Raw genomic sequence first — 64937 nt, 5'->3', positions numbered from 1 at the left:
AGGTTGCCCTGCACGTGGACCAGCGTCAGTTCTCCAGTGTGTGAGATGGCTGCCAAACCTGACACTCCCCCCGGCCGAATCTTTGTCCTCCTGCACGCACAGTTTGCCGCATAACGTTCACCCCGACGCCTATGACACGGCGATAATCTTCCATCATGACGTCGGAAGCAGAAATTCGGGACTCGTCCACGGAACCACACCTGTCTCCATCGCAGTTGAGGCCATTGTGGATGAATCTGGCACCACTGCAGTCGGAGTCGACGGTGTTGTGGTGTTAAGATGACACCTCGAACTGGACGTCTGGCACGAATTCCTACCTCACGTAGGCGGTTCCGTACGGTCTGGTCGGATATCCTGCGCCAAACCTGGTATTGCTGCGGCTGTGGAGGTGGCAGTAGTCAATCGTTCCCGAAGGTGGCGTACCCGGATGTAGCGGTCCTGCCCGGGGGTAGTGACCCGTGGTCGACCGGATCTAGGGAGGTCACGTGTTGATCCATGTTGCTGGTAACGGTCACCACAGTCTGGAGATGGTGCTTGGGGACACATGGAATGCCCTGGGCAACGGCCGTTCTGAATTCGCCTGCGTCTAGTCGGCCGATGGCATGTGTTTCTCTGCGGTTCACTGAGAGTGGCATGTCCTGGATTGTCAACTGTCGGCCAGATACAGAGGCCAGGCAAGCGAACACCCTGCACTTTATACTGTCGGTGTTCATGTTGCACGTGCAGACAACGCACGTGCAGTGGTGACATGGTTTGCACGTGGCTGCGTTTTGCGAATATTCACATTTTGGAACTTTATTGTACAGTAGCTGCGTTTTATCGAATGTAACCGTGGGAATGTGTTTGGGACATGCAATGACCTTATATTCACAAAGCATAAACCGGTAGGAAACATAAAATCGGAGTTATAACCCATTTGTACCCTTTTGCGTTTCTTTTTTTGAAGAGTAATATATATATATATATATATATATATATATATATATATATATATATATAATAATATATATATATATATATATAATATATTTGAAGTTATTTGATACGAAGACGAATGTCATTCGAACATTTGGTTTCCAACATTGATTTATTCGACATTATGGAAACGCCTTCATATTTTATTTTGCAACCCAGGTGTATTAAACCACCGACAATTGTATTCGAGCTTGTGCATCTAAAGAAAGATCGCACAGATGCAGTTATTTATAATATACATTTCATGGAAATCCAAGACGGATTACGAGATGGGCTTCTGCTAGTTTTTCCATCGGACACAATAATTTCCATGAGATTGCCCGAATCAGTATCAATGTTTACTGATGAAATTCGGCCAATCATTAAAGCCCAGGAACAGATTAAGGATCCATGTGCATCCAAATACATTATTGTTACCGACTGACTTTCTTATCTCCAAGCTCTACAGTACATGGAATTGGAGAATCCCTTGGCTGGGATGGAGATACGAAAGTGTGTCTTTTTATCAATTGCTAATACAGAGGTTATATATGCCATGTTGGCATTAAGGGAAATGAAGAGGAAGATTCTGCTGTCAAGTCTGCTTTGAATTTGCCCTATGTCGGTGTCCCCAGCAGTGATTTTAAATATAATGTTAACCAATATATCATTTCGACTTGGCAAGATGAACAAACTTCATTCTGTCAAGCCGGTCATGGGAGAGTGACAGTCAATCTAAAGGCGGTGCAGGAAGGATGAAGTAGTCTTGTGCCGTGCCCGCATCGGCCATACGTGTTTAACGCGTTCATTTATTTTAACGAAGGACTGTCCTCCTCAGTGTGAACATTGTCAGTGTACACTGACTGTGCGCCACATTTTGGTGGAGTGTGATCATCTGAAACCGACGAGAAATTATAGATTTGGCAATAGAAATGTTTTGGAATTTTTAAATGTCACCCAGAATTAATTCTTTAAAGTTTTTAAAGCACTTTGATTTCTATACAAAATTTTAAAATATACTTTACCTCGATTTATGTGTTGTATTATACTTTCCCCACAGCTCCTTACACTGTGGTTTTACATAATTATATAAATAATATTTTCATATACTTACCTTTTGTTACACCCAATAGCCGATGTGTATTTTTGTGCTGTGGTGCCGTTAAACATTAATTAATTAATTAATTCATTCATTCATTGTTTATAATGTGCATATAATTATTGTGGTATGTTGTATGAGTTTATTTTGTGGTTTTAAAGGTTCTTTTTTGCATTGTATTTAAAGTTTGTTTTGTTTAACGACACCACTAGAGCACATTGATTAATTAATAATCGGCTATTTGATGTCATACACTTGGTAATTCTTACTCGTAGTCATCAGAGGAAACCCGCTACATTTTTCCATTAGCAGCAAGGAATCTTTTATATCCATTTTGTAACAGACAGGAAAGCACACACCATGGCCTTTGACCAGTTGTGATGCACTGGTTGGAACGAGAACACCCCCAATCAGTTACACATCAGGCGAACGCTGCACCGTGTGTACATTAAGATTTCCACAAACGTAGCATTGCGTCATCAGTCAGATAGTAGTATCAACAACAACTTTGAAGAAAACTTGTAATAAATAAACGTACTGTTGATAAATATTCTATTTAACATCCATGTTGTATTCCATTAAAAAAAAAACCCCACTTAAATCCACTACTCTATGATCTTTTTATTTTAAAGGGATATTCCTGAGTTTGCTGCATTGTAAGATGCTTCCGACTAATAAAATATTTCTACGATTAAACTTACACATTAAATACATTTTCTTGTTTAGAATATCAGTGTCTGTATATTCAATGTGGTTCTGGTCGTCTTAATATTTGTAAGAAGACCAAACTGGATTTTAGGAAATAAAATGAAATTTAACCTAGTACAAATATTAGAATGATCAGAAACACTTTTAATATACAGCCACTAATATTTTATGCAGAAAAATACATTTTATTATGTAATTATGTCACGAGGATTCTATAATACCCGTAACTGAATGAAACACGATTGTCCAAATATCTCTCCTAACTGTATATCTATTAGATCTCTCTGTAACGGGCGGTTATACCCTAGTGTGGCTCGTCTAGGTATGATCAGAGATAAGATCTTATATAAAGTATATATTATTATAGCACGTTTAGTTCACTAGAAAACACAACAAAAACACAATACACTTTGGAATCTGTATTAACCTACGCTGACAAATGTACTGCCGCAGTAGTTAATTAATTAATAACAACAATAATAACAACCCAGGAACTGATCACTTAATTAGTTAATCTCTAGGTGTCTAGTTTACACAATATGCTAATCACTTCACCGTGACACAACACCCACATGTGTGATAATTGAGAAACGCTTCCAGGGGAACTTAATTAATAAAGGAATTACAGCTCTATTCCTAACTGGTTAATTTTTAATTAACCCTAACTACTCATTCAGTAACCTTGTAACACAGAATTAATACTGGTACCTATCGCAATAAAGACAATAACCTACAGTTTACCTAGGTCCTCTAGGATGACTGGCTAAGCTTTTTATAATTATTTAGGACAGCGAGCCTACAGATTACTGCGTCAGATGACCAGCAGCACCGTCTAAATAATATTGGTATAATACAGTATTAAAATGTTTAAAGTCACATCAATCACATCAAGGTTATACACAGAGCAGAAATATATATTTACCAAAGTCCCGTCTCAACTAATATAGATCGTTCAGTGGACGACGACCGTTCCCCTGGATACTTCCAAATGTTTCTCCCCGATATATCTAAAATCCTAGCTATTTATTCAAAACTCTCAGAGACAGCGACTATCGCCTGGGGGTACAAGGCGGTACCTCACCTATCATCTGATATTTCCACCTCTCCCAGAGTCGGTATATTTTTCTCTCATCGTCAGACTGGCTGTCGCCATTCGCCAAATCACGGTTGTAAAAACCGCACTCGCAGAGGTATTACGTAACTACTGGCCACATGGCCTCCACAGCTGGACTAAGTGCATATTGGAATGCACGATCGCGCGAAGGTATTACGTAACAAATTGCCCATCTGGGCTAAGTGCATTTGGAACTGCACACGGCCTTCTAAAACAATTAATATCGCCACAGGCGAAAAGAAATTAAGAGCATGTACCGTCACAAATTACAATCGTTAAAAAGTCTCTGTTAGTCGATAACATCTTAAAAATTGCAGCAAACTCAGGAATGTCCCTTCAACCGAAGACGTTCTTTCTTTTATCGCCATAGTGCATTCTTGTATGGCGCTCTTTGGCTTATGAACTGACTTCCAGAAAGGGTTCTCATATTTATAGAGTGGTGTATGAGTGGTCCCTACCCGCTACCGACCCCTGTCAGGTCCCTTTCTCCCACCCACCCCAAACCCGTTTTCTCTCCTAGGCGGAGGAACCGGCCTAGGCCGACACCTGCGCCCATGACAGGCATGCACTACAACAGTTTGTACGGAATGTACACGTTAAACCCTGACCTGACTCGGGACGATTGGTACACTACCAAAAATCATATAATTTTTTTCATGTATTTACCCAATGCTAGCATTTCGTCCAGAGACTAAATAAATGTACGTATGATTCGCCCACGCAGTAAATACATATGAGATATATACATCTGTTTATAATATGTACAACAAGTTGTATTTGGAGGGGTGGAGAGAGGTAGATGTCAGAAAAAAAGAAAAAAAAAAAATATATATATATATATATATATATATATATATATATATATATATATATATATATATATATATATATATATATATATATATATATATATATATATATATGTATATATAAAGAGAGGTTATTACCAGAGTGTTTTTCGATATCGTCAAAGAGAGAGAGAGATTTAAATAATGTTTTTAATATAGCAACCGTCATTTTTGCTGAAAATTGCAGTTCCAATTTTGGGGGTACCCCGTATTAGTTTCAACCTCTGGTATATACTGCATAACAACTGTATAACAAATAAAAGTGTATTTATTTATTATCAATGGATAATAGTATTTGCCTAAATAATCAATGTCACATATTACTACCAATCACACCCACAGCTGCTTTTACTCCGTAAATATTTGACGGTGCACATCGAACTTTGACACGGAACTCTCGTGTTTGATACTATGCAACCTTCTCGTAAACTTTTAATGTGTACATATTATATCACATGGGTCAGTCCATTACAATGGGTCGGCGATGTGCGTCTCGTAAAATTTGAATGGGTACATTTTATATTACATAGACCAGTCCATTACTTACAAGGGGTGGGATATATGCTTCCCGTAAAATTTAATGTTTACATATTATATCACATATACCAGTCCATTACATACATGGGGTTGGCTATATTCGTCCTGTAACAAAAATGCATGGGGTCGTCTATATGCTTATCGTAAAATGTCAATGTATACATATTATATCACATACATGTAGACCCGTCCATTATACACAAGAGGTCGGCTATATGCTTCCCATACAAATTAATGTTTACATGTTATATCACACAGACCAGGGCCCAATTTCAGTAAATATCGTAAGCCTAGTTTTGCACGTAAACGTAAATCTACGACTAAACCACAATTCTTATTACTTTTATAGTACAAGAAATATAGTTAGAAAAACATATATTTAATTTTCTATTATCCTTAAAATGCTCCGTTTTCCTTAATGATGTAATTTTCTTCGTGAAATAGATGCCACTCACTTGAAAATGTATGCCTGGTATCACTGCTGGTTTCAGACGTAAACTTAAGATCTTTAGTGAAATTACCCCCAGTCCTTAATATACAAGTAATGCTTCTCGTAAAATTTTAATACACAAGCAAACGTGGATTGGTCGAGCAGAATATACTGTTTCGATACCATCCACTAATTTATCTTCTTTTTTTGTGTTAAGTATGTCAAATATTAGACACATAATTCTGCATTTCACATCACATAGCCGTCAAATTCCGTACACGGCGCAGATCCCATCAACAGACTGAGCAACTAGGATGGTTTGTTTTGGGTTTTTTATTTTAACAGAAGTTTTAATATGGAAAGATCCAACTCCACCACCTTCTAAAAATCCAAATAATCACCCAAAAGATCTATTTCTCCAGATCTGCACATTCTAGAGATTCTATATTTTCTTAAACTGAATGTCGTCAGTTGTTTTTCCTTTCGTCTTGTGGAGTAGGTCCAGTTTCCGCCATTCTGATACTTCGCTGATCGTCTGCGGAAGTTCTCGTCCGGCAGTCTCCGGTAAACACGTCATGAGGAACGGAACTAACAAACACGCTGCAGACAAGATGGCGCCTGGTGCCCAAATAGCCACTTGAGCCTGTAAAAATAGTGCAGGCTTGTACAATAATATCATTCCCAAATAGCCACTTGAGCCTGTAAAAATAGGGCAGGCCAGTACAATAATATCGTTCCCAAATTGCCACTTGAGCCTGTGAAAATAGTGCAGGCCAGTACAATAATATCATTCCCAAATAGCCACTTGAGCCTGTGAAAATAGTGCAGGAGAGTACAATAATATCATTCCCAAGTTGCCACTCGAGCCTGTGAAAATAGTGCGGGTCAGTACAATAATATCATTCCCAAATAGCCACTCGAGCCTGGGCAAATAGTGCAGGCCAGTACAATAATATCATTCCCAACTAGCCACTCGAGGTTGGGCAAAGAGTGCAGGCCAGTACAATAATTTAATTCCCAAGTTGCCAATCGAGCCTGGGCAAATAGTGCGGGCCAGTACAATAATATCATTCCGAAATAGCCACTCGAGCCTGTGAAAATAGTGCGGACCAGTACAATAATATCATTCCCAAATAGCCACCCGAGCCTGTAAATATAGTGCAATCCAGTACAATAATATCATTCCCAAATAGCCACTCGAGCCTGTAAAAACAGTGCAGTCCAGTACAATAATATCATTCCCAAATAGCCACTCGAGCCTGTAAAAATAGTGCTAGCATGTACAATAATATCATTCCCAAGTAGCCACTTGAGCCTGTGAAAATAGTGCGGGCCAGTACAATAATATCATTCCCAAATAGCAACTCGAGCCTGTAAAAATAGTGCAGACCAGTAAAATAATATCATTCCCAAATAGCCACTTGAGCCTGTGAAAATAGTGCGGGCCAGTACAATAGTATCATTCCCAAATAGCCACTGGAGCCAGTAAAAATAGTGCAGGCTTGTACAATAATATCATTCCCAAATAGCCACTGGAGGCTGTAAAAATAGTGCGGGTCAGTACAATAATATCATTCCCAAATAGCCACTCGAGCCTGGGCAAATAGTGCAGGCCAGTACAATAATATCATTCCCAACTAGCCACTCGAGGTTGGGCAAAGAGTGCAGGCCAGTACAATAATTTAATTCCCAAGTTGCCACTCGAGTCTGGGCAAATAGTGCGGGCCAGTACAATAATATCATTCCCAAATAGCCACTCGAGCCTGTGAAAATAGTGCGGACCAGTACAATAATATCATTCCCAAATAGCCACTCGAGCCTGTAAATATAGTGCAAACCAGTACAATAATATCATTCCCAAATAGCCACTCGAGCCTGTAAAAACAGTGCAGTCCAGTACAATAATATCATTCCCAAATAGCCACTCGAGCCTGTAAAAATAGTGCTAGCATGTACAATAATATCATTCCCAAGTAGCCACTTGAGCCTGTAAAAATAGTGCTAGCATGTACAATAATATCATTCCCAAGTAGCCACTTGAGCCTGTGAAAATAGTGCGGGCCAGTACAACAATATCATTCCCAAATAGCAACTCGAGCCTGTAAAAATAGTGCAGACCAGTAAAATAATATCATTCCCAAATAGCCACTTGAGCCTGTGAAAATAGTGCGGGCCAGTACAATAATATCATTCCCAAATAGCCACTGGAGCCTGTAAAAATAGTGCAGTTTTGTACAATAATATCATTCCCAAATAGCCACTGGAGGCTGCAAAAATAGTGCAGGCCAGTACAATAATATCATTCCCAAATAGCCACTGGAGGCTGTAAAAATAGTGCGGGCCAGTACAATAATATCATTCCCAAATAGCCACTCGAGCCTGGGCAAATAGTGCAGGTCAGTACAATAATATCATTCCCAAATAGCCACTCGAGCCTGGGCAAATAGTGCAGGTCAGTACAATAATATCATTCCCAAATAGCCACTCGAGCCTGGCCAAATAGTGCAGGCCAGTACAATAATATCATTCCCAACTAGCCACTCGAGGTTGGGCAAAGAGTGCAGGCCAGTACAATAATTTAATTCCCAAGTTGCCACTCGAGCCTGGGCAGATAGTGCGGGTCAGTACAATAATATCATTCCCAAATAGCCACTCGAGCCTGTGAAAATAGTGCGGACCAGTACAATAATATCATTCCCAAATAGCCACTAGAGTCTGTGAAAATAGTGCGGGTCAGTACAATAATATCTTTCCTAAATAGCCACTCGAGCCTGGGCAAATAGTGCAGGCCAGTACAATAATATCATTCCCAACTAGCCACTCGAGGTTGGGCAAAGAGTGCAGGCCAGTACAATAATTTAATTCCCAAGTTGCCACTCGAGCCTGGGCAAATAGTGCGGGCCAGTACAATAATATCATTCCCAAATAGCCACTCGAGCCTGTGAAAATAGTGCGGACCAGTACAATAATATCATTCCCAAATAGCCACTCGAGCCTGTAAATATAGTGCAAACCAGTACAATAATATCATTCCCAAATAGCCACTCGAGCCTGTGAAAACAGTGCAGTCCAGTACAATAATATCATTCCCAAATAGCCACTCGAGCCTGTAAAAATAGTGCTAGCATGTACAATAATATCATTCCCAAGTAGCCACTTGAGCCTGTGAAAATAGTGCGGGCCAGTACAATAATATCATTCCCAAATAGCAACTCGAGCCTGTAAAAATAGTGCAGACCAGTAAAATAATATAATTCCCAAATAGCCACTTGAGCCTGTGAAAATAGTGCGGGCCAGTACAATAATATCATTCCCAAATAGCCACTGGAGCCTGTAAAAATAGTGCAGGCTTGTACAATAATATCATTCCCAAATAGCCACTGGAGGCTGCAAAAATAGTGCAGGCCAGTACAATAATATCATTCCCAAATAGCAACTGGAGGCTGTAAAAATAGTGCGGGCCAGTACAATAATATCATTCCCAATTAGCCACTAGAGTCTGTGAAAATAGTGCAGGCCAGTACAATAATATCATTCCCAAACAGCCACTTGAGCCTGTAAAAGTAGTGCGGGCCAGTTCAATAATATCATTCCCAAATAGCCACTAGAGCCTGTGAAAATAGTGCAGACCAGTACAATAATATAATTCGCAAATAGCCACTTGAGCCTGTAAAACTAGTGCGGGCCAGTACAATAATATCATTCCCAAATAGCCACTGGAGCCTGTGAAAATAGTGCAGGCCAGTACAATAATATCATTCCCAAATAGCCACTTGAGCCTGTAAAAATAGTGCGGGCCAGTACAATAATATCATTCCCAAATAGCCACTCGAGCCTGTGAAAATAGTGCAGGTGCAGTAATGTCATGCCCATATATAGCAATCCAACGTAAGCCTATAAAAATGTCAAATTATCATATGCCCATGGCCCAGTGGTACAGCGTTCGCTCGATGCGCGGTCGGTGTGGGATCGATCCCCATCTATGGGCCCATTGGGCTATTTCTCCTTCCAGCCAGTGCACCACGACTGGTATGTCAAAGGCCGTAATATACACCACCCTGTCTGTGGGATGGTGCATATAAAAGATCCCTTGCTGCTAATCGAAAAGAGTAGCCCATGAAGTGACGACAGCGGGTTTCCTCTCTCAATATATGTGTGGTCTTTAACCATATGTCTGACGCCATATAACCGTAAATACAATGTGTTGAGGGCTTCGTTAAATAAAACATTTCTTTCTTTTTTTTCTTATAATTGTTACGGTTTATAAATGAATAAAGCTCGTTTGTCCATATCTGGCACTGACTGTATGCAATTATATATTATGTTATATTTTTTTAATGTATTATCGGGTTGGGAGAATGTTTTTATGGGGGGGGGGGGGGGGGGGGGGGGGGTGTAGGAGTAAAGTAATGTTTTGTTTACTTACACTTGAGGACATTTTAAACTAAGGTCATTTGCTGAAATGTTATGTCTAACAAACAGTAATTTGCCGCTTGGTCTATATCGATTGTTATTTGACAGTATTTCGAATCGATGAAGCAGTTGGACTAAAACATAAACTAAACATGATACGCCGGGTAAAGCGGTTCTGTGGTTCATATCTCCACGAATCTCAAAACATTTCACGTTGAGTCTTTAAAGTTAAAGTTTGTTTTGTTTAACGACACCACTAGAGCACATTGATTTGTTAATCATCGGCTACTGGGTGTCAAAATTTTGTTAATTCTAACATAGCCTTAGAGAGGAAACTCGCTGCATTTTTTTCCATTAATAGCAAGGGATCTTTTACATGCACCATCTCACAGACAGGACAGCACATTCCACGGCCTTTGTTACTCCAGTCGTGGTGCACTGGATGGAACGAGAAATAGCCAAATGGGCCCACCGACGGGGATCGATCCTAGACTGACCGCGCAGCAGGCGAGTGCTTTACCACTGGGCTACGTCCCGCCCTCGTTGAGTTCTTAAAGATACGTTTACTTACCAATGAACTGAAAAAGGGAGAGGCCATACCTCCTATTCGTGCTGCACTGGATCCCATTCCAACGCCAATATTCCTGAAGAATAAAAATAATAAATAATAATAATAATAATAAGTAAGACTTTTACCTTCATTTGTATAGAGTAAAACGAAAAACATATATTATCGTCCTCAAGTGGGGTCACAGGCCAACCATCAATCCCCTACCCACCTTGGTTCCTACAGGCCTGTTGCAGATTAATGCAGTAGTAAGGTACGTCGTATCCTTAAACGGGATGGTGGTCGTATGTAGTCGCGATGGCAGGTAATTTTAGGGAAATCTGGTCTAGGTTGTAAATCCACAATGCGCCAAGATTTGATTTCAACTTATTTTCATGCTTATATTCAATTAAGGTTCAAGCACGCTGTCCTGAGCACACACACCTCAGCTATCTGGGCTGTCTGTCCAGGACAGTGGGTTAGTTGTTAGTTGGTTAGTGGTTAGTGAGAGGAAAAGGTGTAGTGGCCTTACACCTACCCACTGAGCCCTTAAGAACTCGCTCTGGGTTGGAGCCGGTACCGGGCTGCGAACCCTGTACCAACCAGCCTGTAGTCATATGGCTTAACCACTACGCCACCGAGGCCGGTTTGCGCCAAGAGGCTTGTTATTGGCTAATAAGAAAGGGTCTCTGGTTATATATCCTTATTTTATAGAAGGAGTCTTTTTTCATTACCTGATGTTTGTTGGAAACAGTTCCGGAGTGTATATCCATATAGCATTAAAGGAAGCGGAAATAAAGAACCTTCCAGCCAGTGAGAAGACTGTCTGCACTATCCCAGTGGTGTGGCTTTTCTCTTAAAGAAAAGGAATGTTATTTAATACTACCTTAGCACAGTATTAAGCAGCAAATACGGGGAGTTAAATATTGTATATAGAGACCAATCATCATGCACGTTTTTAATGCGGAAAAGATCAACCGAGTCTATATATATAATATATATATATATATATATATATATATATATATATATATATAGAGAGAGAGAGAGAGAGAGAGAGAGAGAGAGAGAGAGAGAGAGAGAGAGAGAGAGAGAGAGAGAGAGAGAGAGAGAGAGAGAGAGAGAGAGAGACAAAGAGAGAGGGGGCGTTATTACCAGAGTGTTTTTCGGTATCGTCAATATCTGTTGTCATATATTAGGAATAATTGTATTTAAAGGGACATTCCTGAGTTTGCTGCAATTTTGAAGATGTTATCGACAAACAGAGATTTTTTAACGATTGTAATTACATATCAAATATATTTTCTGCATAAACTATCAGTGGCTGTATATAAAACGTGTTTCTGATCGTTCTAATATTTGTACTAGGTTAAATTTTATTGTATTTCCTAAAAATTACTTTTTCGTCCATACGAAGACAAAATCAAGTTTGGGCTTCTTACAAATATTGAGATAACCAGAAACACATTGAACATACAGACACTGACATTCTAAACAAGAAAATATATTTAATATGTAAGTTAAATCGTAGAAATATTTTATTAGTCAGAAATATCTTACAATGCACCAAACTCAGGAATGTCCCTTTAATACATTATTTTTATTCCTAATATATGATATTGACGATACGGAAACACACGAGGATAATAATCTCTTTATCATAGAGCTTAATACAACGTATTTTTGTAAACTGTACACGCAAGCTTGAGATTATATGATAAAGAGATTATTACCCTCGTGTGTTTCGGTATCATTTTTATTCCTAATATACTAGTATGATATTGACGATACCTAAACACACGAGGGTAATATATATATATATATATATATATATATATATATATATATATATATATATATATATATATATAAGGTTATTATGCATTGTTGTTTATACTATGGATGTTTACTGTACGAGTTCACATTCACAGTTCTTTTAAAATGTTAAGGTTTTTAGACTCACCTGCCAAGGCCGCAACCAATACAGTTATTAGCAGAGACAAACCCACACCTGTATGGAAGAATATACACGTTTTCTTCCGACCAATTCTGAAACAAGAAATTAGTGCTCTACTTTAAGACAGATAGATTGTGGAAGTGGACGATCATTTAGTCGGGTCTAAAATGAAGCCTCAAATTTTGACATTTGATATCTCTTTTTTTGTGTGTTTATTGATACAAGTAATATTAAATTTACATTTATTTATTAGCTAATAGTTATTTTATTCTAAACACTTGATAATGTTGGTTGGAACTGGAAGATAATTTATTCATGTCCTTAAAATCAAAGGGTGCCCTTAAAGTTAGAAACACGATGTTTGTTTGGTGATGTATTTTTTTGTTTGTTTGTTTTTTTCTTTTGTTTTTGTGGGGGTTTTTCGGAGGGGAGTTTTATTTTGTTTCTATTTGCCGTCATTTGAAAAAAAAATAAGAATCTGAATAATAAAACCGCAATCCGTGATAAAATATCTCTGCACAAGACAAAGTCGAAAGAAGGTTTTTAACAAAGTCGTGATTGTTTCCTTGATCCATTGTTGGTCCCGTTTCTCAAAACATCTTTGATATTTGGAATCCGAGATACCTACTTCTTTAAAAGAATCCACATCAAGATATCGGCAGGTATTTCCAGTACCCCTCCAAGAAGGAAATTAACGTACGGATCCCCGGTCAGTCTACTGGACAGCAGGGTCAGTCCGTAGTAAGTCGTAGCGTTGATATACCTGCATATACAACAGGTGAAAGCGGTAGCTGCAGTATATGTTATTGTCAACGATTTGTCCTAAAGTTAAAGTTTGTTTGTTAAACTACGCCACAAGAGCACATTGATTAATCAAATATTTTGGTAATTTAGTCTAAGAGGCGAAAACCGCTACATTTTGTCAACAGTAGCATGGGATATTCTATATTCACCATTACTCAGGCAGGATAGGACTTACCACGGGCATTTATGCTAAATGATGAATTGACAATTAAGATATCTTTATATTCTGGCTTTTAAAATTAAATAAAACTATAAATAAATATTATAACACCACTCAATAAAACCCCCAAATGGTATCTGTTCTCTTAAGTGTCTGCTTTTAAAAGAAAGTTACCCACTTATTTACATAACCAAAACAACAAAACATTTACCACATTTAAAGGACCTTTCGTCGTGGAGGAGAAAGAATTAACATGGTTTCTTGAATAAAACAATCCATTACAAAGAATACAAAAGAAACCTACTTATTTACATAACCAAAACGACAAAACTGTTATTATAGCCAAAACGACAAAACTGTTATCATAGCCAAAACGACAAAACTGTTATCATAACCAAAACAACAAAACTGTTATCATAACCAAAACGATAAAATGGTTATCATAGCCAAACGACAAAACTGTTATCATAACCAAAACGACAAAATGGTTATCATAACCAAAACGACAAAACTGTTATCACACACAAAGGACTTTGTCGTGGAGCAGAAGGAAGTAACATGGTAACATGAATTCTTAAACAAGACAAACCATTGCAAATAATACAAAACATCATTATACAGCTCAACGAATTAAACTAGAAAGAGACCCCCCTTACCATGTGTAGCAAATAATCAAGGCCATGGGACGTAATGTCCGGTTTTTCAGCAGATCTAAGAAAGAAACTTCCATTTTTTCTTCTGATGATTTTGTGTCTTCTTTTTGGCCATGTTTAGAAACCTGGAATAGTCTCGGCTTGTTCACTTCGTAAGTGACTTCCGGTTCGTTGAGCAATGTTGTCCTTTCCCTTAGTTCAGTTTCGTTAAATACATTCATGGCGTCAGATCTCTCTTTTATTGTCTGCCATGCCTTGTCGAAATCTTTGTGGTTCATCTTGCAAGCTTTCTTGACTATTTTTAAGGCTTCCTTCATCCTTTTGTTCGCAACTAGCCACCGGAGAGATTCGTCAAGTATACTACAAGAACAAATATGTCATGTAGTTAAGACTATCTGTCAGTCTTGTATCTCGCATCACTGTTTCTGTCTCTGGGACTTCAGGATCGACATATCAAAAACAACTATGATTCAGAAGTCAATAAAACTATGAATTATAACAAGATTCTGTGTAACAGAATATTAATTCAACCAATATGCCAATATTAATGACTCAGATGAATTCGACAATGCTAATGACTTAGACAACTGCTAATGACACATTCCTGTATATTGTAAAACTATTTCTATTTGGTGTCTAACATATTGCTATTTCGACAGATAGTCAAAAGAAAGATAGAGGGAGAGGCAGAAGCCGCTTCCGCCATATAAGCTACTCCTACCGATAAATCGGTAAGTATCTTTTATATTCATTTTCTCAGAGACGGTCTCCTACAAGAATGTAACAATACTAATGACTTACAAAAAGTCATAAATGCTAATGACTTACAATAATCCTCTATGTTGAGTTTGTTTTTAGTTTTTGTTTTTGTTGTTTAACGGCATCACTGGAGCACACTGATTACTTAATCATCGGCTATTGGATGTCAAACATTTGATAATTCGGACACGTTGTCATCAGAGAAAACCCGCTACATGTTTCCTAATGCAGCACTGGATCTTTTATATGCACCATCCGACAGACAGGATAGCACATACCATGGCCTTTGACATACCAGTCGTAGTGCACTGGCTGGAGCGAGAAATAGCCCAATGGGTCCACCAACGGGGATCGATCTCAGACCGTCCGCGCATCAAGCGAGCGCTTTACCACTGGGCTACCCCCCCCCCCCCCCACCACCATGCTGACGAATTAAACAATTCAAGAATACGAATGGCTTTCAAGAATCCGACAATACAAATAACTTGTACAGGTCGTCCTTGCTACTGACTTACAAGAATCCGACAATACATATAACTTGTACAGGTCGTCCTTGCTACTGACTTACAAGAATCCGACAATACAAATAACTTGTACAGGTCGTCCTTGCTACTGACTTACAAGAATCCGACAATACAAATAACTTGTACAGGTCGTCCTTGCTACTGACTTACAAGAATCCGACAATACAAATAACTTGTACAGGTCGTCCTTGCTACTGACTTACAAGAATCCGACAATACATATAACTTGTACAGGTCGTCCTTGCTACTGACTTACAAGAATCCGACAATACATATAACTTGTACAGGTCGTCCTTGCTACTGACTTACAAGAATTGAACGATACAAAAAATACAAAAATTCACCAGTCCTAATCACTTACAGAACTTCAACAAAACTAATCAATTCCACAATGTTAATGGCACACAAGAATTCCACCTACCTAATGTTTTACAAGAATTCGACCATGTCAACGATTTTCAAGAAATTCGACAATTGGTTATTTTAAACAAGGGCGACTTGGACGACTTCGTCAATATTAAATTGTGATTTAAAACAGTTCAACAATGCTAGAGACGGAACAGGTTTTGCATACAAAACCAAATCGCCTTTACTTATGGCAGGAAAGGACGTGACGTACAAATATTCGACAATGCTGATTGCGGAAAATAGTCCAAAGACGAGCTGCATGCTTCGCCAGCTGTAGTTTTGCATGTAGTAGGCAATGGGAGTGATGAGGGTGACTGATAATCCCCATAGCAACGAACCCGAGAAACCAATCAACTCTTTCTGTTGTGCAGGAAACAGTTCAATCATCATGATGTACTGCGATATTACATAACCCTGAAACAAAGAAGAGGAAATTTGGAGATCAATAGAAATTTAACGAAAATCACAGCATAATGAGTAACAAATGACAAAATAAAATTACATCATTGGTTGAAATGTTTTATTTAACGACGTACTCAACACATTTTATTTACGGTTATATGGCGTCAAACATATGGCTAAGAACCACACAGATATATACAGAGAAAACCCGCTGTCGCCACTTCATGGGCTACTCTTTTTTATTATCAGCAAGGGATCTTTTATATGCACCAACCCACAGACAGGATAGTACATACCACGGCCTTTGTTACACCAGTTGTGGAACATTGGTTGGAAAGAGAAATAGCCCAATGGGGCCACCGACGGGGATCGATCTTAAATCGACCGCGCATCTAGCGAGCGCTTTACCACTGGACTACGTCCCGCCCCTGCCTCGATTAGAGACCGGATAGAAGAAGCCTGCCTTGAATAGAAGTTTGCCTGACATAAAGTCCACCTTGTGCTATTCTAGCTTTGTCAGGTTAATGACCACGTTATACTCACCAGTTCCATTGCATAACGTCAAAAGCTTACACTCCGAGCTATCCCTTCGATGAGGAAAGACGTGTCGCTCTGGACCCATATTCACAAAAAGGTGTAAATTTACGTCTACGACTAGCACTTACGTCTACTGTAGATTTACGTTTACGTGCAAGAAGCACCTTATTCTCAAAGACGGTCGTAAATGTAAACGTAACTTAGTTGGACGTAAATCCACGATTTAACACTCTCACCGAAGAAATAAAATAAAAAACCATTAGAAACGATGGCTACTGGGTAAATAACAAATGCGCAAAACGCAATTTCGTTTGACTTCTGCTAACAATAACATCGTGAACGGCGAAACATGACATTTTGGTATTGGTGAGGATCCGCGTTTTGGTACAAACTTGAGGATATTTCTTAAAAAGGAAAAGATAACTCAGGAGAAATTGGCCGAGTCGAAAACATCCGTTCGATCACCAACAAAAATATGTTAAATCTGTGGGCGTTCGCCATCGCAAACTGCTTCAATTATTGGAAATGATGCCAGTTTTCGTAAATAATAGTAAATAACGGCGATCGTGCTTGGTTTAATATATGTACACGACTTACGTGCAGTGTTAGTTGTAACTGGAGGCACTCTTATATTTACGTCCAACTTTACACGTAACTTACGTTTTCGTTGTTTCGTGAATAGCTCTTCAGTCGTAGATTTACGTTTACGTGTAAAACTAGGCTTACGATGTTTTGTGAATATGGGCCCTGCTCTCTCGAGTTATTTATAAACAACATTTCATGGAAATCCAAGAGCGGTACTGTGATTACATTCCTGTTTACACAGACGGATCACGGGATGGGAATTCTGTGGCTTGTGCTACAGTGTTTCCATCAGACACAATAATTTCCATGAGATTGCCCGATTCAGAATCAATCTTTACTGCTGAAATTTGGGCAATCATTAAAGCCCTGGAACAGATTAAGGATTCATATGCATCCAAGTATATTATTTTTACAGACTCACTTTCGTGTCTTCAAGCTCTACAGTACATGAAATTGGAGCACCCCTTAGTTGGGATGGTGATACGAAAGTGTGTCTTTTTATCAATTGCCAATAAAGATGTTATACTGTGTTGGGTACCTAGCCATGTTGGCATTAGGGGTAACGAAAAGGCAGATGTTGCTGCCAAGTCTGCTTTGAACTTGCCCCGTGTCCATGTTGGTGTCCCCTACAGTGATTTTAAATTTCATATTAACCAATATATCTTTTCGACTTGGCAAGATGATTGGGACGGTGCGGTTGCGAATAAGCTTCATTCTGTCAAGGCAGTCCTGGGAGAGTGGCAGTCATCCTACAGGCGATGCAGGAAGGATGAAGTAATCTTATGCCGTGCCCGCATCGGCCATACATATTTGACGCATTCATTTATTTTAAAGAAGGACCCTCCTCCTCAGTGTGAACACTGTCAGTGTACACTGACTGTGCGGCACATTTTGGTGGAGTGTGATCATCTCAAGCCGACAAGAAATGATATATTTGGCAACAGAAATGTTTTGGAATCGTTTAAATTCCATCCAATGTTAATTGTAAAGTTTTTAAAACACTTTGACTTCTATACAAAATTTTAAGATATACTTAACTTGATTTCATATATTGTATTATACTCCCCCCCCCCCCCCCCCCCCCAGCTCCTTACACTGGTTTTACATGAGTCTATATAAATATGTTCATATACTTACCATTTGTGACACCCAATAGCCGATATGTATTTTTGTGCTGGGGTGTCGTTAAACAAACATTCAATCAATCAATCAAATCACCTTAAAACCCTTTCGGTCGAGCAGTCTAATTTTGTTCTTTGGACTTAAATTTTTGTCCAGACATGAGTTGTATGAATGAGCTCATTTTGGCTTTAGGTCTTTGACCTAACTACTAAATTCGTATTCCAAATTCCGCCCACCTTAAACTCACACGCCCCCCACCCCCCCACCCCCTCCCCCCGGCCCGGACCATTTAGATTGGACTTTAAACTTTTAGACCTCCGTTCAAAATTATATGTCGAAATTATTCTCTTTTTTAAAAATATTATTAAATAGTCCGATCCTCTCTTCTTTCTCTTATTTATTTTTTGACTGTCCATCTAAAATGCTCCAATTTATATAAATATTCGGCCGAGCAGTCAATCTTTTTTTTTATTTTTTAATTCTATTAACTTTTTTACTAATAGCTATCTTCAAAATTCTGCCCATTTTCAACTCTATCCTCCCCTCATCCCGAGTCAGGCCACTGATCATATCGGAGGTCGGACTCTGGATGGGCGTGTTCGAAACCCTAGTGGTATATGGACACGTTAAATTGTTATCTATCTATCTATCTATCAAAAGCTTACAGCCACATGGCGAGAACAGGAAAGAAGAAGAGTTTTTCACTGCTCAGTAAGATAAGAGGTTTCCACATGTACAAAAACGTTTGGAAGCCTACATTACAATAAGACCTTACAATAAAGCTAAGTTAGAACATTTTGCAAGCAAAAAAAAAAAAAGAAGAAAAAAAAGACGCCTGCCTTAAATAGAAGTCGGGTCTTAGAGTGTCACAAAAAACAGAAGCTTATAGTCCGTCCCATCATTCTATAGAAATGTTGTTTTTTGTGTAAATACCTTCAGTTTGGTTTGGCGTAAGAAGAACAGAATAACACAAAATTACTAGCTTTGTGTGCAGTTAACAAAACAATCGGCTCAGAAATAAATAACTTGCAGTAAATTTCAAAGTATGAAAAAAGGCGTTCCCAGTGGAGCAGACTATAGGCTTTTCTATTCAAGGATGCGCGGTCGGTGTTGAATCGATCCCCGTCGATAGGCCCATTGGGCTATTTCTCATTCCAGCCAGTGCACCAGGACTGGTATATGAAAGGCCGTGGTATGTACTACCCTGTCTGTGGGATGGTGCATATAAAAGAACCCTTGCTGCTAATCGGTAAGAGTAGCCCATGAAGTGGCGACAGCGGGTTTCCTCTCTCAATGTCTGTGTGGTCCATAACCATATGTCTGACACCATATAACCGTAAATAAAATGTGTTGAGTGCGTCGTTAAATAAAACATGTCTTTCTATTCAAGGATTCACGGTAGTACAAAAATAAATTACATACCTGATGAAAAAACCCTACAAAGACTCTTAAGACGGCAAATCCAATAAAATTGGGAACAAACGCCATTGAAACAGTAACAACAAAAAACATGAAGTTGGCGCCGACGTGAAGTCGTTTTCTGCCGAAGCGATCGCCGAGTGCCGGCAGGAAAGAGGCTCCAAGGAACATGCCCACCATGACGAGAGTTTGCGAGAGTTTGCCCAGTGTGTCTTTCTCACACACGAGATCCCACTGAGAAAAGAAGAAGAAAGGAATGTGTGTATAACAAACCAAAAGTAAAACAAGCAGGAACACGTATTCGAAGCCACATTTTCGAAAAATAAATAACAAGTATTTATACAATTCGATCCATTACTGTACAACAAACACATTTTAGGCACGGCGGACGCAAGTAGGCATTGAGGGGGCTGACTGAGATTGGAGGGATTGATTTAGATCGAGGGCTCAAAGCATAGCTTGTAGGGGTTTCGAGGGTATGCTCCCCCGTAAAATGTTGAAAATTAGATGTCCTGAAATGCAATGTTTTGCATTCTACAAATAAAATTCATCTCTGCCTTTAGATTTACTACCAATAATTAAATTTGATTCAGAAATATTGGAGGGGCTAGTACTCCACCCAGCCCCCAGCCCCACCCCCACCCCCACCCCACCCCCGTGCTCCGCCGTGCCTTCAAGTTACATTTACTATTCGGGGCTAAAAGACGGTAACCGGTAGTTAGTAAACGGTTTCTCTCTCTCTCTTCATGGGGTGCATTTTTGTTTTTGTTTTGTTGTTTATCTTGTCTTTTGTTGTTGTTATTCGTTTTTGTTTTGTTTTGTTTTATTTTTAATTTGATGGGGTGGGGGGGGGGGGGGGGGGGTGGGGGGTTGTGGGGGGATTAGTTGTAAAATTTTTGTTGTTCAGTTGATTTGTTTTGAAACTCAATCCCCCCCTCCCGACACACACACACACACACACACACACACACACACACACACACACACACACACACACAAGCTACCCCAATCACATAATCGTTTCTTTCAAATTAATCAATTTCTGTACCTCTGCAACGAATGATGTGTATCTGTCACCAGTGTAGTTATAACCATCTGGGCATGCGTACTCTGCCACGTCAGTTCCGGTTGAAGTATTGTTTACGATTTGGATCGTGCACGAGTCCAAGACAATAGATGTATTGTGGTCGTCATCAACTTCCGGTGAAAAGTTACAAATGTGATCCATGTGTTTTCCTGAAAATGTACAAAGTATAGGATGTATTTACATACTAGTATTTATTATATGCAGTGTTATGATTATGATGGTGGTGTCGTGGGTAAGCCATCAAACTTAAGGATGGTAGGTACTGGGTTCGCAGCCCGGTACCGGCTCCCACCCGGAGTTCAGTAGGTAGGTGTAAGACAAGTATGGGTAGGTGTACGACCACTACACCCTATTCTCTCTCACTAACCACTAACACCTAACCCTGAGATGTTTTCCCGGGACAGCGTGCTTTAACCTTAATTGACCTTTCCGTACGGCGTGATTGACAACCGCGCTGGACCAATCATATTTCGCTGTTCAAAGACCACGGGCCCAACTTTGCTTGGACGCCACTGAAGTTAGACAACATATTTTTTTCGATGTGTAACGTTTTTGTATAGTTAGCATTAAAGGAGGTCAATCACGGAGTTAGTGGGCCGTATTTGTTTAAATATGCATTATAAATGGAAATTACATTCATTTGGAATACCAAACCTAGTTATTGTATTATCCAAAACATCGAGGGAATTCCATGACACGATTCAGTTTTAAAAATTTTGAACTCTTCTTCAAATGAGACAGTGATGAGGCTATATATACGACAACCGTATAATGTATTTTTGGATTTTATATAAACGATCGCCATGTATAGAGACTTGGGAAATGTGGGCCGACTGTATACATGGCAAATAATAAAAAATATATTATTTCATGACAAAAATAACCGCGAATACGCTGAAATAAAATAATAAACAGTCGGAACATGAACTCACCATTTATTATTATTATTATTATTATCAGGCGCGTCAATATTTTGACTGGTTCGCAAAGTGGTATTTCGGTTTTAATGTATAGGGTAAAAAAAACCCAGTGTACTGTTTCATGTTTTGTCGTCCAAAGGTTGGCTAATTATTACTTAACCCAGTTGAATCCAGTTCTACGTGCAGGGACAAGTTCAGTCTGCCGTTTGTGTGTGTGTGTGTGCACACACGTTAATCTTGCATTTTTATATCCAAAACTCCTCCAGATAAAACACCGCCCCTCCACCCCAAAAAGGTAGTAGTAGGCCTAGGCTAATAATAATAGTAGTAGTAGTAGCAGTAGTAGTAGTAGTAGTAGTAGTAGTAGTAGTAGTAGTAGTAGTAGTAGTAGTAGTAGTAGTAGTAATAGTAATAATAATTGTGTATTATTATTATTATTACATGTATTATAATGTTGGTAAAATCACGTCGCGGTGGGGTGGGTGGGGACGTTTGTTACAAAAACATTACATAAATTTAGAGGGGGACCCGGGAGTGGTCTCAGCTTTACTAGTAACCTATAAAAAATGTATTTTGAGTTTTATTGCCCCTTGCAATTTTTATCATTTGAAATGTGACTAAATACCGCAAAATAACCTTTTAGTCATATTTATTTGCTGTAAAATTAACTTCTTTTTTTTTTAAATTTACGTAAGCAGCCTCAGAATTGTACTCCGTGAAAAATTATTAAATTCAAACCCTGTTGTTAGTTTGTGTACTGTCCTTAGTTTCACTTTCAGTTAATCTGCCTCAGCAGCTGATAATTTGTAATAGTTTTTATTTATTTATTTATTCATTATTATTATTATTAATATTTATTTACTTATTTATTTATTTATTATTAATTTTTTGTTAGTACTGTAGGGACAATATGACGCTATTCATATATCTATGGAAAACGTATACCAAAGAGTCTGCTAAATTCATATACTCCCCCACCCCGTCCCCTGTTCAGAAAATGCACTGTTCGTACAGTACTTAGTATGTATTCCTCCTGTTCCAAATGGTTTGGTAATATGGATCAATCAAATACACTTACTTATGTACTGCCTATATACAGTTTTGCTGTGAATATAGCCAGCCCTCGTTAGTGGAGGCTATATACACGGCCTTCGTATATATAGTCACATCGTATATAAACTCCGTCTAGTTCAGAGTATTCTTTAAAAATGTAACAATTCTTATCTCAAGCCAACTGTTATGGCATATTTTGCATGATAATGAATTTGACAAGGTGGAAAATTAAGGTGTTCATGATAGAGTTTTTCGCATACGACTAACGATAAATTTACCTATAGATGCAAAGGCCTAACTAGTCGGGATTGTCGACGTTTAACATGCTTCTGTTACTAAAATAAATTAATGTATAAGCTTATTATCATTCAGTACATGTTTTTATTATTTTTTAATAACTTATTTTCATTGTTGTTGTTTTTCTATTTACCCTACGTCGCAGATGACGGTCAAGCGTTCTCGTTACACGAGCTTGGTAAATCGTTTTGACACTGCGGTTTTTCAGGGAATGCCAGTCATGTGACTCAAAATAATACGTCACACCTCTGCACTCCAAATATGGACTGTACCCATAATTCAATTATTTTTTTATAAAATATCAATAATAAGTGTGATATGGTGGTTATATAGATGGTTCAATAAAGTAGTTTTAGGTACAAATCAAATGTATATATTGTCATATAATACCTTGTTGGGTCAATAATTAGGTCAACCATCTGTGAGAGAGCGCGTTTAAAAGTAGTTAAAATAATTGTCTCCTCCAACTGAATTATAATCATAGTAAACATATACTTCTGCTGACATGTGTTAAAGGTAGGGTCAACTCAAACAAGAGCCTTATATGTTGGAAAGATGCATACCCGGACCACCAACACATACTGACACTTTAGCAAATGAAAAACGCGTAATTTTAGAGTTAATAAAAAAACATGATTATTCCTGCTAACTGGGGGCAGCCATTTTGTTTCGTTTTTGTGACGTCCGGTGGGATAGCTTGGGGCGAAGTGACGTCAGCTCCTGACCATCTCCTGTATGTACAGTGTAAACAAAAGCAGTAATTTTCAACAAGGCGCTTCTCTTTGATCAACCTGACTTGTAAAACAGCATAAATGACGTAATAATATAATAAACTATTTAACTAAATATATTTCAAGTTGCATTAACGGAACAAAATGGGGTTATAGTATTTTTCTCTGTTTAATAATCCAAAGGAAAAATGTACACTATTAGGCCTATTGATATGCTACGTTGGAGCAAAAACGACAACCCAAGATACTCAAGTGATAATTTTCTTTTCTTTGGGACTACGTAATTGGTCAGTTCTGTGGTTTTAGATGGAAAAGTCTACTTAATCAATAGTTTTACAGAACTATTTACAGTAATAAACTATGTGCATTACAATTTTAGGGGCGATAGGTCATGTCATGTCAAGTCATAAGGTTTTACGTGCACATTCAGAACAAGCTGTTGTAGCGCACGCCTGTTGTGGGCACAAGAGCCGGCCTTGGCCGGCTCCTCCGTCCATGACGGGAAAGGTGACAGGAAAGGTGGGGGGAGGGGAGAGGAGGGACCGCCTGCACTGGCAGGTGCAAGGGAGCACCAGCAGCCCGATCAAATCGGTAGCAGGAGGGTGGGGCTGGTGGTGGTGCTATGGAATTTGAATGGAGCAGTTAAATGCCAAAGAGAAAAGGGTGCGCAATTTTGATGAAGGGAATTTGGCGCAATTTTGAACGGTCGGTCGAAAGGTAAATGGCCGAGCTAATATAATATTCCACAATACCGGTATGTATTTTTGTGTCTAGACAGCGTCAATTAATTGGCTCGTCTGGTTACCAATCAAATACACACCTGCCAATCAGGAATCACAGGTAGAAGCAACTAACAGCATAGACCAATTAACTAAGTAAACACTCCGTGTGTCATTTCAGTACGTAGGTTAATGCATGGGCAAAACATTGTTAATTGTTTCGACTTGTTGTGTAGCCACTTTGACAATGGTATTTTATTTTGTATTGAAAAATAATATATATAGTGCTGGATAAACTTATTGCTGGCTTACTGGGATGTGTATTATTACAGAACATTGCAATGTATGACTATTTATCATCCCGCAAAAACCAGGTAAATTGTGTTTCTCTAGTTCTAAGGCTCATTCCTGACGTGACGCGTTAAGTATTACGTAACCACCAGCTCGCCAGAGGGCGTACTCACTGAGATGGTACAAAATGGCTGCGCCCGTAATATATAATAGCCGTCACATTTAACCGTTTTATTAATTAACTATACGATTATACGTGTTGATATTAAGCAATAATGTGTATTATATATCGTTGAAAATGCATACCAGGCCAAATGCCTTAATTGTCCTCTTCTTTAACGGCGATGACAGCTATGCGAAGCCTACGATCGACGTAAAATCAGTGTTTTCCCGCGAAACACGTCACATGGTATTGAAAGTGAAGTTTTGTCGAAATCCATCAATATTCAACTGATATAAATTCTACGAAGGTAAGAGTTTAAAAATCACTTTCCCTCCAATGTAATGGAATTTACTGACACATTTAACCAGTCATCGATGTCTATATTGTCGTTAAGAATCCGTCGTTAAACCGCACACAGTCCGACGAATGGCCAAACTAAAAGTACATTCACACTCGTGAAATATAATGAAACCCAAACAAAAAACAAGTCGAATAAAAGGTGAAAAGACCTCTATATGTCTTTTTTTTTTTTAATAATTAAACTATTTTTAACTTTTTTTCTTCTTTTTTTTGCATGTCATGTGTGTGAGTGTGTGTGTGTCTGCTTGTGTGTGTGTGTGTATGTATGCATGCATGTGTGTGTGTGTATGTATGCATGCATGTGTGTGTGTGTGCGTGTGCGTGTGCGTGTGTGTATGTATATATATATATATATATATATATATATATATATATATATATATATATATACACACGCACGCACGCATGCACAAAATGTTTGTATTTAATTATGAAATACAAGCCCTATATTTTTTTATCATTCTAGGCTTGGTACCCTCCACTGGCGTAGGCAGGATTTTATATTGGGATTGGGGGGGGGGGGGGGGGGGGGGATTGTGGAGAATCCACACTATGTATATACATGTGTATATATGATTTTATGAATTTAATACTTTAAAAAAAAAGTTTGATGGGGGTGGGGGTGGGTTCCCGTAGGCCCCCTCCCTACGCCACTGCATGGACGGCGCATGGCCTAACACTTTTCAGAGGCACTTTTGTGGTTATATTTGTTGTATCTGTGAAAATGTCCTCAATTGAATTTGAAAGAAAAGTCGTACCACTATATTTTACACTGCCGCCCCTGCTCTGGAACCCTCCCCGCCTCCTCCCCCTCACTCTTTTGAGCTCTAGTTTAGCTCGTGCTCGTCGTGGTTTCCTGTTTGCTGTATCATGCGCAGTCGTAGAAAATGTCCCGGTGGGGACACAGGTTTGGAACAGATGTTTAAAAAAAATAATAATAATAAAATAGGTGTCATATTTATCGACCACCTTAAATAGTTGTCGTAATCCTCATGGATGAAGTGGTCACTGCAGATCCTATCCCATCGTGATGGTCCTTTCCATTACGCACGGGTTCTGTTTAAGAACCACTGCCATGCAAACCCTGTGAGTGTCGGTTTGTTTAAAGTTCGGAAAAACTGCTGCTTTGATACATCCAAGCACTAAACAATGGTTCACCATATTTTCAATTTGAAAACTATCTCCAAAAGAATATTCCATCCATACAATTCAATTCAATATAATAAAATTTTCGCATTTAAAATACACGTGTTCCACCTTCCCAGTAAAATGTCACGTGGTCACGTGACTTGGCTCTTGAAGTCGACAGGCGTTTTGGCAAGCGATGGGGAAAACGCGACTTTTTATTGCGAATATATTAAAAACGGGTAAATTTTTTTAAATTTATTTTATTGATACTTCATATATATTGTAAAATGTATACGTAAATGCCAAACAATAGTGAATTACGTTTTTTTTTTTATAAACGTTGACCTTTAATGGTTTCATGTTAAACTAGTGTAATATATAATTTTGCCTCTCTCTTTTTTTTTTACATACATTTTTTAAATTAAATTTTTATTTTGTATAATTATTATTGTTCTGTAGGCATTGGTTGTCTTATAATATTTAGTACTATTTCTTATCTGCCTATGCCTCTAGAACAGATAAATCTTTGTGAGTATATTTTGTGCTGACAGTAGGATGACTAATGGGGGGGGGGGGGGGGGCGGGGATTGGGTTGTGGGGGCCAGAAGCTTTGTTTGATTCCCAACAGTTGTTGCCACAACACATGCGTTTATAATTTATTTAAACACTGTATTGTACTGGCTTAATTGGTAAATATTTTACAGGCTGTCCAGTGATTCTACTTTTTTCGTACTTTTTGGTCTTTGTTCTATTTTTCTAACTTTTTCTTCAAAATGCCTAGTTTTTCTTACTTTTTTGTTTGAAAATGCTGCGAATTGCTGTTAACGTGTGCATATTCCTTGTGTTGTTATAAAAGTAAACAGTTATGAGAATTATTTTTATTTTTATTGGTAGCAAGATATCTCCCAATTTGTGGCACCATATAATCTCAACATATTAAAATTATACCCTCAAAGCCAACATATTTTCCAATGATTAACATGATTATATTGTACCATGTGTATGTATGACTTCAGAATCTATAATACATTATGGAAAACTTAAATTTATCATGTTAACTCTGTTTTACTGTGAATCAGCATTACTATGCATGTAAATATGTATATTGATTAATATAGGGTACAGTAATTTGAAATAACTGTATAATGTGATCGTTACATAAGATTCATATTATTTTTGATAAAACACAAAATACATGTACAAACGGAGCACAACATTAAAAAAAAGTGTTTTCTCAATATGAGCATGAATAATGTCGCTACGTACTGTTTCAGTCCTACTTTTGTCCTACGTTTTCCTACTTTTGTCCTACATTTTCTATATTTTCATTTCTAATTGTGTCCTACTTTTTCATAAGGGTGTGCTGGACAGCCTGATTTTATAAAAAGAGGATGGGATACCCAAACGTACACAGCCCTAATAGGTCTTGTCAGAACGAAGACGGGCCAATATGTTAGTATACATAACCAAAGATGTGATCCCCACCAACCCACCCTCTGGATAAGCCAGTTGTGATTTTTTTTTTTTTTTCATGTATGGCTTTGGTTTCATAAATAGAGCAAGTGCCGTATATCGGTTTGTTCAAGTAGTGCAGCTATGTAAGAATACACCCCCATAAACTTCGCAATCCCACAATCTAAGCCACTGCCTGAATAATTTTTGCACAGGCGACTGTATCCTGCTATAGTTTTGTAACCTTTCGTGCATGTATGGGTTAGGGTTATATACAACTGTATACAATTATGGTACACTTTCAGCATTCCCCCACGCCTTGTATTTTAATGCTACTGCTCACGCCCTCCCCACTTTTATTACACAAATCATATAACGCAACCCGACCAAAACTAAAGACGTCACGGTTTTAAACAAGTCGAGGCCGGGTCGTCGCCGTGCCTTCTGTTCACTTATTACTCGGCATATCGGGATTCCATTAATAAAGTCGAACAATAACAACAAAATTAAGATGAAAATGAAGAAGAAAAAAGAAACAAACAAGATATTTTAATTTATCAATCCTGACAAGAAAAGTTAGCATAGGATGTTTTAAATGTTGTTTTGGTTGCATTCGACGTTCGTCACTTCCGTGTTCTTGTGCTTCGATTTACTTAAGTAAAAATGGTTTCGTCGATTTAAATCACGTTGTCATCGTACATGTACCCTGCAGTGAAATACTTGAATGTCTCGTCTTGTCGGCTTTTTAATTAACGATATGTTTAACTAAATTAAAGCCGCACACCCTAGTTCCATCCAGCGAAAATAAATTATAATTTGGTTAATCTACAAACCTGTAATACACTTAGATCACGTTTTTATCAAATGGAGTGAAAAAGCAGGTTTTATATCGATAAATACCATGGGAATCCCCATGTCCCAATTGCTTGAAATAATTTTGAAAGTTAGTATTCTGATGTCACCGGTAGATGTCGCTCGAAGCACAACAATGCCTACGTCACGACAAATTTCACAGAGTGCGCACAGACTTGGGGTGCGTTCTTTTCACCTCTCCTGGACATGTTCCAACTGTTCTGTCCGGTTGTATCCCCTCTCCAGATATCGTAGGACTTAGCAAAATTATTGGTTTTAAGGATTTGTAGCGTTTTGTATTGAGATACTTACTTGTCTGAACTTTATTGTTACTGAAAATGTTCACGAACTGTGAAGAAAAATCTCACAAATCGGATATTGATTGCGCGAACCGTGCACGAGAAAACAAACCGAATCAAAATGATAACGGTCACGTGGTATACCAACGTCTGTGACATTGAAATGGAAACATCCCGTCTAAAAATAGATGAGACCTTGTCTGCTTAACGGTTTTTTTCTCAAACGTGCGTCCGTTTTTCAGAAATACGAAAAATGCATTTTGTGGTGGGGGGGGGGGGGGTGGGGGGGTGGGGTGGGGGGGGTGGGGTGGGGGTGGGGGGGTTTAACTCGTCATACGGATGGGTCAGTTGGATATAAGCACGAAAATAAGTTGAAATGAAATGAATCATTATGATGGCGACGACGACGAAGATGATGTCAAAGCACACTGTCCTATGCACGTGCCGTAGACGCCTTGTCTATGTCACAGACGTAAATATATGTTAATGGCTTTGTGTGAGGAAATGCCTACCAATCAGCTGCAATGCGTTTTAAAAAGCACTTTCTCACAGACAGGATTGCACATATCCGAGTATTTTAATATACCAGTCGTTTAACATTAATATTGACTACAACACACGGTTTGGTCAGTACATTGCGTTATACATATCAAATCATTTCTTGGCTATTGCAGCGATTCCATTGCATCCGCACATATACGTACGTTTTATGGAAATAAAACAACATCCGTTTTCATAAAGGACGTTGCTCACGTACGAGACACCCCACAGCAACAGGCCACGGAACAGCAGAGTAACAATATTCTGTAGTGTAGGCACATCTGTAAGACCAAAGTCACGCCAAAAACGATGCTTGGCTGTGGCGCAGCCACTGGCAACGCGTGTTGAACGGAATAGAACAGATCAAGTTCAACCAACAAACGTTCCGCTAACGTTCGCGAACTATTCTATTGGTTTTCAACGTAGCCATTTGATTTGCTGTGAAGCGCATAAACCAGTCTGGCGGACGTTTTACCGCTCGGTCTGGTTGAACGCACCCTGGTTCTATTTCCTTAACACGTAGTGCCGTCGCAGCCAATCACAACACAGGCAAAAGTTTAAGGTCACTAAACGCATAGTGTGGCGGTTCTTTCAGACGAAGATATTGCTAAACTGACCGAGTTGTATCAACATTAACAAAATCTAGGGCCTATACAACATTTAAGTGTTCGCGAAAATCACGATTCGCACATTTATTATTTATACAGCTATTTTTAAATTGTTAAGAAAGAAACCAGAAACTGCCCAAAACTATAGTTCGCGACAGGCCATCGGGACAACATTATTTTGGCTTTAGTTTATACACAATAAATATAAAAGAGTTTACCTCAATTGCATTTCATTTTTTTTTTATTGCTGTTTTTAAATTAAGATTCAATTGTTGGAAATGCAAGGCAGTTATTTTCTCCAGATATTTTCCATATAGTTGTTAAAGTTGTTTTTCATCGTGGAAACGCCGTTGCTTGTGTGTTGGACTGAACTGTGACAAGTCACAGCAACACTGACGTAATGACGCCTGTTTCGTGGCCTTATGCACATATTTCACAGTTTGTATGTCCTAGGAAGTTCTAATTATTGCGTGTGTCCGTAAAACGTACGTGCCTGTGCAAATGAAGAAGAAATGTTTTATTTAACGACGCACTCAACACATTTTATTTACGGTTATATGGCGTCAGACATATGGTTAAGGACCACACAGATTTTGAGAGGAAACCCGCTGTCGTCATTACATGGGCTACTCTTCCGATTAGCAGCAAGGGATCTTTTATTTGCGCTTCCCACAGGCAGGATAGCACAAACCATGGCCTTTGTTGAACCAGTTATGGATCACTGGTCGGTGCAAGTGGTTTACACCTACCCATTGAGCCTTGCGGAGCACTCACTCAGGGTTTGGAGTCGGTATCTGGATTAAAAATCCCATGCCTCGACTGGGATCCGAACCCAGTACCTACCAGCCTGTAGACCGATGACCTGCCCCGACGCCACCGAGGCCGGTCGTGCAAATGAAGTCGCGGCTTTTGTTCTGAATGTCTGTCTCTCCCTGTATCGCTCGCTCTCTCTCTCTCTCTCTCTCTCTCTCTCTCTCTCTCTCTCTCTCTCTCTCTCTCTCTCTCTCTCTCTCTCTCTCTCTCTCTCTCTCTCTCTCTCTCTCTCTTTATATATACATTCCGAGTTATGCGTTCGATGAGAAAAGACGTGTCGCTCTGCTCTCTCAAGTTGCCCCCTCCCCCACCCACCTGGGAGGACGAACACGACGAAGAGGTAGGGAAGAGGACGGAGAAAGAGGACCTAAACTGGCGGGGGGAGGGGGCGCCTAAACTGGCGGCACAACCGCTAATGGCGGTCCTGTCTACGTCGCCGCCCCCATCCCCGGGACCCGACGAACCAGTGCCAGCCGACGCAGAAACATCTGAACAAACTGAACCAGTGGTCCAGTCGACGCCGCAGTTGGACACAGCGATCTGCGAGACTCCACGGCGTGCGTCTCCCGTTCCAACCCCTTCGAGGCGGTCGGCGTCGAGTCCCCCACCCCCGAGGGGCTCCGCCAAGACCCCTATGGATGGTGCTGCTGTGAAGCGGAAGGCCGTCACCCCACCGAGTAGTGACTAGCCAGCCAAGGCCCGGCCTTCCGCGGCCGCCCGGAGCAGGGACGCCGCCTGGAGCCTCGCCATCTCGAAGATCAAGGGCCAGTATGCTCGATACTTGGTCGGGGACACCTCGGACACCAGCTCACTGCCGGGAGGCATTCTTGAGGGCAACTTTAAGAAGTTTCCTGACGGAGTTGAGTGTGCCATCCACACCATAGAACTACGAGACGGGAAGTTTGGACTTGTGGTGACGTCGCGCCGGGATGATCTCTACAGACCGGAAATACTCTTCGAAGACATGCACAACTACACCGTTCTCAGAGTACTGAAGATCATCGCCGGCGCCCATTACGTCGAGCTAGCCAAGACCTTGCTAGCCCACCGTTGGAGGAAACTAGTGCCGCAATTCAGCGCCAAGCGCTTCATCTCGTCTCCGTAGTCGCCAACCGTACCAAGGGCTTAGATGGACTTTAAAATGTTTGACCGGCATTCAAAAAGATTTTTTATTTAATTTTATTTATTTATTTTATTTTTTATTTTTTTATTTTTTTTGTAAACAGTCGGGCGCACTTTATTTTGGCAGCCCGTCTAAATTGCTCAAATCATCTTAAAACCCTTTCGGTCGAGCACTCTAATTTTATTCTTTGGACTTAAATTTTTGTCCAGACATGAGTAGTATGAATGAGCTCATTTTGGCTTTAGGTCTTTGACCTAACTACTAAATTCGTATTCCAAATTCCGCCCACCTTAAACTCACCCCCCCCCCCCCCCCGCCCCCGACCCGAATCATATAGATCGGACTAAACTTTTAGACCTCCGTTCAAAACATTATGTCGAAATTACTTCTCTTTTTATAATAGTATTAAATAGTCTTCTTTCTCTTATTTATTTTTGGACTGTCCTTCTAAAATACTCCAAATTATATAATTATTCGGCCGAGCAGTCAATTCTTTTTATTTTTTACTTGTAACTTTTTATTGTTTAAATTCTATTAACTTTTTTTACTAATAGCTATTTTCAAAATTCTGCCCAATTTCAACTCTATCCTCCCCCCATCCCGAGTCAGGCCACCGATCTTATCGGAGATCGGACTCTGGATGGGAGTGTTCGAAACCCTAGTGGTATATGGGCACGTTAAATTGTTTTCTATCTATCTCTTTACACACACACACACACACACACACACACACACACACACACACACACACACACACACAGAAGAAAAAAAAACAATAACTGAAATGAAGACCTTAAATCGTGTATCCATCATAATTTTGTATGGAGAGAAACGTCGGCACTAACCTATGAAGACGACGGAGAGGACGTGGAACGCCATAGGAATCCCCGCTAGAATCAGAATAAACAGCTGCACCAACTGGTATCGTCCGAACCTGCCCAGTGTCTTCCATACCTCGTCCACGTCCACGTATTCTACAGACTCCATAGTGAGACAGAAGTGACCAACGGTATTGCCATAGAGCGACACTGTGATCTGTGGTGCAAGTATCCAGGCTAGAGACCCTTACCTCAGATGTAACCGAGAAGGGATTACAAATACAGTATTCTAGGTCAGATCCACAGTCACTTCAAGGTGGTGTACTCATGGCAGGGTCTGGGATTATGCGAATTATGATGACGGGTCTTCACATTTTATTTACGGTTATATGGCGTCAGACATATGGTTTAGGACCACACAGATTTTGAGAGGAAACCCGCTGCCGCCACTACATGGGCTACTCTTTCCGATTAGCAGCAAGGGATCTTTTATTTGCGCTTCCCACAGGCAGGATAGCACAAACCATGGCCTTTGATGAACCAGTTATGGATCACTGGTCGGTGCAAGTGGTTTACACCTACCCATTGAGCCTTGCTGAGCACTCACTCAGGGTTTGGAGTCGGAATCTGGATTAAAAATCCCATGCCTCGACTGGGATCCGAACCCAGCACCTATCATCCTGTAGACCGATGGCCTAACCACGACGCCACCGAGGCCGGTTTGGTCTAAGGAAACAACTGTGAATCTAACAAAATATGGAGAGCGTTATTACAGAAATAATAACATGGCAAAATTGCTATATTTTCCATGTGGCATTTCCTCTTTTTTACATTGAATTATCTCTCTCTCTCTCTCTCTCTCTCTCTCTCTCTCTCTCTCTCTCTCTCTCTCTCTCTCTCTCTCTCTCTGTGTGTGTGTGTGTTGTATATATCTCTTTCTTCATATCTCTGTTTCCATCTCTCCCTTTTCTCTTTCTCTCTCTATCTTTCTCTTCTATCTCTTTCTTCATCTCTCCATGTCTGTCTGTCTCTATGTCTGTCTGTCTCTGACTCTGTCTGTATCTGTATCTGTCTTTCTCTCTCTGTCTCCCCGTCTCCCCGTCTCTCTCTCTCTCTCTCTCTCTCTCTCTCTCTCTCTCTCTCTCTCTCTCTCTCTCCCTGTGTGTGTGTGTGTGTGTTGTATATATCTCTTTCTTCATATATCTGTTTCCATCTCTCCCTTTTCTCTTTCTCTCTCTATCTTTCTCTTCTATCTCTTTCTTCGTCTCTCCATGTCTGTCTGTCTCTATGTCTGTCTGTCTCTGTCTGTCTGTCTCTGACTCTGTCTGTATCTGTATCTGTCTTTCTCTCTCTGTCTCCCCGTCTCTCTCTCTCTCTCTCTCTCTGTGTGTGTGTGTGTGTGTGCTGTATATATCTCTTTCTTCATATCTCTGTTTCCATCTCTCCCTTTTCTCTTTCTCTCTCTATCTTTCTCTTCTATCTCTTTCTTCATCTCTCCATGTCTGTCTGTCTCTATGTCTGTCTGTCTCTGTCTGTCTGTCTCTGACTTTGTCTGTATCTGTATCTGTCTTTCTCTCTCGGTCTCTCTGTCTCCCCGTCTCTCTCTCTCTCTCTCTCTCTCTCTCTCTATATATATATCTCTCTCTCTCTCTCTCTGTGTGTGTGTGTGTGTGTGTGTGTTGTATATATCTCTTTCTTCATATCTCTGTTTCCATCTCTCCCTTTTCTCTTTTCTCTCTATCTTTCTCTTCTATCTCTTTCTTCATCTCTCCATGTCTGTCTGTCTCTATGTCTGTCTGTCTCTGTCTGTCTGTCTCTGTCTGTCTGTCTCTGACTCTGTCTGTATCTGTCTTTCTCTCTCTGTCTCTCGGTCTCGGTCTCTCTCTCTCTCTCTCTCTCTCTCTCTCTCTCTCTCTCTCTCTCTCTCTCTCTCTCTCTCTCTCTCTCTCTCTCTGTGTGTGTTGTATATATCTCTTTCTTCATATCTCTGTTTCCATCTCTCCCTTTTCTCTTTCTCTCTCTATCTCTTTCTTCATCTCTCCATGTCTGTCTGTCTCTGTCTGTCTGTCTCTGACTCTGTCTGTATATGTATCTGTCTTTCTCTCTCTGTCTCCCCATCTCTCTCTCTCTCTCTCTCTCTCTCTCTCTCTCTCTGTGTGTGTGTGTGTGTGAGTGTGTTGTATATATATCTTTCTTCATATCTCTGTTTCCATCTCTCCCTTTTCTCTTTCTCTCTCTATCTTTCTCTTCTATCTCTTTCTTCATCTCTCCATGTCTGTCTGTCTCTATGTCTGTCTGTCTGTCTCTGACTCTGTCTGTATCTGTATCTGTCTTTCTCTCTCTGTCTCTCTGTCTCCCCGTCTCTCTCTCTCTCTCTCTCTCTCTCTCTCTCTCTGTGTGTGTGTTGTATATCTCTCTTTCTTCATATCTCTGTTTCCATCTCTCCCTTTTCTCTTTCTCTCTCTATCTTTCTCTTCTATCTCTTTCTTCATCTCTCCATGTCTGTCTGTCTCTATGTCTGTCTGTCTCTGTCTGTCTGTCTCTGTCTGTCTGTCTCTGACTCTGTCTGTATCTGTCTTTCTCTCTGTGTCTCTCTGTGTCTCCCCCGTCTCTCGCTCTCTCTCTCTCTCCCTCTCTCTCTCTCTCTCTCTCTCTCTCTCTCTCTCTCTCTCTCTCTCTCTCTCTCTCTCTCTCTCTCTCTCTCTCTCTCTCTCTCTCTCTCTCTTAACCCTGATCTAAGCAATAATAATTCTAGACTTTAAAGTCAAATATCCAAATACAGATATGTTTACAAGTAATTCTTATTAGAGGTGGACATTTTAGTAGATTTTATTGTATATTGTATGACCTAATATCACTTCATTTTATCCACATAAATATTGAATTTGTTCATTAAGATTCTGCTGTAAATAACCACGTACAGTTGTTGTTGTTGTTGTTGTTGTTGTTGTTGTTGTTCACAGGAAAGTTGGGAATTTAAATACGAAATGTAGGGCATTTTAGAAGAAAACATACTTAATATATGTGCGCTAGTGTTTAGTCGTGATAACGCACACCCGATGCTAGCGATTTAATGGCACGGGAGATTTATTCAGTAACAAGACAGATGTGTGTTTACACAACATATTAAATTGTTAAATGCTGCATTACCAGTTCACTCTCAAATTAAATGTTTATTCTGTTATTAAACTAGTCTAAAGATAGAAAATTGAAAACGGAAAGAAAGAAAAAGGGAAGAAAGAAAGAAATTAAATGTATTTTAACAGCATAAATTGTCATGGGCTACCGACGGGGATCGATCCATGACCGACTGCGCTTCAGGCGGGCACTTCACCACTGGGCTATGTCCCGTCACAAATGTCAGCCGGACAGCAAAATGAGTAAATGTACAAAGAAAGAAAGAAATGTTTTATTTAACGACGCACTCAACACATTTTTATTTACGGTTATATGGCGTCAGACATATGGTTAAGGACCACACAGATTTTGAGAGGAAACCCGCTGTCGCCACTACATGGGCTACTCTTTTATGATAGGCAGCAAGACATCTTTTAGTTGCGCTTGCCACAGACAGGATAGCACAAACCATGGCCTTTGTTGAACCATTTATGGATCACTGGTCGGTGCAAGTGGTTTACACCTACCCACTGAGCCTTGCGGAGCACTCACTCAGGGTTTGGAGTCGGTATCTGGATTAAAAATCCCATGCCTCGACTGGGATCCGAACCCAGTACCTACCAGCCTGTAGACCGATACGAGGATTTGTTTTCTTTAGGTCAGAAGTATGGCTAGTTTGGAGTTTAGGGGTGGAAAAGCGGGACCTGATAGACAGCTGAATGGGGCCCTAGCTTAGTCAGTTAGTTACTCAACAAATTGTATGAGGTAACCTTTAATAGGTTTTAAGGAGTTCAAACGACAGCGGTCAAGTGCCCTGTCTATATTTGTTTTACGGCTGTTCAATTGACGAATGCCAATGGTAATTGGGAAACAGAGGAAAAGTATATTTGTTTAGCGACACGTCTGCACAAGTTGACCTTCAGTTTATTGTGTCTGTCAACTGGTTAGTGTGAAATAACTTTAGTTTTAAAGGGACATACCCAAGTTTTTAAACACTAAGACATATTTTTTACTATTAGAGCCGTTTTTGATAACTAAAATCATACTTTACTTAGATTTTATTGTTTAGATTATCCATTCCCGTACATTCGAAATGTGTTTAGTCATCCTGTGTTTATAATATCACAAAATGCATTTCTCATATTTTTAAAAATGCACGTGCGTCTGAGAAGTAACAGCTATGGAGTCGAGTTTTAGTCTACTTTTAAAGGGTATTTCACCATTTCAAGGTCAGAGACTCCTGTTTCACTCAATGGTAACTTTATCCAAATGTGTCACAGATTTGTAGATTGACTAAACTTAGTGTGCATTTGCATGGGCTGAAACTAGGGTCTGTCCCTTTAAGTCATCGAGATATAGTTACAACGTCTGCTAAAAGTTGCTTTGATATTGTAGTACGTCGCCAATGTGTATACGTGTAACGGAGCTCTGTGGCTCCATCTCTGTCTGTCTGTCTGTTTATATGTGTAACGGAGCTCTGTGGCTCCATCTCTGTCTGTCTGTCTGTTTATACGTGTAACGGAGCTCTGTGGCTCCATCTCTGTCTGTCTGTCTGTCTGTGTGTCTGTTTATATGTGTAACGGAGCTCTGTGGCTCCATCTCTGTCTGTCTGTCTGTCTGTTTATACGTGTAACGGAGCTCTGTGGCTCCATCTCTGTCTGTCTGTTTGTCTGTCTGTCTGTTTATATGTGTAACGGAGCTCTGTGGCTCCATCTCTGTCTGTCTGTCTGTCTGTCTGTCTGTTTTATATGTGTAACGGAGCTCTGTGGCTCTATCTCTGTCTGTCTGTCTGTCTGTTTATATGTATAACGGAGCTCTATGGCTCTATCTCTGTCTGTCTGTCTGTCTGTTTATATGTGTAACGGAGCTCTGTGGCTCTATCTCTGTCTGTCTGTCTGTCTGTTTATATGTGTAACGGAGCTCTGTGGCTCTATCTCTGTCTGTCTGTCTGTCTGTCTGTTTATATGTGTAACGGAGCTCTGTGGCTCTATCTCTGTCTGTCTGTCTGTTTATATGTGTAACGGAGCTCTGTGGCTCTATCTCTGTCTGTATGTCTGTCTGTCTGAGATTGTCCCGAGTTCGCTGCCATTATAAGATGTTTTCGACTAATAAAATCATTTAACTATAAATTTACATTTTAAATGCAGGTGGGGTTTCTTTTTTGGTCTAGAATATCATTGTCTTTTTGGTCGTCCTGGAATTGGTATGATAATTTCATTTATAGGGCAACATATATATTGAAATAAAATGAAAATTGATCTAGCACAGACACTAGAATGGTCAGGTAACACATTTAATATACACCCACTAATATTTTATGCAGAAAGATGTATTTAACATGCAATTTTAGTCATTAAACTGTCTCTGTAAGTCAGGGTCAGGGTTAGGGTCTATGTAAGTCAGGGTCAGGGTTATTGTCTCTGTAAGTCAGGGTCAGGGTTAGGGTCTCTGTAAGTCAGGGTCAGGGTTAGGGTATCTGTAGGTCGGGGTTAGGGTTAGGTTCTCTGTAAGTCAGGGTCAGGGTTGGGGTCTCTGTAAGTCGGGGTTAGGGTCTCTGTAAGTCAGGGTTAGGGTATCTGTAAGTCAGGGTCAGGGTTAGGGTCTCTGTAAGTCAGGGTCAGGGTTAGGGTCTCTGTAAGTCAGGGTCAGGGTTAGGGTCTCTGTAAGGCAGGGTCAGGGTTAGGGTCTCTGTAAGTCAGGGTTAGGGTCTCTGCAAGTCACGGTCAGGGTTAGGGTCTCTGTAAGTCAGGGTCAGGGTTAGGGTCTCTGTAAGTCAGGGTCAGGGTTAGGGTCTCTGCAAGTCAGGGTCAGGGTTAGGGTATCTGTAAGTCAGGGTCAGGGTTAGGGTCTCTGTAAGTCAGGGTCAGGGTTAGGGTCTCTGTAAGTCAGGGTCAGGGTTAGGGTCTCTGTAAGTCGGGGTTAGGGTCTCTGTGAGTCAGGGTTAGGGTCTCTGTAAGTCAGGATTAGGGTCTCTGTAAGTCAGGGTAAGGGTTAGGGTATCTGTAAGTAAGGGTTAAGGTCTCTGTAAGTCGGCAAAATAGTAACATTGGCAACAAATTCAGATCAGTTAATTTAAAATAATGTCCACGTCTATAATGTGATATTCAACCAATAGGAACGATAAAACATGGTGGTCAAGTCCGCGTCTATCATGTTATATTCAACCAATAGGAACGATAAAACATGGCGGTCAAGTCCGCGTCTATCATGTTATATTCAACCAATAAGAACGATAAAACATGGTGGTCAAGTCCGCGTCTATAATGTTATATTCAACCAATAGGAACGATAAAACATGGCGGTCAAGTCCGCGTCTATCATGTTATATTCAACCAATAGGAACGATAAAACATGGCGGTCAAGTCCGCGTCTATCATGTTATATTCAACCAATAGGAACGATAAAACATGGCGGTCAATTCCTTGTCTAAACACTATGCAGATTAAAGGGCATTTCGGCACAGTTGTGATTGCACACCTTTGCAATATATTTACTAATAAATCCAATAAGACGTCATTAAATAATTAATTACAAAACACCTAATGTATTTCATTTTCGTGCTTATATCCAATTAAGGTTCAAGCGGGCTATCCTGGGCACACACCTCAGCTATTTGGGTTTTCTGTCCAGGACAGTGGGTTAGTTGTTAATGGTTAGTGAGAGAGAAGAGGGTGTAGTGGTCTTACACCTACCCATTGAGTCGTTTAAACACGTTCTGGGTGGGTACCGGGCTGCGAACCCTGTACCTTCCAGCCTTAATGTCCGCTGGCTTAATCACGACACCACTGAGGTTGGTACGTAATGTAATCTTAGGTCAATCGGCAGTTTCACTGTCACAATTTAAAAAAAAGAAGAAGAAAGATTGAATTAGATTCGTTGTTGAAACTGTGTCGAATTAGAGTTTTAATAATCCTAAAAACGTTCACACCTCGTTATCGCAAAGGGGAGAGACGTAGCCCAGTGGTAAAGCGCTCGCCAGATATGCGGTCGATCTAGGATCCGGTGGACCCATTGGGCTATTACTCGTCCAGCCAGTGCTCAACAACTGGTGTAACAAAGGCCGTGGTATGTACTATCCTGTCTGTGGATGGTGCACATAAAGGATCGCTTGTTGCTAATCGAAAAGAGTAGTCCATGAAGTGGCGACAGCAGGTTTCCTCTCTCAATATCTGTGTGGTCCTCAACCATAATATGTCTGATGCCGTATAACCGTAAATAAAATGTGTTGAGTTCGTCGTAAAATAAAACATTTCCTTCCTTCCCTCGTTGACGCAGCCATTTCGACATCAAATACACTGAAGCACAAAGGAAACGCACATATTTATTTAGTTTTAATTTATTTAAAATGATTCAGTTTGTGTGGTCAATAATTGTTTTATTACATAATGTCATCCATAAGTTTATGAGAATCGAAATACGCCAACGATTATAATTTCCCGCAATGCGTTAAAATATGGGATTTAGTGACGTCACATAATCCTATGACGTTGTATGACACGCAGAGGAATGCGGAAATAAACAGTTGAAACATTACCAAGAAAACAAATGTGATAAATCTGAACATACATTTATACTGAACAGTTACCGATTACCTTCAAATGCATTTTTTATTTGTAACATAAAATCCTGAGAGTGCCGATACAACCTGCATTTTGATGTATCATTTCTAAATCTGCGATATATACCATACACAATTTGACGATTACTGACCTTGTTTTGTCCTATTTGCGGAATTAAACTCGGTATGACTAAAGATATTATCGTTTTGCTGAAAGACAGCAAAGCATTTTGTCACAAGTCTGTGCTTGTTTACATTAGAATTAGCAGTTGACGTTGCATTACGTTACCTACTCATTTATTGGATAGAATTTTGTCTCATCTTCATTTTCATTGGTCAGGGCAACATCACTTTTGATGGACCGGTGAGACGTCCTCAGGGCAAATATCACTATTTACGGACGGTCATGTGACTGGCTTTTGACCAATAAGAATACAGATATATTTTCATTATGTAATAATAAATAATATTATGTATATTAAATGCCATTATGTATATTAAATGCCTTTATGTATATTAAATACTATTATGAATATTAAATACTATTCTGGATATTAAATACTATTATGAATATTAAATACTATTCTGGATATTAAATACTATAATCGATATTAAATACTATTATGGTTATTAAATACTATTATGAATATTAAATACTATTCTGGATATTAAATACTATTATGAATATTAAATATTATGAATATTAAATACTATTATGGATATTTAATACTATTATGGATATTAAATACTATTATGGATATTAAATACTATTATGAATATTAAATACTATTATGAATATTAAATACTATTCTGGATACTAAATACTATTATGAATATTAAATACTATTATGGTTATTAAATACCATTATGGATATTAAATACTATTATGAATATTAAACACTATTATGGTTATTAAATACTATTATGAATATTAAATATTATGAATATTAAATACTATTATGGATATTTAATACTATTATGGATATTAAATACTATTATGAATATTAAATACTATTATGGTTATTAAATACTATTATGAATATTAAATACTATTATGAATATTAAATACTATTCTTGATATTAAATACTATTATGAATATTAAATACTATTATGGTTATTAAATACTATTATGGTTATTAAATACTATTATGTATATTAAATACTATTATGAATATTAAATACTATTATGTATATTAAAAACTATTCTGGTTACTAAATACTATTATGAATATTAAATACTATTATGGTTATTAAATAATATTATGTATATTAAATACTATTCTGGTTACTAAATACTATTATGAATATTAAATACTATTATGGTTATTAAATAATATTATGAATATTAAAAACTATTCTGGATATTAAATACTGTTATGAATATTAAAAATTATTATGTATATTAAATAATATTATGGTTATTAAATACTATTATGAATATTAAATACTATTCTGGATATTAAATACTATTATGAATATTAAATACTATTCTCGATATTAAATACTATTATGGATATTAAAATATTATTATGAATATTAAATACTATTCTGTATATTAAATACTATTATGAATATTAAATACTATTCTGGATATTAAATACTATTATGGTTATTAAATACTATTATGAATATTAAATACTATTCTAGATATTAAATACTATTATGAATATTAAACACTATTATGGTTATTAAATACTATTATGAATATTAAATATTATGAATATTAAATACTATTATGGTTATTAAATACTATTCTTGATATTAAATACTATTATGACTATTAAATACTATTATGACTATTAAATACTATTATGACTATTAAATACTATTATGAATATTAAATACTATTATGGTTATTTAATACTATTCTGTTTATTAAATACTATTATGGTTATTAAATAATATTATGAATATTAAAAACTATTCTGGATATTAAATACTATTATGAATATTAAATATTATTATGAATATTAAATACTATTATGTATATTAAATAATATTATGGTTATTAAATACTATTATGAATATTAAATACTATTCTGGATATTAAATACTATTATGGATATTAAATACTATTCTGGATATTAAATACTATTATGAATATTAAATACTATTATGGTTATTAAATACTATTATGAATATTAAATACTGTTATGGTTGAAATACTATTCTGGATATTAAAATACTATTATGAATATTAAATACTATTCTGGATATTAAATACTATTCTGGATATTAAATACTATTCTGGATATTAAATACTATTATGAATATTAAATACTATTCTGGATATTAAATACTAGTATGGATTTTAAATACTATTATGAATATTAAATACCATTCTGGATATTAAATATCGTTATGGATATTTAATACTATTTTGGATATTAAATACTATTATGGATATTAAATACTATTATCTGTGAGACGAACCTTGAAATACGTGTCTTTGACTGCTTAGTGGAGAATGAACTCAACATTGTTGTTTATTAAAACCGTAATATTGTCACTCTTCTCATATATATGCCTAGTCTGGAACGACGATAATTGAAAACCCGAATGAATGGTTGAAAAGGGGGTTTTGTTCAGTCAGTCGTTTATTTCTCTACACCAGTGAATGAAACAGCGCGCGAAACAAAAACATCAAACAGCTACTAGGTCGAAGATTAAGGCCAATGTGGTTTTATGAAAAGCACTCCTTTGAATATCGAGTTTATAAGTATATCTAAATGTGAACCTAAGTAATATGACAATGTTGTTCTATACTGCGTCAGTGATATCTTGACATTAAGCATGTTAGCTTTTTCTGTTTGTCCTCGTCAATCTATTGAGCTTTTCCTCGTTCCAGCTGGTGTAACAAAGCCCGTGGTATGTATTATCCTGTCTGTTGGAACGGTGCATATAAAAGATCCCATTCCTGAATACATACTAGATATAGTCATGATCAAATAACGCTAAGCTCAGACTACCAACTGCCAGCGCAAAATTGGCCAACTCGCCTGTTGCGTTTTAATTTCACCAACTCCTGATTTACGACGGGTACGCTCAGATTAACTAATGGGTAATATTAGGCTACGACTACCAACTGCCAGCAGAAATTTAGCCAACTATCTGCCGTAACGACTTCTACGACTGTCCAGTTGCTAGTCTGAGCGGTCTTACAATTCGAATCTCATCGTATAACCAATTAGTCATTAATCTGAGCGCACCCGTCGTAAGTCGGGATTTGGGGAAATTACAAGGCAACCGTCGAGTTGACCAACTTTCTGCTGGCATTTGGCAGCCCGAGATTAGCAATAGTTGACTTAACTTGTTGAAAAGAGTAACCCCTGTCGGCAGCTGGTTTCTATCTCATTAACTTGTTGAAAAGAGTAACCCCTGTCGGCAGCTGGTTTCTATCTCATTAACTTGTTGAAACTAGTAACCCCTGTCGGCAGCTGATTTCTATCTCATTAACTTGTTGAAAAGAGTAACCCCCGTCGGCAGCTGCTTTCTATCTCATTAACTTGTTGAAAAGAATAACCTCTGTCGGCAGCTGGTTTCTATCTCATTAATTGAAAAGAGTAACCTCTGTCGGCAGCTGGTTTCTATCTCATTAATTGAAAAGAGTAAGCCATGTCGGCAGCTGGTTTCTATCTCATTAACTTGTTGAAAAGAGTAACCCCTGTCGGCAGCTGGTTTCTATCTCATTAACTTGTTGAAAAGAGTAACCCCTGTCGGCAGCTGGTTTCTATCTCATTAACTTGTTGAAAAGAGTAACCCCTGTCGGCAGCTGGTTTCTATCTCATTAACTTGTTGAAACTAGTAACCCCTGTCGGCAGCTGATTTCTATCTCATTAACTTGTTGAAAAGAGTAACCCCCGTCGGCAGCTGCTTTCTATCTCATTAACTTGTTGAAAAGAGTAACCTCTGTCGGCAGCTGGTTTCTATCTCATTAATTGAAAAGAGTAAGCCATGTCGGCAGCTGGTTTCTATCTCATTAACTTGTTGGAAAGAGTAACCCCTGTCGGCAGCTGGTTTCTATCTCATTAACTTGTTGAAAAGAGTAACCCCTGTCGGCAGCTGGTTTCTATCTCATTAACCTGTTGAAAAGAGTAACCCCTGTCGGCAGCTGGTTTCTATCTCATTAACTTGTTGAAACTAGTAACCCCTGTCGGCAGCTGATTTCTATCTCATTAACTTGTTGAAAAGAGTAACCCCCGTCGGCAGCTGCTTTCTATCTCATTAACTTGTTGAAAAGAGTAACCTCTGTCGGCAGCTGGTTTCTATCTCATTAATTGAAAAGAGTAAGCCATGTCGGCAGCTGGTTTCTATCTCATTAACTTGTTGAAAAGAGTAACCCCTGTCGGCAGCTGGTTTCTATCTCATTAACTTGTTGAAAAGAGTAACCCCTGTCTGCAGCTGGTTTCTATCTCATTAACTTGTTGAAAAGAGTAACCCCTGTCGGCAGCTGGTTTCTATCTCATCAACTTGTTGAAAAGAGTAACCCCTGTCGGCAGCTGGTTTCTATCTGATTAACTTGTTGAAAAGAGTAACCCCTGTCGGTAGCTGGTTTCTATCTCATTAAACTTGTTGAAAAGAGTAACCCCTGTCTGCAGCTGGTTTCTATCTCATTAAACTTGTTGAAAAGAGTAACCCCTGTCGGCAGCTGGTTTCTATCTCATTAACTTGTTGAAAAGAGTAACCCCTGTCGGCAGCTGGTTTCTATCTCATTAACTCTATCCAAAGCATATGGCAAACGCCATATAACCGTAAAGTGGAAATGCGTAGAGTGCGTCGTTCACTGAAACACGTATTCTTTCTCCTCTCCTTTACTCTGTGTTGGTGCGAGCGTCCCAGTTCTTTTCAAATCACAATGTATAGTCAAAGCACCTGAGCAAGGTAAACTGCCAGAACTAAGCACTACCTTTTTTAAACTATCAGGTTAAAATAATCCCAAATCATATATGTTATATTTTGTTTGTTTGTTTGTTTGTTTAACTAGAGCACATTGATTTATTAATCATCGACTATTGGATGTCAAACATTTGGTAATTTTGACATATAGTCTTAGAGAGGAAACCAGTTACATTGTTCCATTAGTATCAAGATATATTTTATATGCACCATCCCACAGACAGGATAACATATACCTCGGCCTTTGATATACCAGTCGTGGTGCACTGGCTGGAAAGAGAAGTAGCCCAGTGGACCCTCCGGAGGGGATAGATCCCAGATCGACCGCGCACCGGGCGAGTGTTTTACCACTGAGCTACGTCTCGCCTCTTGTATGTTATACAGTACAGAGTGAACTATATTGAGCAGATAAACAAATGGGTTTTTTTTGTTGTTATTTTGTTTTTGTTTTTTGGTTGTTGGTTGTTTTGTTTGGGGGGATTTTGGGGGGTGGGGGGTGGGGGCAAAACAACTTTACATTCTACAGAAAGAATATCAGATAGCACAATGCATATCCCATGTATAGTACAGTTATAGCTTTCACGTACAACCTCTATTAAAGCTGAAATCTCGAGTAAAAATATACTGAGAGACTAGAAATGAGTGTTTTAAAACAATAATAAAATGTATTGTTTAAGGCTGTGAAATCGACAGACGAATATTGCAATTTTGTTCGATTTTAATTAATACAATATATAATAATTTTACATCGGGGATTATACATGGGGCATTTACATTTACAAACGGGCTTAACTAGTAGTTTTTTTTTTCTTTTGTTGGGGGGGTGAGAGGGGGTATTTCTGTTGTTTTGGTTGATGTTTTTGTGAGGGGTTTTCTTTGTTTCTTTTGTTTTGTTTTTTTTAGTGTGTGTGGGGTTTTTTTTTTTTTTTTTTTTTTTTTTTTTTTTTTTTTTTTTGTTTTTTTTTTTTTGGGGGGGGGGGGATATTTTCGGAGGGTTGTTTTGTTGGTTTATTTTTTATTTTGTTGTCGCGCAGTATATTATTTAATCATTTAAAATATTTTTCTTTCCGTGACACGCCATTCTTCGATATCGTGTAAATGCTGTTTCTAATCTAAGTCAAGTAAAAATGTAATACTTCGTCATTCAGTGTTCGATACAATGTATATTTTTATTAATGCAATTACGACAGATTTTGATTGTGAAATCAAAACAGTTGACAAAATAAGATAGTACTAATAACACACGAGTTTATTAAAACTACAAGTGTGTTTTACTTTTGCATTGTGGAAAAATGTTATAGCAATTGGGGTGAGATCGTAAGTTTATTAAAAGTGTAGTTGTGTGTGTACTTTAAATAACAATTAACCTTTGTATTCTACTAATGTTTTAACATAGTACGGGTGTGGTTCAGTCGATATCGTTCTCGCCTGTGGTGCGATAATCATATTCCATTTGACAGACATCGTTTAACGACACCACTAGAGCACAGTGACTAATTAATCATTGGCTATTGGGTGTCAAACATTTGGTTATTCTGACACGTAGTTATCAGAGGAAACTCGCTTAATTTTTCCAAATGCAGCAAGGGATATTTTATATGTATTTTCCCACACACAGGAATGTATATACCGCGGCCTTTGACCAGAATCAAAAACAATCAGTTATTCAGAACTGGATTCATATAAAAACGGGCAGCAACTTTAAATTTAATAAAGAAAATGTAATTTTTGGCTTTAAAACCAAACATAATGATCCATTTAATGTCATTGTACTTGTTACAAAACACTTAATACAGTGCAATTATTGTAAATTCGCCACATTTTGGTCAATTTGTCATAATTTATTTAAAATTTAGATTGTATTTCTTCTCTTCTTTTTGATACTTAGTATGTCCTCAGTCTCCTTTTGAATTTTTCATACATGTATGTCTGATTATCAGTCACATATATTTGATTTTTAGTTAAATATCTCCTTAACTACTTTGTTTTTCATGTAGTTAAATATCCTTTTGTCATATTCACTGTTTACATTTGTGTGTGAATATAATGTCAATAAAAATAGGAATAGTAATAACAAAAAAACCCCAACAACAATCAGTTGAATGGATCCATAGAGATGGTTCGATCCTGCGACGCAAGCACCTCAAGCGAGCACTCAGCCGACTGAGTTAAATCCCGCGCCTACGATGAAGACGAATGATACGAGTACATTGTAGAGTGTTGTTTTGTAATGCCGAATTGTCCTCTTTTTAAAAAAATCCAATTTCAACCTATTTTAGTATGATTTGTAAGCTTGATAGTTTACCCACAAACCAATTTTGGCATGTATTATTGTATTAGTGCCTCGTACGAGAAAAGCAGACTGTGAGAAACCTTCATTACGATATCACCGGCTGCTATGCAATCACCTGTCACCGCACGAGGCACTCGTATCGTGTGGCGTCACATTTAGACAGTTGAGTAGGAATAGCTTATGACTTACCTATTATTATAATGGATCAATCCATGTAGACAAACTCTTTGCTGATGATAACTAGTTTAACGTGCCCATATACCACTAGGGTTTCGAACACGCCCATCCCGAGTCCGACCTCCGATAAGATCGGTGGCCTGACTGATGGGGATAGGGGGGGGGGGGGGGGGGGAGGGGGGGGAGGGGGGGGGTGTGTGAAAATGGACAGAATTTTGAAAATAGCAATTAGTAAAAAAGTTAATAGAATAAATTAAATAAATAAAAAGGTTACAAGCCAAAAATAAAAAGAATTGACTGCTCGGCCAAATATTTACATAATTTGGAGCATTTTAGAAGGACAGTCCAAAACTAAAGAAGAGAAAGAAGAGAGGATCGGACTATTTAATAATATTTTTTTTTTAAAAGAAGTAATTTCGACATAAAATTTGGAACGCAGATCTAAAAGTTTAAAGTCCTATCGATATGTCCACGCGAGTGGCCTCGTTAAGGCCGTTTGGGTGCACAGCTTAAAGGGACGAGATGGGTTGCATTCCGTCAAGAAACCCCTATATTGACAGTCGATAGACGTTGAAGGTTTAGTGCTGTGCTGAAATACAGATCTTGAGAGAGAGTATCAGACTAGGGTATAGTCCAGTCGTCATGGGTTGGTGTAGTGGTGCGGACAGGCCCGACTCCGGAGGATACGAGATGGTATCACTATAAAGCAAAGTAAAGTCTAGAAAAAGAGTAGTAGGGGCCGACCCCGCTTCCTATTTCTTCTTAGAGTGGGGCGGTCAATCTTCCAGTGCTGCTAGGACAGGCTCGGACATGTAGAGACTAAACGCGAACAACCGTGGCGTTCTGTAGAATGGCCGTCATACGAGTCACGAAAAAACCAAGTCGACAGTCAGACGGAGAAATGACGTGGAGGCAAGGAATCTCGCTAAAAAAGAATCCATCCTGGTGGTGCAGACTGCCGAAACGAGAAGCGTTCCAGCGTTCAATCAGTTTCAATGGCCGCATACATCCCAGTAGTAAACTTCATTTCGCTGACAAAAACAACGAAATGAAGGACCCCAAAGTCGAGCACACGAAAGCACGTGCAGTGTGCACAAGCGAAACAAACACGTCTTACCGCGTGGAGCTCCAGACTGGGAATGCAATGGATTAACTGTTCATTTCAAGGTAGGGAACTCTATTAACGCGCCCATATCCAATGAAGGTTCAGGCACGCCCACCTCGGACTTAGCCTCTGATTTCGCCAGTGACCAATTCTGGGGCGGGGGACTGTTCGTTTCATTTCATTTCAACTTATTTTCATGCTTATATACATTTAAGGTTCAAGCACGCTGTCTTAGGCACACACACCTCAGCTATCTGGGCTGTCTGTCCAGGACAGTGAGTTAATTGTTAGTGATTAGTGAGAGAAAAGAGGGTGTAGTGGTCTTACACGTACCCGGGTTCGGGTTCGGGTATAGTATTTACATGCTCATGTGCCACTAGAGCTTCAAGCATGTCTGTCCAGGGGCCGAGCTCTGGATAGCCAGAGGTCTGCTCCGGGGCAGAAATTATAGGGGCAGTTTTGAATGTTTACTCGAAAAATATAAACAAGGGATTTTAATATAATAACTTTTGTTGGTGTAGTTCTAAACGAAAATGATCTAATATAAAATATAATATAAAACAGCCGCAATTTTAGACACCAATTTTTGAACGGGCAATCCAAAAACCAAAAAATTAAATTAAAATATGACTTAATCCCTGAATGGAGGGGGAAAGGACTCTAATTGGAGGTTAGGCCAAGGCCACAGGAGGTTTTGTATTTAGTGGGTTCACAAACAAAAATGGCAGAGGGTTACCGGTGATATCGGTAACTTCGGCGTGACCGAAGGAGGGGCGGGAAGCGAGAGAGGGGGGGGGGGGAGGGGGCAGGCCCCCAGACTGAACCTAATCTTACCCTACGGCCGAAACCGCCTACGCTTAAGCGCCCTAACCCTATATTTTCGGTGGAATACCCCATCCCCCCCCCCCCCCCGCCCCATCCGTCCAGCCGTCGTTCCAGCACCCCTTAGATTTAGATAGAATCCAATACACCTACCCACTGAACCGTTAAAACTCGCTCTGGCTGGGAGTCGGTACACCGGGCTGCGAACCCTGTACCCACCAGCCTATGTCCAATGGCTTAACCACGATACCAACGAGGCCGGTCTAACTGTTCAGGACCTTGGCTTCTCAAATATTAAGATTGCGCATTAATCAGCGCAAATAGACTTAAACACCTGTACAGTCAAGATCAAAGAAATTAAGACCTTTGAAAATATCTGAAGGAACAGATTAACTAAATTGGTAACCCAGTAAGATGTGTGATCTGCTCAGATGCAAACTAACTTTCTCAATTTAACTGTTTTTACTAAATTATGTATACATGTATATCATCACAGACTAAACTCGAGGATGCAAAGCAAATCTTCTAGGGAGTTCGGGGGTATGCTTTCCTTAAATTTTGAAAACTAGATGTCCTGAAATGCAATTTCCTGCATTCTACAAATAAAATTGATCTCTGCTTTAAGATTTACTACCAATAATATTTCTGATTCAGAATTATTGGTGAGAGTGTGTTTGCGTATATGTGTGTGTGTGTGTGCGTGTGTGCGTGTACGTGTGTGTGCGTAATTGCGTGCGTGTGTGTGGGGTGGAGTGTGTGTGTGTTTGTGTGCGTGTGTGGGGGTATATATGTGTCTGTGTGTGTGTGTGTTTGTGCGTGTGCTAGAACCCCCACCCCTCCAGCCCACCCTGCTCCGCCCTGCCTGTGTTTATTGTTTAATGAATAAGTGTAAGGCCACGTCACTGACTTCTTTCTCACTAACAACTAACCACTAACCTTTTGTTCTGGACAGATAGCCTAGGTAGTTGAGGTGTGTGGCCAGGACAGCGTACTTGAACCTTAATTAAATATAATCACGAAAATAAATTGAAAAGAAATGGATTTGTCACGTTTGTTATTCGTCGTTAGTGAGGGCGTGGTGTTTTCTATTGAAAGCAGTGGTAAAGCGCTCGCTTGATGCACGGTCGGTCTAGGATCGATTCCCGTCGGTGGCCCATTAGGCTATTTCTCTTTCCAGCCAGTGCACCACGACTGGTATATCAAAGGCCTATCCTGTCTGTGGGATGGTACATATAAAAGATCCCTTGTTAGTAACTGAAAAATGTAGCGGGTTTCCTTTCTAGGACTAGGCCTATACCTCAAAATTACTAAATATTTGCCATTCAGTAACCTATGATTAATAAATTAATGAGTTCTAGTGGTATCGTTAAAGGAGAGGACAATTAAGGCATTTGGCCTGGTATGCATAATCAACGATATATAACGCACATTATTGTTTAATATCAACAAGTATAATATATAGTTAATTAATAAAACGCTTAAATGTGACGGCTATTATATATAACGGGCGCAGCCATTTTGTACCATCCCAGTGAATACGCCCTCTGGCGAGCTGGTGGTTACGTAATGCCTAACGTGTCACGTCAGGAATTAGTCTTCGAAGTGAAGAAACAAAACATACCTGATTTTTTACAGATGCATCGCAATGTTCTGTAATAATATCCATCCCAGTAAGCCGGCAACATAATACAGTTATTTCAACACTTTGACAATGGTGGCTTATTTTGTATTGAAAATAATATATACTTGTTTTGTACATAAATTAACCCACGTACTGAAATAATAATCGGAATGTGTTCTTGGTTAATTGGTATTTTCTTTCCGTGGCCTGTACCTGTGGTTCCTGATTGGCAGTATATATTTAGACAAGACAAGACAAGACTTTTATTCTCATAAACTGCACCGAGTGCAGTATGGAGAAAATATAAACAAAATAAGTTACAAAGTGTTTTCTGTAGTGGTAATGGACATAATATTTAAGTAATATTATCCGGAAGACTGATCCTCTCAATGACAATTTGCAAATATTTACATAGTTTACACAAAAGTAATTTTTTTGTTGTAAAAAATAACTGGTAAAAGGTAATTGCACTTGCTCTATTGGTATAGTAACTAGGTATATACACATTTCGATCAGTAGATAAAGACGTACATTTAAAAATATAGTGAAACTCATCACCAACATCAGTGTTGCACAAGTGACCTATTCTGTTTTCTCTCTCAATATTAAACCATCTACCGGTTTCAATAGGAAGTCTGGCATTTCCAGTTCTAAATTTACAAAGAATTCTAGCATTTTTTGTTGAGAGTTTCAACAAATAATTTTCTAATTTAAATTCATGCTTGAACATTCTGTAGTTAATACCTTTCGATGAGTCAAATTTATCACTATTCCATTTTTGTAAGTACTGGTCACATAGTATTCGTTTAACTGCATGTTTTAACCACAAAACTTCCACCTGTGTACATGAATATATATTACATAAACCACATTCATCTAATATATGTTTTATAAAGGATAACCAAGTACATGGTATAGCATTAACGTTATGGTTATATGATGCCAACATGTATAATATACCAGACAATTTAGATTTTCTACTGTTAACAACATTTGCCCAGTATGTAATCATTCTAACTTTAACACTAATAGACAGTGGGTATCTACCTAATTCACCATAAATCATAAAGCTTGGTGTCGACTTATTAACACATAATATATATTTGCAGAACTTGAGATGTAATCGTTCAATGATATCTAAATTACTGAAGCCCCATATTTCACATCCATATAATAATATAGGTTTTACAATCCTGTCGAACAGGTATAATTGACAATCGATTGACAAATTGAACTGTCTGCATTTTTGTAATACAGCAAACATAGACTTTGAGGCTCGATTGATTAGATTTTTCTTAGCATTTGTGAATTGACCCAGATTTACTCAACACAAGCCCAAGGTATTTAACTTCAGTTAAGATTTCTAAGTTTTTTTATTATTATATGTAAATTTATTCTTTTTTGTTTTTGAGTTACTTCTTGAAAAAATCAAAATTTTAGTCTTGGCTGCATTAACTTTAAGTTTCCATGTTTCACAGTATAGTTGAAAACAATCTAGTTGATGTTGTAGGTCATCTGCTGTTTCAGCTAGTAGTACAGTGTCATCAGCATATAGTAACACCAATAACTTAATATATACATTAAGATCTTTCTCAAGTGGGTTTGTTACTAATTCGATACCTTTGCTATTTTTTGTAGCTAAAAATGTTTCTAAATCATTTAAATATAATGGAAATAAAAAAGGTGACACATTTTCTCTTTGTCGTACACCAATATTACATAGACAATATTCAGATTTACAGCCATTGTGTACAATTCTAGATTTGATACCGTCATACATATTAAATATTATTCTGAAACATTTTCCATTAATATCACAACTTAATAATTTTTGCCATAAACCAATACGCCATACAGAGTCAAATGCTTTTTCAAAGTCAATAAAAGCACAGTACATATTTTTCTTTGTTCCTTTTAGTAATTCTAATAATGTATATAATACAAAAATAGTATCAGTTGTAGAGTAACACTGTGTCTGGCCACACTAAAAAGACGTGCCTCTGTTATTAAAATCATAAGGTATTGTCTGTTAGCCGCGCGGACGCCCTCTCAAATCGTAATGGACATTGTCACTTTATTACTGTAAGTAATTCTGTAAAACCCTTGATTAAGTAGACTTTCCCATCTAAGATCACAAAACTGACCAATTACTGACCAAAGAAAAGAAAATTATCACTCGGGTATTGTCGTTTTTGCTCGAACGTACCCTACCAATAGGCCTAATAATAAGCATTTTTTTTTTTTTTTTTTTTTAAAGAGAAAAATACTATAACTCCATTTCGTTCTATTGATGCAAATTGAAATATATTTAGTTAAATAGTTTATTATACTATCAAGCCAGTTATGTTGTTTTACAAGTCAGGTTGATGAAAGCGAAGCGCCTTGTCGTAAATTTACACTGTGTTTAAGAGGGGTTGGATGGAGCTGACGTCACTTCGCCCCAAGCTATACCACCGGACGTCACAAAAACGAAACAAAATGGCTGCCCCCAGTTAGAAGGAAAAATCGTGTGTTTTTTATTAATTCTAAAATTACGCGTTTTTCATTTGTTAAAGTGTCAGTATGTGTTGGTGGTCCGGGTATGCATCTTTCCAACACATAAGGCTCTTGTTTGAGTTTACCCTCCCTTTAAATAAAACAAACTTTAACTTTCGTCGTTACTGAGAGATAAGTGGCTGGAGTGGCCGTACTGAGTCGTTAAAAATCGCTCAACTTGGAAGCCGGTACCGTTATGCGAACTCAGTATCTACTACTTTTAAGTCCGATGGCTTAACCACTTCACCTCCGACAACAAACACTTAAACTTTATTTTGTTTACCGGCACCACTAGAACACATTGATTTATTAATGTCAAACATTTGAAATTCTTATATATAGTCTTAGAGAGGAAACCCGCTAAATGTGTTCTATTAGTAGCAAGGGGTCTTTTATATACACCATCCCACAGACAGGATAACACATACCACAACATTTAATATACCACTCGTGATGCATTGGTTGGTACGAGAAATAACCCAATGGGTCCACTGACAAAACCCCCCCAGGAAATATCCTCCTTATATTAAGCAGGTAATTGCCTTAAGAAATCAACCTTTTATAAATTCTGTTTTCTATTTAATGCGGGTCTTTCTGTAAAGGTCCAAACTAACGTCAACGTGCTGTTTTCCATTTAATGCGGGTCTTTCTGTAAAGGTCCAAACTAACGTCAACGTTCTGTTTTCTATTTAATGCGGGTCTCACTGACCTAAGATCATAATTTAACGTCAGTGTACAATTTTCTATTTAATGTAGATTCCACTGTCCTAAGATCATAATTTAACGTCAGTGTTCAGTTTTCTATTTAATGTAGGTTTCACTGTACTAAGATCGTAATTTAACGTCAGTGTACAGGGTTTTTTTTTTAATGTAGGTTTCACTGTACTAAGATCGTAATTTAACGTCAGTGTACAGTTTTCTATTTAATGTAGGTTTCACTGTACTAAGATCGTAATTAACCTCGGTGTACAGTTTTCGTTTTAATGCTGGTCTCACTGTACTAAGATCGTAATTAACGTCAGTGTACAGTTTTCTATTTAATGCTGGTCTCACTGTACTAAGATCATAATTTAACGTCAGTGTACAGTTTCCTATTTAATGTAGATTTCACTCTACTAAGATCGTAATTAACGTCAGTGTACAGTTTTCTATTTAATGCTGGTCTCACTGTCCTAAGATCGTAATTTAACGATCATGATTTAACGTCAGTGTACAGTTTTCTATTTAATCTGAGTCTCACTGTACTAAGATCAAGCCTAACGTAAACTGTTTTTCAATTAATGTGGGTTCACTATACTAAGATCAAAATTACCGTCAACGTACTGTTTATTCCTCTTCCCTGGCTATTTTCCAAACATTAAAAATCCACCCTTTTGAAATTAAACGCAAACACTGGACTCACATTTAGAAAAGGCTCGCTATAGGGGGCAGCCATAAGTGGTGTTTTTAATTGATTTTATTGTATATCATGTCATATCAAACCGGTCCGACCCGAGTCGTCGCAGACGCATGTTATGGTAGACGATAACGGTATCCATGTTGAAATATGCAAACACTCGTTGTGTGGAAAGCACTTCGTGATACTTCGTTTGTTCCGAGTCACAAAAGGAAAATAAACCCGGTTTTGTCACTGTCGGGCGCAATAAAAAGATCTATAATTGTCTGCTTATGGGTAGCCACTATGAGAGAAAGAAAGCTGACTTTGTTGTGTGAGAGAGTCAGAATGTGTACACGTATGACGTATTCAGGGGTGTGACAGGTTTATTTGTATTGGTTCAACTTGGCACAGGTATACATAGTCTTCTTAGACAGTGGGATATTTCGCATAACATGGCGTCGATTTTACTTTACTGTGAATTGACGTAACTATTTTCTAAAATATTTTGTTATAAAGTTCTGAAGTTCTTTTGTTGCTGTTAGTTTTACAACTTTACAGCATAAAACAAAGATTTTATAAGTTATAAGTTTTTATATCATCAGTACATACCAAAAGGATTGTGTTAACAGTTGTTTTATGTGAAAGTTTGTGTGGAGCATATTACGCATTATTTGAATAAAGGGAATAGGAGTTACCAAATATATTATCATCAGTGATAATTTTCTCCGGATTCATAAACCAATTCCTTTTTGTGCGTTTTACATTTATAAAAATACTTTAAACAAATATCCTTGCGTGTTGGTTTTCTCTGGATTACGTAACCACTGTGGACCGTTCATATATTTTCGTGTGATTCCGTGAATATTTTTGAACGCCAAAATGGGTTGCGGTGATGCATCAGGTTGGGCTAAAATGGCCCTGATTGTCTTAATCATTGGAATGTGTCTGCACATCGCCGGCTGGGCGACGCCGAATTTCATGATCTACGAAACAGCATCCGGGGTCCTCAAAGTGACGGTCGGACTCTGGCGTATGACGTCATGCGCGAGCGGCACGTGCCAGGAACTGGCTGTGACCACCATTTATGTAAATGGTAAGTTGTTGCTCAAAACGCTATGAAATTTTAATCTTCCAGTGAACGTTATGAAATGAAATTTTCTGATAGTAAAAAACAACCAAACTGAAAAACAAAAAACCAACCCCAAAAGCAACAACAACCATGTCTATTTGTTTTGTAAGATGGACAACTCCATTCCCACCCACTCCCGCCACCCACCCGCCCTTATTGAACTTATCGGTTGGTATTCGTATTCCCACGACTGCTATATATACAATCACAGGCCGGGTTATGTGGTCTTCTATGTGGTTTGTGCCCTTCTGTATACTAAAGAAAAAAGAAGGAAAACAAAGAAAAACAAAGATATTGGTAATCCATCCTTGTTTTAGCCAGTGGAAATGGATATTAAGATTGGTTAATCCACAAACCTGTAACATATCTGGATAATTCTGTAGAGTAAAAAAACAAAAACAAACCCCAACAAACAAAACAACAACAAATATATTGGTAATCCACCCTTGTTTTAGCCCGTGGATATGTACACTAAGTTTGGTTAATTTACAAACCTGTAACACATCTGGATAATTCTGTATAGTTAAAAAAAACCCCACCAAAACAACAAATAAAACAACAGCAACAAAGATATTGGCAATCCACCCGTGTTTCAGCCTATGAAAACGGACAATAAGATTGGTTAATCCACAAACCTGTAACATATATCTGGATAAAGTTACAATAAAGTGAAGCAAGAGTTTATGACGTTGAAACAGGGAAATATCCTTAGGGATAAACTGTAGTTCGTCTGTATAACCGATACTGCTTAGGGGTACGTGCGTTTCTAAACATATAAAAAAATGCATTCCGTTGTTATTCAAAACACCAGGTTGACCAGAACGACTTCGGATGTACGGGAATGTAAACAATAAAATCTTGGCAATCTTATTTCAAGTATCGAAAAACGGCTTTAATAGTAAAAAATACATCGTAGTGTTTAAAAACTAGGGTCTGTCACTTTAATAGTGAAAAATACGTCGTAGTGTTTAAAAACTAGGGTCTGTCACTTTAATAGTAAAAAATACATCCTAGTGTTTAAAAACTAGGGTCTGTCACTTTAATAGTGAAAAATACGTCGTAGTGTTTAAAAACTAGGGTCTGTCACTTTAATAGTAAAAAATACATCCTAGTGTTTAAAAACTAGGGTCTGTCACTTTAATAGTGAAAAATACGTCGTAGTGTTTAAAAACTAGGGTCTGTCACTTTAATAGTGAAAAATACGTCGTAGTGTTTAAAAACTAGGGTCTGTCACTTTAATAGTGAAAAATACGTCTTGGTGTTTAAAAACTAGGGTCTGTCACTTTAATAGTGAAAAATACGTCGTAGTGTTTAAAAACTAGGGTCTGTCACTTTAATAGTGAAAAATACGTCGTAGTGTTTAAAAACTAGGGTCTGTCACTTTAATAGTGAAAAATACGTCTTAGTGTTTAAAAACTAGGGTCTGTCACTTTAAGGACTCAAATGTTTTGGGGTTGTTGTTTTTTGTTTACTTTAGTGGGGCGTTTGGGATTTGTTCTGCCATAAACAGTGTCACAATGTTCTGAATAATGTAGGGCTTATGAACAACAACAACAAAAACAGCAACAACATCAACAACAGCAGCAGCAGCAACAACAAAAACAACGATAAAAATATGTTTTTATATTGTTTGTTTGTTGGGTTGTTTTTTGTTGGTTTTGCTTCTTCTTTTTTTGGGGGGTGGGGGGGGGGGGGTGGGGGGGGGGGGTGTGTCTTGTAATTTTCAAAGAAAAAAACCTAGACTTATAGGGGAAGCATTAAGCCACTTTCTAGATTCGTCATTATTCCTTTTCAAATTCATTTCGTTGTCTATTTTCCAAAGTAGTTTTAGAAAGCATCACTCCACCATAGATCACCTTGTTCGTCTTCAAACCGAGGCAAAAGATGCCTTACGGAATGGACACAAGGTGGGAGGAGTGTTTGTGGATATAGAAAAGGCGTACGACATGGGCAGTATTTGTTTGTTACGTGGTTTGTTAATAAAAGCTTATCGAATGGGGATTAAAGGAGCGATGTTCACTTTTATTTTAAAATTCTTGGAAGATAGAACATTCGCTGTTAATGTTAATAGTTGTTTTCCCCCCATTCTAACTTTGGAAAATGGTATCCCACAAGGCTTAGTGATAGCGCCCACCTTATTTGCAATATTTATCAATGATTTGGCAGAGGCACTCATCACTAGAAATAAAAGTAATAATACTAAACTTAGTATCGGTCTGTTTGCAGACGATACGGCCTTCTGGAGAGTAGGAAAAAACTATGACCACCTTTTAGAGGATCTCCAGTTGGATGTTAACAATCTAGCACTATGGTCTAGAGCTTGGGGTGTTACCATTTCTAAATCTAAAACTAAAAGTATAATTTTTTATAAAAAAAGACAATTTAAATCCGTTTGTGATCTAAAACTTAAAATAAATGAGGTTACTATTAACCAGGTGCAATCGGTCAAATTCCTCGGAGTAATCTTTGACCATAATCTAAGTTTTGGAGAACACATAACGGAGGTGACTGGTAACTGCACTATATATATAAATTTACTTAGGGCATTATCAGGCACACCCTGGGGTGCTGATAGAAAAACGCTGCTCATGATCTTTGAAGCATTTATAGTGTCCAGATTGCAGTATGGAGCCCAGGCCTTTGGATGTGCTTCCCACACTCAGCTGAGAAAACTGGATAGTGTGTATGGTAGGGCTCTCAAGGTAATAGTTGGGGGAACTATCTGCACACCGTATGATAGTGTCTTGGTAGAGCTGGGGGTAATGCCATTGGCCCTTAGGAGGATCAGGCAGGGGTTGAAATATATTAATAAAATCCGTAGCCTTGTGCCTGATTCTCCAGTTAACAACCTTAAACCTGTTAAAGTAAATATAAACAGAGATAGGGACATATATCTTTTGTTTCATATTTAAATAAGTTTGCAAATGACTTTGGGATTGTTGGCCTTCCGCTAAGCAGAATAGAGACATCGGTGGATATGCCGTGGGTGACCAATGTCCCAAAAGTGCATTACCATATCAGGGAAGAAATTATTAAAACTAATAATCCTAATTTTAAAAATATTATATTTCAAGCAGTGGTTGGAGAAATCTACCCGGATGTGACTCAGGTCTATACAGACGGGTCGAAAGACCCAACCACTGGTAAAACAGGAATGGCCTTTGTTATTAATAATTTTAAATATTTAAGGAAACCGATAGCCATTAGGGCTAGACTATCGGATAACATTTCAGTTTATACATCAGAATTAATGGCCATACTGTATTCCCTGAAATGGATTGAAAGATATCATGTTAATAATAGCCCCAATAGATATGTCATCTTCTCTGACAGTCTTAGTGCCCTGCAAGCAATCAATGGAGCCCATAGTATCAGATCGGAAATTATAAATAAAATTTATAAAATATATTTTAATATTGCTGCTCTGGGTATCCAAGTCGTTATGGAATGGGTTCCGGCTCATATTGGAATATCTGGTAATGAAGCAGCCGATGCCAACGCTAAAAAGAGTTTGCTGGAACCGACAGTCGGCGTTCCAGTAGAACATAATGTTAACGAAATAAATTCCATAGCTGAGCCACACCTGGTGGCTCTGTGGCAAACCGAATGGAACCACAGAGCCAGGGTGTGGCATGCCTACATTAAACCAAAAGCGACCACTCCTGGGCCAGTTTCTTTTAATGTTAAGGTAACTAGAATTATTGCAAGACTTAGAATGGGTGTCTCTTCGGCTTTAAATGATGTTAGATTTAAAATTAAAAAAGTTAAGTCACCCAACTGTTTAGTATGTCATACAATCGAAGATGTTAATCATTTTTTGATAAAATGTACTAAACATGACAAAATTAGACTGAAACTGGTTAATTATTTTATTAAAATTAAATTAGAGTTTAATGCTTATAATTTATTAAATCCACCTAAAGAATATAAACATACAATAGACAGGTTGTTGGTCGCTTTTGTATATCAATCTAAACTAAATATATAATATTATAGGGTTCTCCTGGGGGCGGTTCCTGCCATAGCCTAGGCATTGTTAGATTGGTGCAAATGTGGCAGGCCCGTTCCTTTTATGGGACCCACAATAAATAATCACTGTTGGTGGGCTGGGTAATAGCATTCATTATTGTTTGCTCCTCACCCCTTCTGGGGTTGGAAGGATGTTACCTGCGCCCCTACTGTCCGGTCTTTCGCCCCTTCCGTCTGCAATGTCGCGCCTGGCTTGCTGGATTTTTAATTTTAATGTAATGTACCGGTTTTAAAATTATTTTAATTATATTGTATATAAATAGTATATTGTATTTTAATTTTTAAATTAATTTATATTGTGGTGTGGGTGTTTGAATGAATTTTTTTGTAGTTTTTTTTACTTCGGGTTGATGATGGGGTTGCTATCTGGCAGTAACAGCCCCCTCCTCGCCGACCAAATATATTGTATGAACTGCTTTTAATTTTTATTGGGTGTTTATGTTTTAAAATTGATAGGTTTACAAGCGTGCTCTTTTAATTTGTTTTAATTTATTTTATACGTGTTTTTAACTTTATTGAGATAGAGGGAAATGGGACCCTGTGGCGGCTGCTTAACCTCCTTTAATCAACCTCCTACTAAATAATAATAGGGCTAAAATAAAGAGTTTCTGTACTATTTGTATTTTTGAAATGCTCGTTCTAAATTTGCGACAAAGTTTTAAATTAAATGGATTATATATTTTATATTAATTATTATTTTTGGAATTGCGCAAATAAAAACTAATTATATAATATCCGTATTCCCCATTGGTTTAATTTCAAAATTGTCCTAAGTAATTTCTGTCCCGGATTGGGCCCCTGGCCTCCAGAGACCGAACCCGGGGTGGACATGCTCGAAGCCTTAGTGGTATAGGAGCATGGGAAAGTCTTCACTCACTCAAATCCATTATAAATCGCATACAAAATGTAGCTAAACAGCTTACGGGTCGACGTGTACAGAACGCAGTACAATGTTTTATATTGTCGGGCGATATATGCTGGACCCAGTTTTGCTGCCAGTCCAATGTATAATGCTCCGTGTACGTGTTAATAGTGTGCTACCAACCTATTTACATATTCATTCAAAACAGACACACGAGTTTGTGTGTAGAGACGCTCGACGTATAAAATGCTTATTAATAATGAATGGATTAGAGAAAGTGTTTAAATGCCTACCGACTTCGTGACTAACTGTATAATGTTCTCAACGTACTGAGGTATTATAGTAATGTACATCAATAAATATAAGCGCAAACACTACCAACAACATAACCGGCCTCGGTGGTGTCGTGGTTAAGCCACATGGGTCACACCCCGGTACGGGCTCCCACCCAGAGCGAGTTTTAACAAATCAATGGGTAGGTGTAAGACTACTACACCCTCTTCTCTCTAACTAACCACTAACCAACTAACCCATTGTCCTGAACAGACAGCCCAGATTGCTGAGGTGTGTGCCCAGGACAGCGTGCTAGAACCTTAATTGGATATAAGCACGAAAATAAGTTGACATGAATGAAAATGAAACAACATGATATATATGAGGGGTCCAAGGAAATAACTTCCATTTGTATGATGTCCAGGGAGTCAATATTATAAAGGTCGTGTATGTTGAGGTCACAATGACACAATAAAATAAAAACTTATAAGTATGGTAGGTCAGTAAGAGTTGATGGTAAACATACTTGCTTAGGTATAAATATTCCACGAGTGCAGAGTTGTGAACTTTGAAATTCAATTACCTGAACATCAACAGATTCCACTGGATCCACACACATACACACACACACACACACACACACACGCACACACACACAGACACACATACACACACACATATACACATACACACACACACACACACACACACACACACACACACACACACACACAGACACACACACACACACATACACACACACACACACACACACACACACACACACACACACATCCATCCAAACATACATTCACACATCCACACACGCATATACACACACACACATTCACACATCCACACACACATTCACACATCCATACACACATTGACACACACACACACACACACACACACACATATACACACACACACACACACACACACACACACATTCACACACACGCGCGCGCGCGCACACACACACACAACCCTGAAACATCCATGTACGTACACCCGTTATACAAAACCACACACATATGCACGCGCACACACACATAAACACAAATCAAATAAATACACGTGTAAACGCAAAAATACACTCATGTACACACGCACATAAAAATACATATATTATAAACGCACTCGCGCAGACGGGCACAGATGGAAATATGTTCACAGTTCAAATAGAATACTTGAAGGGGCGGATCCATGAACTGTTTGGGGGAACCAAGTTAAAGGGCCACATGAACCAACTTGTAAAAATGGCACGCCAATAAAAGTTTGACATTCGCAACTAATATTTAGAATATCTACAAATTATACTGCCGCAAAACATTTAAAAGAGGCAGTTAAACATTTTCAGAGTGGACGGGTCCCTCCCCACCCCAAACCCTCTGGATCCGCCTGTGTTCTAAGAAGAGGTTTAAAAGGACGTGTCAACAAACCATTGACATGATGATGGAATACCCAATAGAGTTTATTGCCATAATAAAATACAGATTCAAAGAACGTTCCCAATATCAGTATCAGTAAACAAACCATATATCATACTCTAAACGTGTCACAACTATCAAACTTATGATACGCTCAAACTACCAACTGTCACGACGGAGCTAGCCAACTCGCCGATCTCTCGACTTGTACGACTGTTCAATTGCTAGCCTAAGCGCTCTTACAACTCGATTCTCGTCGTCTACAACTCCTACGACCTAAGCGCTCTTACAACTCGATTCTCGTCGTCTACAACTCCTACGACCGGTTATTTGTTAAACTAGACTATGACCTGTCACGACGAAGTTGGCCAACTGTACGGTTTCGTTGTAATTTCCCCAAAACGGTCGTAGTAGTCGTATACGACGAAACTCAAGTTGTAAGAGCGGCCAGACTGGCAGAAAGTAGCCAACATTGTCGTGGCAGTTGATAGTCTTAGTCTGAGCATGCTCGTCGTAAGTTCGAAGTGGGAGAAATTACAACGCAACTATCGTCGTGATTATCTGGGCCTATCATCATAATTATTAAACCTGTGCCCTGTTAATGATAATGTTAACATTACACCTTATGACTTTTCAAAAAAAGATAAGAAATTTTACTAATAAAATCGCTGGTTCTCGTTTTTGTAGAAAACTGCAGTTGCACTTTCAATTATTGTCTGAATCGGTTTCAACGACTAGTATACCAAGTACAACATCTGAGCAATATCTGTGTGTTTTACACCTATAGCTGTGTGTTTTACACCTATATCTGTGTTGTACACATATATATGTGTGTTGTACACCTATATATGTGTGTTGTACACCTATATCTGTGTTTAACATCTATATCTGTGTTTAACATCTATATCTGTGTGTTTTACGCCAATATCTGCGTTGTACACCTATATGTGTATTTTACACCTATATATGTGTGTTTTACACCTATATCTGTGTTGTACACCTATATCTGTGTGTTGTATATCTATATATGTGTGCTGTACACCTATATCTGTGTTTAACATCTATATCTGTGTTTTACACCTATATCTGTGTGTTTTACACCTATATCTGTGTTGTACACCTATATCTGTGTTGTACACCTATATATGTGTTTTATACCTATATTTGTGTTTTACACCTATATATGTGTATTGTACACCTATATCTGTGTATTGTACACCTATATTTGTGTTTTACACCTATATTTGTGTATTGTACACCTATATCTGTGTGTTGTACACTATATCTGTGTTTTACACCTATATATGTGTGTTTTACACCTATATCTGTTTTACACCTATATCTGTGTTGTACACCTATATATGTGTGTTGTACACCTATATCTGTGTTTAACATCTATATCTGTGTTTAACATCTATATCTGTGTGTTTTACGCCAATATCTGCGTTGTACACCTATATGTGTATTTTACACC

General features: G+C 38.4%; 2 protein-coding genes across 2 annotated transcripts in view; one reads left to right on the top strand and one right to left on the bottom strand.

The window, feature by feature from the left end:
* Nucleotides 1-5013: 5013 nt before the first annotated feature.
* On the bottom strand, nt 5014-33403 carry LOC121389081 (organic cation transporter protein-like). The gene is made up of 11 exons (XM_041520700.1): nt 33262-33403; nt 31983-32144; nt 21029-21216; nt 19984-20214; nt 16127-16329; nt 14228-14584; nt 13236-13370; nt 12614-12699; nt 11385-11505; nt 10675-10747; nt 5014-6333 (listed from the first exon to the last, which is right to left on the bottom strand). The coding sequence occupies exons 1-11, from the start codon at nt 33401-33403 to the stop codon at nt 6133-6135; spliced, it is 1899 nt and encodes a 632-aa protein (XP_041376634.1). The 3' UTR covers nt 5014-6132.
* Nucleotides 33404-56242: 22839 nt separating this feature from the next.
* The window catches only part of LOC121387182, a 12620-nt gene continuing 3925 nt past the window's right edge, over nt 56243-64937 (top strand). The window contains exon 1 of the mRNA XM_041518211.1: nt 56243-56830. Coding sequence (XP_041374145.1) covers nt 56617-56830 — 214 coding nt within the window. The 5' untranslated portion in view covers nt 56243-56616. The remainder of the gene's footprint in view (nt 56831-64937) is intronic.

The sequence above is a fragment of the Gigantopelta aegis genome, chromosome 2 (assembly GCF_016097555.1).
Source record: "Gigantopelta aegis isolate Gae_Host chromosome 2, Gae_host_genome, whole genome shotgun sequence".
In the NCBI taxonomy this organism is placed as follows: Eukaryota; Metazoa; Mollusca; class Gastropoda; order Neomphalida; family Peltospiridae; genus Gigantopelta; species Gigantopelta aegis.
This window is presented reverse-complemented; position numbering and strand designations above follow the sequence as displayed.

Bases quoted from the DNA above. Each gene is read 5' to 3' on its own strand.
- LOC121389081 (XM_041520700.1), bottom strand. From the start codon at position 33,403: ATGGAGTCTGTAGAATACGTGGACGTGGACGAGGTATGGAAGACACTG. The intron at 32,145-33,261 runs GTTAGTGCCGAC...CAACTCCGTCAG, and splicing joins CCTCTCCGTCGTCTTCATAG to GAAACTTCTTAAAGTTGCCC. The intron at 11,506-12,613 runs GTGAGTCTAAAA...CTTTTCTTTAAG, and splicing joins ATTGGTTGCGGCCTTGGCAG to AGAAAAGCCACACCACTGGG.